This window comes from Amblyomma maculatum, chromosome 4, assembly GCF_055883805.1.
Source record: "Amblyomma maculatum isolate TAMU_Amacu chromosome 4, ASM5588380v1, whole genome shotgun sequence".
Taxonomy (NCBI): Eukaryota; Metazoa; Arthropoda; class Arachnida; order Ixodida; family Ixodidae; genus Amblyomma; species Amblyomma maculatum.
Window position 1 is genome coordinate 114,692,394 of NC_139347.1, and position 71,472 is coordinate 114,763,865.

The 71,472-nt window shown below is 47.3% G+C and overlaps 2 protein-coding genes, 7 non-coding genes and 2 pseudogenes across 9 annotated transcripts; all 11 read right to left on the minus strand.

Annotated features, from left to right (window-relative positions):
- Positions 1–692: 692 nt before the first annotated feature.
- TRNAP-AGG (transfer RNA proline (anticodon AGG)) lies at positions 693–764 on the minus strand. Its single transcript has one exon. It is a non-coding gene; the product is annotated as a tRNA-Pro (tRNA).
- Positions 765–2,893: 2,129 nt separating this feature from the next.
- LOC146192170 (uncharacterized) lies at positions 2,894–5,835 on the minus strand (annotated as a pseudogene).
- Positions 5,836–17,204: 11,369 nt separating this feature from the next.
- Positions 17,205–17,276, minus strand: TRNAP-CGG (transfer RNA proline (anticodon CGG)). The gene has a single exon. It is a non-coding gene; the product is annotated as a tRNA-Pro (tRNA).
- Positions 17,277–22,831: 5,555 nt separating this feature from the next.
- Positions 22,832–22,903, minus strand: TRNAP-AGG (transfer RNA proline (anticodon AGG)). Its single transcript has one exon. It is a non-coding gene; the product is annotated as a tRNA-Pro (tRNA).
- A 6,920-nt stretch (positions 22,904–29,823) lies between these two features.
- Positions 29,824–29,895, minus strand: TRNAP-AGG (transfer RNA proline (anticodon AGG)). The gene has a single exon. It is a non-coding gene; the product is annotated as a tRNA-Pro (tRNA).
- Positions 29,896–33,921: 4,026 nt separating this feature from the next.
- LOC146192174 (uncharacterized) lies at positions 33,922–35,013 on the minus strand. Its single transcript, XM_084600418.1, has one exon. It carries the CDS (start codon positions 34,789–34,791, stop codon positions 33,922–33,924), a length of 870 nt encoding a protein of 289 aa, XP_084456544.1. The 5' UTR covers positions 34,792–35,013.
- Positions 35,014–35,240: 227 nt separating this feature from the next.
- Positions 35,241–35,312, minus strand: TRNAN-AUU (transfer RNA asparagine (anticodon AUU)). The gene has a single exon. It is a non-coding gene; the product is annotated as a tRNA-Asn (tRNA).
- Positions 35,313–38,918: 3,606 nt separating this feature from the next.
- Positions 38,919–40,653, minus strand: LOC146192176 (uncharacterized). The gene is made up of 2 exons (XM_084600419.1): positions 39,664–40,653; positions 38,919–38,954 (listed from the first exon to the last, which is right to left on the minus strand). The coding sequence occupies exons 1-2, from the start codon at positions 40,651–40,653 to the stop codon at positions 38,919–38,921; spliced, it is 1,026 nt and encodes a 341-aa protein (XP_084456545.1).
- Positions 40,654–40,917: 264 nt separating this feature from the next.
- TRNAP-CGG (transfer RNA proline (anticodon CGG)) lies at positions 40,918–40,989 on the minus strand. The gene has a single exon. It is a non-coding gene; the product is annotated as a tRNA-Pro (tRNA).
- Positions 40,990–45,690: 4,701 nt separating this feature from the next.
- LOC146192178 (uncharacterized) lies at positions 45,691–46,623 on the minus strand (annotated as a pseudogene).
- Positions 46,624–47,665: 1,042 nt separating this feature from the next.
- TRNAP-AGG (transfer RNA proline (anticodon AGG)) lies at positions 47,666–47,737 on the minus strand. The gene has a single exon. It is a non-coding gene; the product is annotated as a tRNA-Pro (tRNA).
- Positions 47,738–71,472: the final 23,735 nt, after the last annotated feature.

A 71,472-nucleotide genomic window follows, 5' to 3' on the forward strand; every position in this document is an offset into this window, starting at 1 on the left:
CTCTCATAGCTGGTACCGTTGCCGCCGCGTACGTGCGCACACACTCCACTTCCGCGTGTCCGAAGCGCCGGCAGCGAGAGCAACGCGGCACTTTACACTCGCGTCGCACGTGTCCGGAGTCGTGGCAACGTAGACATTGCACATGTCATAGCCTTCCGGGCACTACGACGAGGGCCAACTCGCTTGCTACCCTCAGTTGATGGGGAAGGTCGTCCAGTTTCATCCCTGTCTTCAACTTCAGGAGTACGGACCGTGTTGTGGAGACTTTTTCGCTTACACCCGTGACGCGGCATCGTTCACGGGTGTCTTCGGTTACGTTGCCGAATGGGGCGAAAGCCGTCCGAATATCTTCGTCAGCGACACCGTGGAGCATCCAGTGAAGTCGGAGGCGGACTTGCTGGTCTTGAGGGTCAAAAATATTGCATCGTCGCCCCTTAACGTTAAGCTCTTTCAAAGCACAGATGCGCTTTGCGCTTCAGCAGTCTTGAAAGTGACAGCCCATACGTAGTGAATTTCTATCATATGTCACGAGTAGCAAATCATAAATGGAGAATTAACAGGCGCACTATTTGCCTGAGTATTTATGGGGCATGAATGACTGCAGCGGGAAGGCAGATAACCACGCAGGCTACGAAATGAGCGTGGGATTAGCAAAAGCAGTGGCTGCCGTCAGCGCGAGGAAAAAGAAGAAAGGGCTCGTCCGGGATTTGAACCCGGGACCTCTCGCACCCTAAGCGAGAATCATACCCCTAGACCAACGAGCCCAGCTAAGGAGTGAGCAGTCGCTCAGTCGATTTCTATCATATGTGACGAGGGGCAAATCATAAATGAAGAATTAACAGGCGCACCATTTGCCTGAGTATTTAATGGTGCATGAATGAGTGCAGCTGCAAGGCAGACAACGAAGCAGGATACGAAATGAGCGTGGGATTAGCAAACGCAGTGGCTGCCACCAGCGCAAGGAAGAAGAAGAATGGGCTCGTCCGGAATTTGAACCCGGGACCTCTCGCACCCTAAGCGAGAATCACGCCCCTAGACCAACGAGCCTCTTTTTTTTGTTTTATTGCCGGCTTCGACACACAATGCACAACATACAAAAGTGATAAAACGTGTCAGCAAACCTTTAGCGGACACGACGCGTTAAAATTTATTCATCTCTACCAAGCTGTTAAGCTGGTCTATCCATTCTGGTGGTTCGGGGAGTGTTCGATACACTTCCCTCAAACGTACAACACTTTCTATAAAATGTTCCCGCACAGGACGCACATCAACATCTGCATTGTTGAACTGCATTCGCGTTTTCCACAAGCTGTGGAGGCCGAGGAGCATAATCGTATCCAGTGGACTATTGTCAGCGTGTAAAACCGGAAGGAATCTTATGCCGTACATATCTAGGGGTAATTCTTTTTTCAAAGTCGTTTGAAGCACATCCCAGAAAAGGATGGGATCCCAACAATCCAGGAATACGTGTTCTATGGTTTCAGCTTTCTTACATAGGTAACAGTTAGTTGTCCAGGGTACAAAAAGACCTTTTTCACGAAGCCATGTTTTTACTGATAACGTGTTAGTATGAAGTTTAAAGAAAAAGGATTTGACCGAGGGTAACACCGGCATTCTCTTCACTCTGTGCAAAATATCTCCTCCTGGGCCTCCACATAATGGCAAACGGTAAAGTGGAACCGGAATCATTGCATCCAATAAATCTGAGTACAATTTTTTCCGCGTGACATCACTCAAGTATTGCATCGAAAATCGCGCATGCAGCATCCCGTATGCAAGTACCACTTCGCGTAGGTAGCCTCTCGCAGCCCCACCCATAGCATGACAAGAGCATACCACATATCCTGGAAGGAGTCTGCACAGTCGGAGTTGCACAACTGTGCGCAGGAACATGTCATTTTGATTTCGCAGAAACATAAATCGTGAGACGACTTGCCTCAAAAACAAATGTGCAAGGCCTAGCCCACCTTTTTTTTGCAGACAGGAACAAGTTTGTCCGACTGGTTCTTTCCCACGTCGATGTCCAAATAAAAACGGCGAAAACACGGTGCATTTTTTGAATGCTGATCCGAGAGGCACTGAGCACATTCATGACATACCATATTTTTGCAGTGAGAAATAAATTGCACACGGTAGCCCGCGAAAATACAGATAATTGCCTTCCTTGCCACGCATCAGTCTTTTCTTTTGCATTTAAAGTTTCATCTCTCCAATACGAATCAGGGTCCCGGTATGCTTGGAGAGGTACACCTAGATACATTGTAGGAATCGTTGACCACTGCAGTCGAGAGTAGTATTCTGGCGTGTCTTCCCAACTGCTATGCCAGAAGCCATAGCTCTTTTCCCAGTTTATTAACGCCCCCGCAGACTGACAATATTTGTGGACTACATTTGTGGCTTCACAGATGCTATCTTTATCTGAACAGAAAACCGCAATATCATCGGCATAGGCCAATATTTTAACATGCGCTGACTGTAGCCTGAAGGCCGTTATGCTCTCATTATTTCGGATAGCCAAGCAAAGAGGCTCAAGGTAGAGTGCAAACAACAGGGGCGACATGGGACAGCCCTGCCTAACTGACGACCGAACTTGCAGGCTTTCGGTCAGTTCTCCGTTCACTATAATTCGCGTTGTGCAGTTGGCATACGCCATTCTGACGCCGTCTGTTATTAAATTACCAACATTGGAGTGATCCAATATGGCAAATAGCACATCATGCGACACCCGGTCAAATGCTTTTGAGAGATCCAGTTGGATCATTGCCACACGGTCACCAAGTGCGTCACAACATTCTAGTACGCTTCGCGCTACGTGAATGTTCGTGGCGATGCTCCGTCCCTTTATGCCACAAGTCTGATGCGTGCCAATCAGCTTTGTTATCACACATTGCAGTCGTCTTGCCAACACTTTCATAAATATTTTATAATCAACGTTGGTGAGGCTTATCGGGCGATAAGACCCCACCAACAAACGCTTTTCCGGCTTCTCAGTTTTCGGAATCTGTGTGATATGAGAAGTTCTGAAGGACAGTGGAACACGGTTTTGCTCATAAGCTTCATTGATAACCTTCAGGAGGAGGTGAGCTATCATTGGCTTAAACATTCTATAAAAGGACGCCCCGAATCCGTCAGGGCCCGGTGCTTTACCAGCTGGCAGAGCGTCTATTGCGTCCTCTATTTCTTCGACGCAAATTGGCATTTCTAGTCGCTCCTTTTCTTTATCATCAAGCTTGGGCATTAGAGACAAAAATCCTGCTTCAAAATCCCCTACCATTTTTCGCGGGTGACCAAGTAGGTCTTTGAAATGACCGGCAATTACATGTTTGATAACACTGCCGTCCGACGAAGCATCATTCCCACTTCGTATTTTCCGTATTTCCTTACGGCTCGCGTATCGCTTTTCGTCCGATAAAGCACGCTTTGTAGGTGCTTCAGCGGCCCACAGCTTCTCAGACCGTGCGCGAATAACCGCCGCTCTGTACTTATCCGTATCTAATCTTTCCAACTGTATCTTGATGCTCCTTAGTTCTTTGGAAAATGTACCTGGTTGAGCGCATTCTATACCAGTAAAGAATTCTAGTTGCTCACACAGGTGTTTTTCGTTTTGTTTCTGTTCAAATCGCAGTTTACTACTTTTTTCAATTGCCTTCAGTTTAACCGCCTGTTTAAATTCTTCCCAGCCCACGGCAACACTTATCGGCTGCTCTGCGAGCAACTTTTTTAGCTCCTCCTCAACGTCCTTAACATAACCCTCGTCCTCCAACAATTTCGTGTTGAGTTTCCATAGGTCCCAATTAAAGCTGTTTTTGCTTTGATTTCTGCCGAAGTTTACAATCACTAGACAGTGATCACTAAAGCAAACTGGTCTAACCTCATACGATGTACACAGCGGCACTAATTCAAGCGATACATACAACCGATCAAGTCGTGCGTGGCTACTGCCTTGAAAATGAGTGAATTGCAGCTGAGTAGCATTTGCAAACACACTTCCAACATCTTCCAAGTTGTGACCGTGAATAACTGAATTCAGGATCTCCGCACTCTTATCCTTCACTGTCAAGCATTTTACACGGTCTTCAGCGCGACAAACACAGTTGAAATTCCCCAACAAAACTATTACCTTTTCACAATCTAGGTACGTCTGGAAACGTTCAAGAAACATTATTCTCTCGGAAGCTATATTAGGTGCATACACACACATAACTCTGAAGTTTACATCGTAATGTGAAAAATCAACAATCAGGAGCCGGCCACTTTGACACGAAAACAGCGACTGCACATTTATACCAACATTGTTACGTATGAAAAGGGCACAGCCACCAGAGGAACCAACTGAATGACAAACAAAAACGTCGAAATGCAGTCTGAAAGCGGACACCATTCGATCTGTCGCTTCTTGGCTATCAATTTTGGTTTCTTGAACAGCTACTACGTGCAGATCGTTCTCAATGAAAAGGCGGTTAAGCTGGCACTGTCGCCTTCTTGCTCCGAGGCCCCGTACGTTTATTGTAGCTACACGTAGCGCTTCAGGGAGGTTGATTGCCATGTCGAAGAAAGGAAAGGACCCTATCTCATGGTGTCTACATAAACTACAAACCCCGGAACCCCATGCCACCTCTGTATGGCATGAACTACACAAAACTACGGAGGCGGTTTACCCGCCTGCCGTGATTCTACAGGAATGTTCGGACGCGGCTTCAAGGTCGAACGCCTCATACCTGATGTTTTAGTCGGCGGCTCGTCTCCGCCACTGGCACCAAGTTGGGGCACATTCGGAGCAAGTTGCTCGTGCGGCCGTTTTCCGACCGTTTGGCTGACCGCTGTACCGAGAGAGTCCATGGGCTGGGTGTCGCTAACCACAGAGTCAGATAATGTCACAGCCGCACCATTCGGCACGACGGCGACGGCCGATGCAGACTCTGGGGAAAACTTCTCGGGCGTTGCGCCTGCGACAGGTTGACACTCCAGTTGTTCTGTCTGTGGGGCGCCCACCGCGGTCTCTTGCAGCGACGATACAGTAGCCGCTCTCGATGCTTCCTCCACGTCGGCTCCATGAGCAGTTCGGCAGCGTCTCCGCTGCTCACGGGCCAGGCGACGCTGGCGTACGTCCGAGAACACTGGTTCTCGTCATGTCCAAAGCGACGGCAGGAACCGCACCGTGGAATGCGGCAGTCGCGCCGAATGTGGCCCGTGCCTCGACACCGCAGACAGAGGGGAGCCCTGCCCGCAACGACCACAAGGGCCAGCTCTCCAGCGACGTTCATCTGGTGGGGCAGGTCGTCCAGCTTCACGCCGGCATTCAACTTCAGCGTCACCAGCCTCGTGGTCGAACCCTTATCCGCCACACCCTGTACGCGCCACCGCTCCTTAGATATGTCGGTAACTTTGCCGAACGGCGCGAAAGCGAGCCGCACGTCCTCGTCCGGTACGCTGGGCAGCAGCCAATGTAGCTTCATTCGGATGTCTCGGTTCGCCGGGTCAATCACGAGGCATCGAGCAGCTTTCACTTTCAGCTCACCCATTTGCACAATCTTCTTTACGCCCACGTCGTCCTTAAAGGTTACGGCCCAAACGTGGCTCATGCGGTACGCCCCGAGGGCGATAACTTCCGGCAGGAGCGATAGGGGAGCGAGCGCATCCCGGAAATCTTCCACCCGGTGTGGGCGAACCCTGATGTCTCCGTGCAAGAAAACAGTGTTTAGAACGAATCGTCCTGTAGGCAAACTAGGCAATACGACCTGGTATTCTTCACTCGATGCGAAAACCCTGTCACCGCGGCTCGACATGGCCGCTGTAGCCGCTCCAACGGAGCTCGTCATAACACGTCCGTCACGCTCGGTGGCCGGAAGTGGAATCCGACCAACGAGCCTCTTTTTTTTTCTTTATTGCCGATTCAGACGTTCATATCAAGAGGTTACAAGAAATAAAACATGCTGGCCACACTTTGGCTAACACGACTTTAAAATGTTTTGAGTGACATCAGTTCTTCAAGTGCAGATACCCATTGTGGTGGATCAGGCAGTGCATTGTACACATTTCTCAAGCGCACAACGCCCTCAATGAAGTGTTCGCGAACCGGGCGAACAACCAATTCCACGTGTTCAAGCTGCATTCGAGTTTTCCACACAGCAAGGAGGCCCAGGAGCATAATCACGTCATACGGTATTTCCTCTGAGTTATTCACAGGCAAGAAACGGATGCCGTATGGATCCAGGGGTTACTGTTTTTTTAAAGATCTTTGAATGACATCCCAAAAAAGGATCAGGTCCCAGCAGTCTAGGAATACGTGTTCTATTGTTTCCAGTTTCTTGCATAAAAGGCAGTCGGTGTTCCAGGGAATGAAGAATCCTTTATCTTGAAGCCACTTCTTAACTGGGAGGGTGTTGGTATGAAGCTTGAAAAAGAACGATTTGACTAATGGTAGTATAGGCATTTTCTTCACTCTTTTTAGGACGTCCTGTCCGGGGCATGTGCGATGTATGGAACGGTACAAAGGTACAGGCAACATGTCGTCTACAAGGTCCCTATAGAGTTTTTTCCTTGTAACAGTGGACAGGTACTGCTGGGAAAACGTACATTCAAAAGCCTGTACGACAAAACTACTTCACGCAGGTACCCAGTCATACCTCCGCACATATTCTCAACAATCGAAACGAGCTATCTAGGGAGAAATCTACCCAGCCTTACTTGCATAACTGTGCGGAGAAAGGTATCATTTTGATCGAGGAAAAAAACCAAGCGTGACACGATTTGTCGCAAAAACAAGTGAGCTAAGCCAAGGCCACCTTTCTTGACAGGCAAAAACAAATTAGTTCGACTGGACAGCTCCCAAGTCGAGGCCCAGATAAAAATAGCGAAAACCCGGTGTATCTTTTGAATGCCCTCTCTTGCAGCACACAACACATTCATGACGTACCAAATTTTTGATACCAGAAAAAGGTTGCAGACAGTGGCTCTTGAAAACAAGGAAAGTTGCTTGCCCCGCCACCCGTCGGCCTTTTCCTTTGCTCTGTGGGCCACGTAACCTCGAGCGAGCGCTTGGCGGGACAGAACCGGCGGTGACCTTCTGCGCATGTCACGCCAGCCGGTCATGTGCACAGGTGTGTGTGCACATGACCCTTAATCGGGACTAGATAAGCGGGGAGCGATCGGCGCCGAGCCCTTTTTTTGGACTGGGTCGTGAGCGTCGCGGCAGTGTCTGTCGGTCGGCGTCAAGGGTGCGGCCACTCCCCGCCGGAGGAACAACCTGCGTGAGTGAACTCGCCTGGGGGGCGTTTATTTTCGCTCGCGCGTGCTTTAACGTGCCGCATGTGTATCCGCCAGCGGTGTTTGTTTTTATTTTAGAGAACACTGATATTTGGTCGACTCGCCAGTGCAACGTTCGCCGTACCCGTAGGCTCGTCTTCTGCATCTGTACCTTGATACACACTAACCCAGTTGATTTCTTCTGTTTATTCTTTTCTAACATAATTAAAGTGGTTTTGTTCCTGGAGCAGCCTTCATTTGTGGTCATTCGTCGCTCGGTGTGCGGCTCCCGAGCCCCCTGAGATAAGGCGGAGGCCTTCAGCTCTCAATGCCTGATCTGCCCAGTATGGTTCAGGCTCGTGGTAATTTCCGAGAGGCACCCCTAGGTACTGTGTTGGTAAGGTTGACAAAGTCAGCCGGTAAAACGTTTCTGGTGTGTCTACCCAATCACCGTACCAGAAACCGCGACTCTTATCCCAGTTTATCTGGGCTCCAGTCGTATCACAAAACTTTTCGACCACATTAGTTGTCTCTGTAATACTCGCTTTGTCTGCGCAAAACACCGTGATGTCATCCGCATACTCCAGAATTTTAACTTCTGCTTCCTGCAGCTTATATTCTGTTATGCACGCATTATGTTCAATGGCCAAACAGAGTGGTTCAAGATAAGCGGCAAACAGCAGTTGTGATAGCGGGCATTCCTGTCTCACCGACGACAGCACGCACAAGCTATCAGCGAACTCGCCGTTAACAATAATTCGCGTTGTGCTATTTTTGTAAGCCATCTTGACACCTTTCGTAATGACACTGACCGCGTTCGTGTGTTCAAGTATGCAGTGCAATGCTTTGTGCGAGACACGATCGAAGGCTTTTGCAAGGTCAAGCTGTACCATCGCAACGTGACCACCAAGCGCGTCACAACACTCGAGCACGCTTCGAGCCACGTGAACATTTGTCATGATACTGCGGCCTTTAATGCCACAAGTCTGGTATGGTCCAACCACCTTTTTGATAACGCCTTGTAGTCGCCTTGAAAGAACTTTGGTGAATATTTTATAATCTATATTAGCTAGAGTTATTGGGCGATATGACCCTGGCAACAAACGTTTCTGAGCATCATCGCTCTTTGGGATTAGCACAATATGTGAAGTTGTGAAGGACAAAGGCAGTCTTTTCCGGTCATACGCTTCATTAATGACATGAGAAAGAAATTGGTCTAGCTCAGAGCAAAATGTTTTGTAGAAAATGGCCCCTAAGCCATCAGGCCCAGGTGCTTTCCCGGCAGCTAGGTCATTTATTGCACATTCTATCTCACTTGGTGTAATTGATTGTTCTAGTTGTGTCTTCACATCTTCGTCAAGCTTTGGCATCAGTAGGAGGAATTCTTTTTGGAGCCCATCTTTAAGGTCCCGTGGTTGACATAGAATTTCTTTAAAGTGCTCGGCAATCCCTAGCTTAATTTCATTTCTGTCCGAGGTAATGTTGTCACCTATGGCTAGCTGGCGGATTTCCTTTTGACATGCGTATCTCTTTTCGACTGAAAGAGCACGTTTGGTTGGCATTTCATCCGCCCAAAGCTTCTCTGACCTTGATCTCACTACTGCCGCCTTGTATTTCGCCGTATCTATCCTTTCAAGCTCACTTTTCACTTCCTTTATTTCGTTAACATACATACCAGGTTCGGCATTCTCCATGCTAACAAAAAACTTCAGTTGATGGCGAAGCTTTGTTTCTGCTTCTTTCTGCTCGCGTCGGATGATACTACTTCTTTCAATAGCCCTTGTTTTTACTTTCTGCTTAAACTCTTCCCAACGAATGGCGTAGCATACTGGCTCGCCTGTAGTCACGTTTTTCAGTTCTTTCGTTACTGTGTCGACAAAAGCGTCATCATCCAACAGCTGCGCATTCATTTTCCACAAGTCCCAGCTAAAGGTCCGTTTGCTCTGCGTCTTACCAAAGGTGGCAGTTACCAAGCAGTGATCGCTATATGCGACGGTTTTCACTTCGTACTCCCTACACCAGGGCACCAATTCCGCAGAGACATTCAATCTGTCTAGCCTTGCGTGGCTGTCTGGCTGGAAGTGGGTAAACTGCGGACGAGTACCGCAGGCAAAAACGCTACCAATGTCTTCAAGGTCATAATCATGCACCAACAGGTTCAACAATTCTGCACTCTTGCCATGAACACACGAACATTTTGCGCTGTCGTCAACATTGCACACACAGTTAAAGTCGCCCAGCAGTATAACCACTTTCTGACAGTTTATATACGTCTCAAAGCGTTCAAAGAGGGATCGCCACTCATATAATTATTCGGCGCATATACACAGATAACGCGGCACTCCAATTCGCCAAAGACTACATCAGCCACTAAGAGGCGCCCACTGTCACATGAAAACACTGACTGCACGGTGATGCCAAAGCTTTTCCGTATAAATATGGCGCAACCACCTGATCCACCAATCGCGTGAGAAATACACACATCAGAAAGAGCTCGAAAATTGGACACCATTCGGTCTGTGAGCTCCTGGCTCTCAATATTTGTCTCTCGAACTCCCACTATATGCAAGTCATGATCTAACAGAAGACGACTCAGCTGACATTGCAGTCTTCTTGCTCCGAGGCCCCGTATGTTTAATGTCGCTACCCGTAGCGCTCTTTCGATACTAACCGCCACGGCTACACGATAGAATGGTGCCCGTTACAACAGCTCGAGGGTCTGTGCTCATGATACTGTAGTGATAAGCACGTCAACGGGCAGCAAAAAACAAAATAAAAATAAACCCGACCGTACAAAAATGACAATCAAAGTAACCTGAGCGCCTCTTACCTAGTACAAATAAAAACAACGAACCGCTTAGGGTGACAGCCATGGCGTTTACGGAGCCCCCCCCCCCCCCCCCCAACCACCTAAGCTATACAGAACATGTTTGCGGACGCGGTTTGCCGCCTGCCGAGTATCGACCGGTATGTTCGGTCGCGGCTTCAAGGTATGCCTCCGCATACCTGTGGCTTTGGTCGGTGGCTCGTCTCCGCCCCCACCGTCCTCCTGCGTCTCCACGCTGAGCGTCTTGTCGTGCGGTCGTCCCCCCCCCCCCCCCCCCGCCGGGCAGACTGAACTGGTGGTAATGGTTTCCATAACCTCAGGTTCTGAAGTGCCGGGAGGCGGCTCAGAATCAACTGAGGTTTTCGACATCGGCACTCGGAACGGTCGAAGAGCCCTGTGAAGGAGGTCGTTGGTGCTATGCCGCGACCAGTTCAGCTCCGGGCGGCTCCTGCTGCGGCAGTGGTACCGTCGCTTTTCCGGATACCTCCGCTGTTACACTAGCCGCCGATGATGTCTCCTCCATGTCTACCTCGTCCATGAGAAGGTTTGAGGCGTCTTCGTTGGTTGTCGCTCCTGTTACATTGGCATATGTCCGGTCGCACTGGCTGCTCTCATGACCAAATCGTCGGCACGCACTGCACTTAGGAATGCGACATTCGCAACGAATGGGGCCCGTGCCATGGCACCGAAGGCAGAGTGGAGCCCTGCCTGGCACGACTACGAGGGCCAACTCGCTAGCGACGCTCACCTGGTGTGGCAGGTCGTCGAGCTTTACGCCCGGCTTCAACTTCAAGGTGACCAGTCTTGTAGTTGAACCTTTATCAGCCAGGCCCTACACACGCCAACGCTCTCGGCCGACGTCTGTCACCTTCCCGCATGGCGCGAAGGCAAGCCGTACGTCGTCGTCGGGAATGCTGTGCAGCAGCCAATGCACTTTCATGCGAACGTACTGGTTGTTAGGATCAATCACGATACATCGGCACTTTTTCACTAGAAGCTCACCCTTGTCGTCCTTGAAAGTCACCGCCCACACATGGCTCATGCGGTAGACTCCGAGGGCAATCACATCTGACAGGCGCGAGAACTCGGCGAGCGCGTCGCGGAATTCTTCCGTCCTGTACGAGCGGGCCCTAACATCACAGTGTAAAAAAACTGTATTCAAAACTAAACGCACTGTTGGCAAACTAGGCAAAACAACTTGGTACTCGTTTTCCGAGGCCATATTCCTGTTACCGCGGCCCTGCTGGACCGCTGAAGCCGCTCCTGAGGAGCCCTGCATCCTGCGTCCGTTCACTAGCGTGGCCGGAAGCAGAATCAGACCAACGAGCCCAACCCGGTAGTGAACAGTCCCTCAGTGAATTCCTATCACATGTGGCAAGGGGCAAACCATAAATGGAGAATAATAGGCGCTCTCTTTTTCCGAGTGTTTAATGGTGCATGAATGAGTGCAGCGGTATGGCTGACAACGATGCAGGCTACGAAATGAGCGTGGGATTAGCAAAAGCAGTGGCTGCCACCAGCGCTAGGAAAATGAAGAAAGGGCTCGTCCGGGATTTGAACCCGGGACCTCTCGTACCCTAAGTGAGAATCATATCCCTAGACCAACGAGCCCACTTTTTTTGACATGGTATTTATTATACAGAAACGGTTATGTACACAGACTATTTACAATTCCCTCAGCCATTGCTGAGATGTACAAGAGAAGACACTACTTTTTAAAAGGCAGGCAAAAATAAGCACCGTGTCACCAGCCGAAACCAATCAGGTTGAAAGTCATTTTCATCATAAGTGTCCTTCAGTTGCAGCATCATTCAGTTAAATGGAGTCTAGGTGGAAAAATAGGTTAAGCGGTGCGATCCGACATGCGTGTCTTCCACAAGCTATGAAGTCCAATAAGGAAAAACATGTCATATGGTTCGTAATCAGATTGTGTAACAGCAAGATACCGCACACTGTTCGAATTTAGAACAAAATCTTTCTTTAGAATTCTTTGCAGCACATCGCAAAAAAGAATTGCGTCTTTGAATTAATGAAACAGTGCTCAATTGTTTCAGGCACATCACACAGACGGCAGTTTACAGAAGATACAAATAATTTTTGCTATGGAGCGATGTGTTAACAGGTAGAGCTTCGGTGTGTAATTTAAAGAAAAATGTTTTCGTGCAAGAAGAAATCTGCATTTTGCGCACCCTTTTTAGCACATCATAACCCTTAAAACCAAGGTATAAAGAACGATACAGTGGTGGCGGAAAAAGCATTGCTACCAAATCCTTGTATAGTATCTTGAGCGAAACAGAATATAAGTACTCATTCGAGAATCGTACTCTCAAAAAACTCACCGAAGCATAAACTTCCTGCAGATATCCTAGTAACTGCGGGCGGTCAGTAAAATCTGAAGAAACCACTATGTCGAGAAGCAGATTCATGAAATTAACTTGTAGGAATGCTCTAATAATCGGATGTGAACAATCACGAAAAAAGAAACGGGCAACTAACTGCCTTACATACAGATGCACTTAGCCGAGCCCCCCTGCACAAACAGGTCTGAATAGGTTATCACGCCGAATCGGTTCAAAATTGGATGACCAAATAAACGTCGCAAATATTCGGTGAAAACGCTGGATGTAATGACTAGCACAGTGGAGGACCTGAAGCACATAATAAAGTTTTGTTGCCAAAAACATGTTGCAGGCCTGAGCCCGACCGAATATTGAAAGCCGATGGGGGACAAATGTATTAGCATAACATTGGACTACTGGAACGCGCTCTTTCCAGTAATTTGAACTTGACTTAAATGCATGCAGTAGAACGCCTATATATTTAGAGGGCACACATGACCATTCAACGCCTGCATATAGGGGTGGTGTTGAGCCCCACGAACCAAACCAAAGGCCGGAACTCTTGGAATGATTCATCTGAGCACCAGAAACAACGCCAAATTCTTCCATGCTGGATAAAACTTTTTCTATGCTTGGCTTGTCAGTGCAGAAGAACGCAAGATCATCCGCATATGCAAGCACTTTAACCTCATTTCCAAGGAGAGGGAAGCCATGGATACTACTGTTAAGTAAAACACCCTGACAAAGTGGTTCCAAGTAAAGAGCAAAAAGCAGTGGAGACATCGGACAGCCTTGCTTAACAGAAGAGTTGATAGGTATGGGGCTCGATAGGTGACCATTTACAATTAGGCGAGTCGAACAATTTCTATAGCAAAGTTGCAACCCCTTCAGTACTACAGAACCAACGTTCGCTCATTCCAGAAGAGAAAACAGGAAATGACGAACTCGATCAAATGCTTTTGCGAGGTCGACCTGAAGTAAAGCAACCTGATCATGAGAGCAGGAGCACGATTCGAGGATTGTGCACGCAATATGTACAGCGTGTGGCACAATTACAGGCGCGTTGTAGAATGCTCCTCCCAGCTAAACTGTGGAATCCTCGCAGTTCAAATTTTGCACAGAAATGTCATTTTGTCGCTAGTAATTTTTAATACCAAATTTGCTTGGAGTACTTGCTTGATTCGATCAAAAGAAGTCAGATGTTCCCATCTTATGCGGCGGCGACGACGCCAGACGAGCCGCTGCCCCAGCGATGGTACTGGTGGCGCCACCTCATGCTGCTTAAACAACTCTGTAGCAGGAAAAGAGGGGGCGAACGTTTTGGCAGAAGGTTTAAGTTGTTGTAAGCAGCATGAGGTGGCGCCACCAGTACCATCGCTAGGGCAGCGGTTCGTTTGGCGTCGTCGCCGCCACATAAGATGGGAACATCTGACTTCTTTTGATCGAAGCAGGCAAGTACCCCAAACAAATCTGGTATTAAAAAATACTAGCGACAAAATATGATTTCTGTGCAAAATATGAACTTCGAGGATGCCGCGGTTTAGCTGGGAGAAGCATTCTACTGGTGAGGGCCAATGACAACCGACATTGCGAACTGTAGGCGATTTGATAAAAGTTTGTTGAAAATCTTGCAATCCACATTTGCCAATGTGATTGATCTATAGCCTTCCACTGAGCGTAATTTTTCTTCATCAGTACTCTTTGGAATTAGGACTGTGTGGCATTTTGTAAAAGTCTCGGGAAGGACTTCTAGATCAAAACGTATCGCGAAGACATCTAGCATGATAGGAGCAAGACAATTTTAAAAGCTTTGTAAAATTCAGAGGAGATGCCATCAGGACCAGGCGTTTTTGAGAGAGGTAATTGACCAATTGCCACTTCTAACTCTTGCTGCGTGAAAGAGCTACTCATTACAGAACAATCATCTTCTGATAAAGGGGTCACCAGGGATGTGAAACGCGAGATGTCAGAATTTCTTACAGGAGGAGTGGCACTAAACAACATCGAGTAATAATCCACGAATGCGGACGTAACCTCATTCGTACTCGTAACCAATGTGCCATTACGCATTAATCCCGGAATCAGCTTTGCAGTCGCGTGATGACGTTCATGAAGCAAAGCTTGCCGCGTCGGCCGTTCGCAGTGCAAAGCACGCTTGACACGAGATCGAATTAAGGCACCCCTGTATCGTTCCGCATCATGCCTTTGTATCTCACGTTTGACACTAGCAATTTCGTCCGTATATGATCCAGGGGATTCACATTCTAGCTCATACAGCTTACACAAGTTTTTGTTAAGTGTCTTCTCCTGATGTTTCCTGTAGAAAGATTTAATCGAGCCAAGTTCAATTGCTATCGCACGTACTTCCTGCTTGAACATTTCCCAAGCGGCGAATATTGGTAGATTTCTAGAAAAACCTGATTGGAACTGTGAGCGCACACGAATGATAAATTCTTGGTCATTTACCAGCGATGAGTTTAACTTACAAAGTTCCCACTGCGGCCTAAACTTTGAATGGTCATTGCCACCGAGCCGGGCTACTACCATGCTACGATCAGAAAACGAAACCGGTATAGTTTCGCAAACAAGCCAGCGGGAAACTAATGTACAAGATGCATAGATCCGGTCTAGGCGAGAGTGAGAATGCCCCTGAATGTGGGTGAATGATCTGAAAGCACGGCAGGACGCTCCTGTATCAACCAGTTCCGCATCTTCTGTAACACTGAACAAAAGTTCGCCACTCCTGTCACTGCGTGCGTCTGGACTAGAACGATCTATGGGGTTGCAAACACAGTTGAAGTCGCCCATTAGCACAAGATGTCGGTCAGAGTCAAGTAAGCTGGCTATAAGTTCAAAAAAAAGTTATGCGCTGTGTCACAGTATTAAAAGCATAAACATTAATTATCCGCCATGGCTTCCTAAAGAGTAGAAGATCGCAACATATCAACCGACCCTCGGCGTCGATATTATAAGTTAGGCCAGTACAAGGCAGCGTCTTTCGCAGAAACAGAAAACAACCGGCCGACAAGCCCACAGCATGCACAACAATGACATTAAAATCTGCCAAAAAGGGCTGTAGCGCCCTTTCGGTTTCCTCCTCTCTATCTTCGTCTCTTGGACTGCTACAATATCTAGAAGCCTGCTGTGCATAAGTCGGCGAAGTTGCATCCGTCTCTGGTGAGACCTACGACCCCGTACACTGAGAGTTGCAAGCACTCTCTTCAGAGACCGCCATGGTGACAGCACATAGTTTTACCTACAATTCCATTTGCCTTTCGGAAGACGGCGAAGCCGCCTCCGAACCACCGCCAGGCCTCCTCGACCGCGAACGCCGGCACTTCCCTTTGTGCTTCGACGCTCGACCGCGACGACGATGCTTGTTGCCAGCTTGATCGTCCTCCTCACTGGACGCAGAGGCACATGATGCACGGCGTTTCAAGACTGGCTCGTCCGCAGCCGCGAGTCCGTCAGCCACAGGAACTTGGCCCTGGTCTGGACGTTGTTGCACAGCAACGGCCACAGGGGTCACAATATCCGCGGTGACACTCACTGGGTGTTCGGGAACGATTCGTGGATAGTCTGCGGTGGGCTCCTTTTCCGAAGCTTGACACGACATCTCGTCCAAGGCCTCAGACTCTGAGTTGTTCGCATTACCCTCGGACGCATGAGCAGTATTTTGTTTCTCATTATCCCGTGGAGTAGCACTTGAGTACTCGGCTACAACGCTGACACCAGACGCATCAATTATCTCAGACGCGTCCATGATGTGCTCCCGTAATGCTTCGTCAGGAGGCCGGACTCCGTGCCGAAGCTTGTCCGCGTATGTAATCACACACTCCTCTGCTGTGTGGCCGAAACGCCGGCAATCTTCGCAACACGGCGTACGGCAGTGCCGACGAATGTGTCCTACACGGTTGCAGCGGTGACAGAGAGGTGGTAGGCCAGGTATCAAAACGAGGCTCTGCACTTCACACACAGTTAGCTGATGTAGAACGTCACCAACGCTAACCCCTTCGGCAAGAGTCAAAGTCACATCTCGGCTGAGTGCCTTCATCTTTCCATATCGGCAACTTTCCAGTTTTCTCTCGAAATCGAGGTGACTTTGCCATAAGCTTGTAGAGCTTCACAAATAAAGGAGTCATCAAAGCGTTCAGGCAGCCAGAGAAGTTTCGCCTTTATCTCCTTCGGTTCTGGATCCACAACACAGCGACGGTTCTTAACCAGTAAATCTCCACATGAGCTAGTTTTGCTTTAAAGTGCGCCCATTTAGAGGTAACCATCCACACATGCGACATTTGAAATTTTCCGATAGAGCTTATTTCTTCCAAATCCACCACGTTCCGAAGGGCGTCTCTGAAGTCTTGGGCATGGTAGGGGCGACCGGCGATGTCAGCATGCAGAAAAACAGAGTCGACGACAACCTTACCAGTTGGGAAACGGGGAAGGACAACACGGTAATCATTACGGCTGGCATTAACCAGAGCTGTACCTCGGCCAGAGGCCGCTTGAACCTTTGTAGCGGAGAGCATCGTGAAACGCTACCACACGGTAAGGAGTCTTCGTCGTTCTCCGACCAACGAGCCCACCACGGGAGTGAACAGCAGCTCAGTGAATTTCTATCATATCTGACAAGGGGCAAACCATAAATGGAGAATAACAGGCGCTGTCTTTTCCTGAGTATTTAATGGTGCCTGAATGAGTGCAGCGGCAAGGTTGACAGCGACGCAGGCTACGAAATGAGCGTGGGATTAGCAAAAGCAGTGGCTGCCACCAGCGCAAGGAAAAAGAAGAAAGGGCTCGTCCGGGATTTGAACCCGGGACCTCTCGCACCCGAAGCGAGAATCATACCCCTAGACCAACGAGCCCAGCTTAGGAGTCAAAAGTCGCTCAGCGAATTTCTATCATATCTGACAAGGGGCAAACCATCATCATCATCATCAGCCTGACTATACCCACTGCAGGGCGAAGGCCTCTCCCATATTTCTTCACTTAACCCGGTTCTGCGCTAGCTGCATCCACTTGACCCCTGCGAACTTCTTAAACTCATCCGCCCACCTAGCTTTCTGCCGCCCCCTGCTACGCTTTCCTTCCCTTGGAATCTAGTTTGTTACCCTCAGCGACCATCGGTTAACCTCTCTTCGCACTACATGTCCTGCCCATGTCCATTTCTTCTCCTTAATTTCCACTATAATGTCGGTAACTTGAGTCATTTCTCTGACCCACTCTGCATGCTTCCTATCTGTTAATGTTACCCCTACCATTTTTTTTTGCATAGCCCTCTGGGTTGTCCTCAACTGAAGTAGAACTCTCTTGGTTGGCCTCCACGTTTCAGCCCCATAGGTGAGTACAGGCAAGATGCAACTGTTGTATACTTTCCTCTTGAGCGATACCGGTAAGCTGCTAGTCATAATCTACGAGTGCTTGCCATTGGAGTTTCTATCATATCTGACAAGGGACAAACCATAAATGGAGAATTAACAGGCGCTCTATTTGCCTGAGTATTTAATAGTGAATGAATGAGTGCAACGGCAAGGCAGACAACGACGCAGGCTACGAAATGAGCGTGGGATTAGCAAAAGCAGCCGCTGCCGCCAGCGCAAGGAAAAAGGAGAAAGGGCTCGTCCGGTATTTAAAACCGGGACTTCTCTCACCGAGTCGAGAATCATACCACTAGACCAACGAGCACTTTCTTTTTTCTTTATTTCGTGTCTTGCACTTACAGGATAATTTAACAAACACAAATATACACAAAAAGGGTAAAATCTACGCGCCAGCCGTTCTCTTGCACGGCTGCTGTAATTAAAAATGTTTCATGTTACAGAGATTATCTAGAACAGGCAGCCAGTTAGGAGGTTCTGTTTGTACCTTGAAAACTTCTGGTATGTAATCGATACTTGCAATAAAGTTGTCCCGAACATCAAGGTCTGCATGGCGAACTGCCATTCGTGTCTTCCATATACTATGCAGTGCTAGAATCATGAACATGTCATACGGGTCACCATCTTCATTTTCTGTTGGTAAAAATCAGATCCCGTAACTTGAAATGGGCAGGTCTTTCTTCAAATTCTTCAAAGTCCGATGAAGAATGTCCCAGTGGAACACTGCGTCCCAGCAGTCTATAAACATATGTTCCACAGTTTCGGGTTGTTTTTATAGCAAACAATTCGTCGTCCATAAGACATATATTCCTTTCTCAGCTAGCCACTGCTTCACTGGGAGGGTGCCGGTATAAAGTTTAAAAAAGAAAGTCTTAATTCCTGGCCTTACGATCATTCTTTTCACCCTCGATAGCACGTCCTCTCCAGGTCTAGAAATATACAGCGATCTGTACAATGGTATCGGTAGCATTATGTCAACCAAATCTTTGTACAATTTCTTTCGTCTCACAGAAGAGAGATAATCTTTGGAAAACCATACACTCAAGATTTCAGCCGTCTGTACGACTTCACGAAGGTAACCTGCAATGCGGCTGCCCATCAGTTCTGTCGATGACACCACAAAGCCTGGCATATGTCTGCACAAACGTAACTGGAAAACTGTACGTAGAAAAGCGCTCTGCTGATCACGTAGGAAAAAAATGTGATACGAGTTGTCTTATAAACAGATGTGTTAAGCCGACACCCTCGGCTCGAACAGAATGAAATACATTTGTACGGCTAAACGTTTTCCATGTGAAATTTCACACAAAAACAGCGAACACCTTGTGCCGTTTCTGCACGTTCACGCGTGCCATGCAGAGGACTTGTAGCACATACCATATTTTTGACACCAAAAAAAGGTTGCACACTGTTGCGCGCACGAGCACAGACAGGTCAAGGCCACCCCACGCGGTGGTTTTCTCTTTTAGCTTTTCCGTTTCCGTTGTACAAGTACCCATTTGTGTCCCCGTCGACTTCTAGGGGCACTCCTAAATATTTGCAAGGTATAGGCGACCACTGCATACCTTCGAACACATCAGGCGTTGCGTCCCAGTTTCCGTGCCAAAACCCAGCGCTTTTTTTTCCAATTGACTGCACTTACTGTCTGGGCACAGAAGAACTTTGTTAGCCAGATCAGTTCCAAAATTCTAAACAAAACTTCGTGTGAGACACGGTCAAAAGCCTTCTGTAAGTCGAGCTGTAACATGGCGACTGTTCCCGTGAAGGCATTACAAATTTCTAGCACGCTTCTTACAATGTGTATGTTTGTCGCTACAGTACGTCCCTTTATTCCGCATGTATGATGCGGTCCTTCCAGTTCTTGAATGACAGCTTGCACCCTCTTTGCCAAAACGTTCGTAAAATTTTTGTAATCGATGTTCATGAGACTAATTGGTCAGTAAGATGTTACCGACAAAAGCTTATTGGGGTCGTCCGATTTAGGATAGGCACTGTGTGCGCCTCTGTGAACGATTGTGGAAGTTTGGTTTTCCCATACCCTTCAATGATCACTTCTTGCAGAGCAACTGCAATTTCCTGCTTGAAAGCCTTATAAAACTTTGCTCCCAGGCCGTCCGGGCCAGGTGTCTTGCCACCGCTTAATTCTTCTATTGCAGTCTCGATTTCTTTTACGCTTATCGGTGCTTCTAGCCTTTTTTGCAATGTTTCGTCAAGTTTTGGCATCGCCGCAAGGAAAATATTCACAAAATCGCCACCCATTGACACTGTTCGTCCGAGTAATCCGCGATAATGTTCGACGAAAGCATCATCTTTTGTCTGTCATTCGTCGTGGGGCCATTGTATACAAATTCTTTTATATCGTTCTTTTGAGCGTACTTTTCTTCGCCCAACGCCCTCTTAGTTGGTGATTCGCCTAACCACAATGTTTCACTTCGCTCTCTTACAACCGCTTCTCTGTATCTTTCCTTGTCAAGTTGTTCTAGCTTATTCTTCACGCCCCTAATTTCCTGAATCAGTAGGCCTGGTTGCACATTTTCTTTCTTCAGAAGTGCCTGCAGCAGGCCTTTTAATTTCATCTCGTTTTCTTTCTTTTCAAAGCTTTGCACACTACCATGGTCTATAGCTTTCATTTTCATGTTTTGCTTAAAAGCTTCGAATTTTTCCCACCACTAAGCTCCTGTGCTGTCGTGGAGTTCTCGTAAAGCCTCTGTCACAGTTTATAAAAATATTCCGTCTTTGAGAGGGCTACTATTTCATTTCCACAGAGACCAATTTAACTTTGGCTTTCGCATCCTTGAACCAAGTGTGAAGAACACTAAGCTGTGATCACTGTAACTCACTGCCCGGACACAGTAATCAACAAAGGACATCACCATCTCCAGCGATATGTAGGCTCGGTCTAAGCGTGCATGGATCTACCCCTGAAAATGCGTAATGTGTACTCTTGCATTTGGCATGCATAATGCGACATCTTCCAAGCCCTTTTCAGAGACAAGTTCGTTCAGTGAGATAGCTCTTTGGTCACGTTGCCTGACAGTACTGTTGCGATGTTCTTCTCTACAAACACAGTTGAAGTCGCCGAGCAAAAAAATCCGCTTGTTGCAATCAAGCACCCCGCCTATTTCTTTAAAAAAAATTGTCCGCTCAATCACTTGATTCGGCGCGTACAAAGAGATCACTCGCCACTCCACACCTGAGAAAGAAAAATCGCACACCACAAATCATCCAGAGGCACTAGTGGTTACTGCACTTTCAACAACACCCAATGACCTTTTAATAAAGAGCGCACAACCGCCGGACAGAGCTACAGAACGCGACACACACACATTGAACAACGAACGGAAATGCAGTACCTTGCGGTAAGTGCCTTCTTCACTGTCCACCTTTGACTCTTGCACTGCCATAATATCGAGAGCATAGTCCTCGAAAAACCTACTTAGCTGATACTGCCTACGCCTAGAGGCGAGGCCACGAACGTTTATAGTGGCAAAACGTATCCCTGTTTGTAGCGTCATTCTCAAGTTGAGAGAAAGTGGCTATGAGACGCTCCCCAGTCCTTGTTCCCGCAGTGTCAGCCGGCAGCATTCCCTTGGTCCGTGGTTACAGCCTGTCCACGAAACTCACTGTCAGGTAGGCGGGTTGTCCGCCCTCTTCACGCCTTCGGCGACATTAGGCCTCACCCAAAGTTTTGATCTTCTAACGAATGGCATTTTTGGGGCGGTTCTTGACCCGTGCCACTTGTCTCCGAATCGACTGCTTCGCATGTTCGCGTCCCCGATGAGCCGCCATCGTTATGCCCCGTGCAATCCATGGAAGCTTCGTCGTTGCCCGCGTCCAAGCTGTTAGCACTCGCCTGCAATACCTCTCGTCCGTCAGTGTCCTGGGCACAGCTTGCGTTTTGCCCGTCCGTCTTCGCCGCCTCTAGCCTATCGTCAACAGGAGTAGGCACTGGCACCGTGGCTTCCTTCGAGGCTTCTCCGACGCTGTCGGCACGACTTGTTGAAGAATTGTCAACAGGTGTCACAAGGGTTAGACTTTCTTCCGCCTCCACCTCGTCCATAGTCAACTCCAACTTTTCAGTGAGCGCTGTAGTGGCAGCTGCAGCATAGGCCCTTTTATGTACAACGGTCCACTGCATGCCCGAAACGCTTACACAGTTCGCACTTTGGGACATGACACTCACTTCTAATGTGCCCAAGTTGTTGGCACCGGAGGCATCGCGGTGCCTGGCCTGGCACAATAACAAGAGCCAGCTCTATTCCAACACGGATCTGGTGGGGTATGTCATCCAGAGTAACACCAGCCTTCATCCTAAGAACGGCTGTGCGTGTCATGGAACTCTGCTGGCTATAACCATTAACACCTCATTTGTCCATTCCGACTTCAATGGCCCGCCCATACGGTGCAAGTGCCGCACGTACAGTACGTCGTCCTCACGTACGTGGAAGAGCAACCAGTGCAGTTTTAGCCGTACGTCCTGTTGATTTGGGTCAATAATCATGCACTTTTTCTTCTTAACGGTTAATTCCGGCTTCGCTAAAAGTTTCTTAACACCTTCGGCGCTTTTCCACGTCACTGCCCACACATGGTTCATTTGATATGCACCGAGCGGAAGAACTTCGGCGGGCGGCACTCGTTGAAAAAGTGGCTCTCGGAAACAGTATTTTCAACGACATACCCAGTTCGCAGTGGGGCAAGAAGGACGACATAATCCTGACTAACCTCTTTCCTGGTACCGCGGTCTGCAAGGCCCGCTGAGACCGCTTCAACGGAGCTCATAATACATACGTCCGCCGTGCTCGGAAGCTTGACGGGGATTCCGACCAACGAGCCCAGCACGGGAGTGAACAGTCGCTCAGTGAATTTCTATCATATCTGACAAGGGGCAAACCATAAATGAAGAATTAACAGCTCTCTCTTTGCCTGAGTATTTAACGGTGCATGAATGAGTGCAGCGGCAAGGCAGACAACGACACAGGCTACGAAATGAGCTTGGGATTAGCAAAAGCAGTGGCTGCCACCAGCGCAAAAAAAAGAAGAAAGGGCTCGTCCGGGATTTGAACCCGGGACCTCTCGCACCCTAAGCGAGAATCATACCCCTAGACCAACGAGCCCCCTTTTTTTTTCTTTATTGCCTGTTTTGAGTTCACATCAATTCAAAAAGGATCCACAATAATGGTAAAACTCGCAACAACCAGACTTCGGCTGTCACGAAAGGTTTAAAATTTCTTGAGGACAGCCAGTTCATCGAGCACACTGATCCAGTCAGGTGGATCAGAAAGCACCCGGTACGTTTCTCTAAGGAGCACCACACTCTCGATAAAGTTCTCGCGTACAGAACGCGTGTTGACATCTGCATTTCGCACTTGCATCCTTGTTTTTCACAGGCTGTGGAGGCCCAAGACCATGAATAAATCTAAAGGAATACCCTCGCTCTCGACTGGAAGGAACCGTATGCCATACGGATCTAACGGAAGGTCTTTCTTTAGTGTTCTCTGGAGAACATCCCAGTGAAAGACTGGGTCCCAGCAATCCAGAAAGACGTGCTCGATTGTCTCGGGTTTTTTACAAAGGAGACAGTGTGTTATCCAGGGAATGAATAAGCCTCTTTCATGTAACCAGGTTTTAACAGGAAATGTGTTGGAATGTAGCTTAAAGAAGAACGTTCTAACTGAAGGCCTAACTGGCATCTTTTTCACACGCTTTAAGACATCCTGTCCGGGGCCTCCACGGTGTGGTGCACGGTAAATCGGCAACGGTATCGTCACATCCAGAAGATCTTTGTACAGCTTCTTCTTACAAACTTTGCTCAAGTATTCCATTGAAAAACACGCATGCAACATTCTGAAAGACAAGACAACTTCGCGCATGTGCCCTTTTAAAGCACCACTCATATTCTCACCAGAACAGACAACGTATTCTGGAAACATTTTACACAGTCGTACTTGCATGACCGTCCTCAAGAATTTGTCGTTTTGATCACGAAGGAAAAAAAAAAACGCGAGACAACCTGTCGCAAAAAGAGATGCACAAGCCCATGCCCCCCGCCTTAACAGGAAGAAAGAGGTTGGTTCTGCTGCACGTATCCCATGTTGATGCCCACATGAAAACGGCAAAGACACGATGAATTTTTTGAATGCTAACACGCGTCGACGAAAGCACATTCATTACGTACCATATCTTTGCCACAAGGAAAACATTGCACAAATAAGCGTGTGAGAACATTGACAACGGCTTGCCCTGCCATGAATCAGCTTTCTCTCTCGCCCTCTGTGGTTGGCCAGCCCAGAAAGGGGTGGGATCTTGGTACGATTCAAGCGGCACGCCTAAATACTGGGTCGGCAATTTTGACCATTGCAAACGAGAAACGTATTCAGGCGTAACATCCCAGTCTCCATGCCAGAAACCGGCACTTTTTTCCCAATTTACTTCACAGCCTGTCTGTCGGCAGAATTTTTCAACAAGACAGTAACTTCTCGAATGCTTTCTATGCTTGAACAGAATACAGCGATGTCATCTGCATATGCCAGCATTTTTACCTGTGCTGACTGTATCATAAAACCAGTTTGCCCCTTGTCAGATATGACAGAAATTCACTGAGCGACTGCTCACTCCTCTGCTGGGCTCTTTGGTCTATGAGCCGGTCTATCATAGACCAACGAGCCCAGCACAGGAGTGAGCAGTCGCTCAGTGAATTTCTATCATATCTGACAAGGGGCAAACCATAAATGAAGAAATAACAGGCTCTCTCTTTGCCTGAGTATTTAACAGTGTATGAATGAGTGCTGAGGCAAGGCAGACAACGACGCAGGCTACGAAATGAGCTTGGGATTAGCAAAAGCAGTGGCTGCCACCAGTGCAAAGAAAAAGAAGAATGGGCTCGTCCGCGATTTGAACCCGGGACCTCTCGCACCCTAAGCGAGAATCATACCCCTAGACCAACGAGCCCTTTTTTTCTTTATTGCCTGGCTTTGACACAAATACACCGCACTGGAACTCAAAACAACAGCAAAAAAAGGAATAATATATGTACACAAAGGTAGCTAGCGTTGCCTAACACCCACTGAGGGGCAGGCATTGTCATGTTAAAATTCTTTGAGCACCGTCAAAGGTTCTAGCTTTGACAGCCACTCAGGAGCACATGGTTGGAATTTAAGCACGTCGAGCCATCGCTGCACACTTTCACGGAAATACATGAGGGCTGGCCGTGCATCTGGATCGCAGTGATAACCAGCCATTCGTGCGCGCCATATACTGTGGAGGCAGATTAACATAACCTGGTCTAACGGCATATCATCGTGGTTATGCAATGGCAAATACCTAATGCCATGGGAATCAAGTGCCAACTGTTTTTTTATTGTCCTTTGCAGAACATCCCACAAATATACCCCCTCCCAGCAATGCAAAAACACGTGATCTATTGTCTCTGGCTGTTTGCAGATGAGACATTGGGCCGCCCACGGTAGGAACATACCCTTCTACTCCATAAATGATTTTACACTCAAAGTACCGGTATGTAGCATAAAGAAAAACGTTTTAGCTCCCGGAGCAACTTGCATTTTCTTTACTCGTTTTAATACATTACTTCCGGTGCCTCCATAGTATAAAGCTCGGTACAAGGGCACCGGGAACACCACTTCACAAACATCCTTGTATAATGTTCTCCTGTTAACATTACTTAAATACTCTTTCGAAAAACGTGCGCTTAAGAATTTCACGCTCAAAACAATTTCCCTAAAGAATCCAAACAGAGGACCAGGCATACATTGAGTATAAACTACGAAACCAGGCAACGCTCGACCAAGTCTTTGTTGACACACTGTGCGCAGGAATGGATCGCTGGCATCCCTAAAAAACATAAACCGGTTGACAATCTGTCGCACGAACAAATGACCCAGACCAAGCCCCCCATGCTTCACCTGCCGGCACAAATTTGTCCGACTGCACCTCTCCCAACTCGAGGCCCAAACAAACACCGCAAAAACTCGATGCAATTTTTGCACATTTACACGGGAGCAATGCAACACTTGCATAACATACCATAACTTACTAATTAAAAACAGGTTGCAAACTGCGGCTCTTGCAAATATTGATAATTGAGCGCTTTTCCATTTCTCCGCTTTTTCACTGGTTTCTTTGACCTGCTCTAGCCAGTATGGCTCGCTTTCCTTGTAAAATTTCAAGGGCACACCCAAGTACTTTGCAGGCGTTGTAACCCACGACACATTAGCGAAAGTGTCGGGGGTCAGCCGCCATTCTCCGTGCCAAAGTCCCGGGCACTTACCCCAGTTAACTTTACTCCCTGTGACTTTGCTAAAATGTTTTACCACATCCACTGTCCTCTTTATACTCTCCTTATTTACACAAAAAACCGCAACGTCGTCTGCGTAAGCCAGCAATTTGACTTCTGACTCCTGCAGTCGAAAACCATCAATGTCATTGTTTTGTAGGATGCTTAAACACAACGTTTCAATATAAATGCCGAACAAAAGAGGGCTGAGGGGGCAACCTTGGCGCACCGAACGTCGTACGTTGATGGGGGCCCCCAGTGACTTATTGACAATTAATCTCGTAGTGCAGTTACGGTACGCCAAGGCCACTCCCTCTCGAATAACAGAGCCGACATTAACATAGTCTAATATACTGAACAGAATAGTATGTGCCACACAATCAAAAGCTTTCTCGAAGTCCAACTGCAGTAACGCAACACATGCATGAGTTGCATCGCAGTATTCGAGCACACTTCGCGCTTTGTGAATGTTCTGAAAGATAGATAGCCCTTTGATACCGCACGTTTGGTGAGGGCCCACTAGTTCGCATATAACCGTTTGTAGTCTGCCAGCAAGCACCTTCATATAAATCTTGTAATCAACGTTTGTCAGAGCAATGGGCCTGTAAGACGACAACTGCCTAAGCTTATCTGGTTGGTCAGTTTTCGGAATAAGTACTGTGTGCGACGATCCGAAAGACGCAGGCAGTGCCTTCAGTTCACACGCTTCATTAAATAAGGCACACAACAAAGGAGATAGCTGTTCCTTGAACGCTTTATAAAAAGCCGCACTCAGGCCATCAGGCCCGGGTGATTTCCTTGGGTTTAAATTTTCTATTGCCTGCTGCACTTCTTTTTCGCTTCTTGGCCGCTCCAGTCTTTCTTTTTGGTTCTCGTCAATTTCTGGCATCGCGTCAAGAAAGGATTCTTTAAAACGGTCCAAATAAACCTCTCGGGACGAAAATAGATCTTCATAATACTCCCGGAAAGCTTTCGCGATTCCTTCGTTATCGGTTTCTGTGCGTCCTGCCCAATCTACCTCTGCCACGTGATTTCGCCTTGCATTTGCTTTTTCTATTCCCAACGATCTTTTTGTCGGCGTCTCATCCATGGCCATTTTTTCCGCTCTTGCACGCACTAACGCTCCTTGATATCTGTCTTCTTCTATCAAGTTAATCTGTTCTTTTATTTTTCCAATATCCTCTATCCATCTGCCGGGTGCCTTACATTCCTGTTCGTGTAGTTTTGCAAGCAAAGCCTTAAGCTGGGTTTCTGTAATTTTCTTCTCGTACACCAGGCAACTTGATCTGTCAATGACTTTAATTTTAATCTGTTCCTTGCACAACTCAAACTGTTTCCCGATTTTGAGCAAAGTCCCTGGCCTCACTTTAATCAATTCATTCAATACCACGCGTCTAAAGGCATCATCATTAAGCAATTTATTGTTCAATTTCCATAACTCCCAGCTAAATGCATTGCTTCGTTTTTTGGTGCCGAATAAGCATTGCACCAAACAGTGATCCGTGAATGTCATAGGCACAACTCGGTATTCATTGCATGAATGAATCAAATTAAGCGACGCGTAAATTCTGTCCAGACGCAGGTGGCCAGAACCTTGGAAGTGCGTGTACTGAACGGCACGCGGTCCTTCCAAGCAATCAGCCACATCCTCCATATTCCATTCGCTTATTAACTGGCATAACATTTCAGTGCTCTTGTCTCTGAATCCGCGTGTGCTGGTTTTGAATCGAGCATTCAGTACACAGTTAAAATCGCCCAGCAATACTACCTGCCTTTCCGTACTTAACTGCTGCATAACATTCTCGAAAAACACTGTTCTTTCCTCCACACAGTTAGGAGCGTACACACAAATAATGCGCCACTCAACACCGCTGTATACACAATCAGCCACTACACACCGTCCAGAAGAGCATGAGGAGTAGCCCTTTACAACCAGACCAGGCAGCTTTTTGACAAAAAATACACACCCGGCCGATGTCCCAACTGCGTGGCTAACAATGGCGTAAAATCTAGCCGTGAAACGTCGCACCATGCTCCCGGTCTCTTCCTCCCCGTCAACCTTAGTTTCTTGCACGGCAAGCACGTCAATATCGTGGTCAATTAAGAGCCGGTGCACCTGGCTCTGCTTCTTTTTGCCTGCCAATCCCCTGACATTTAACGTGGCTACTCTTAAGGTGGTTTCGGGCGCCATTTTCATCAAGGGTGAAGAGACCGAAAGCATGGTGCTTACCTTTCCCGTCTAGCGCGTTGCTAGACGCCGTCGTTTGATCCATCCCCGTCCGGTGCGAGCGGCTGACCCGGCAGCGGGGGCACTTTATCCGCTGCCCGTCTCTCTGATGATATGTTTGGCCGCGGACGTAGCGTGGACCGCCGGGATTGCCCTGTTTTTGCCGGTGGCTCGTCGACGCTGGGGGCTGACGCCTGGTTACCTTCGGGTTCGGACTGTGGATCGCTTGGCTGGGGCTGGGACGCCTGGCTTACGAACACCGCTGGTGTCCGAGTGCTCCTCCCCATTATCCTGTTCCATACCGTTTGCCGGCTCAAGTGACGTGCGTTCCTCATTGCTAGGGAGCTCAGGTGCAGAGTCCGCTCTCCCCACATCCCTCGCAGCATTGCCGCTTTCTGCCGAGTCCACCGACGAATCAGTCTCCCGTGTCTGCGTTCGCACCTCTCCGGCACCCTTCGCCGCCTCCTCCGCCTCGAGCACGTCTATGGTGGGCTCCGCCGACCGTTCCGCAGTTCAATGTCCCGCGGCCGAAGCGTACGAAAGCTCACAGGCAGCCTCGTCATGTCCGTAGCGTCTACACTCTGGACAACGCGGTACCTTACATTCACGTCGAACGTGACCGGTACCGCGGCAGCGCAGGCACTGCATCGCTCGCCCAGGCACCACGACAAGGGCTAGCTCTCCGGCAACTCGCAGCTGGTGAGGTAAGTCGTCGACCTTAATGCCGGGTTTCAATTTCAGGAGCGCAGTCCTCGTGGTGGACCCCTTCTCCTTGACTCCTTGAACTCCCCACCTTTCCCGGGTCACCTCGGTCACATTCCCAAACGCAGCAAAAGCCGTCCGGATGTCGTCGTCTGCCACACCGTGCAACATCCAGTGAAGTCGCAGCTTCACCTGTTGGTCTTCGGGATCGATAATAAGGCAACGGCGTCCCTTAACTTCGAGTTCCTTGAAAGCCGCCAATTTCTTCGTTGCTTCTGTGCTGCTTAACGTGACCGCCCAAACATGGTTGATCTGATACGCCCCCAACGCCACAACGTCGGGGAGCGCACCAGCCTTGACCAGGGCGTCGCGGAAATCCTCGACCCTGTATGGCCTGACTCGCACATCGCCGTGCAAAAAAAGCGTGTTAAAAACAACGCGTCCGGTGGGCAAAGTTGGCCGAATAATCTGATGCTCCCTATCGTCCATGTCGTCAAGCCTGTTTCCGCGGCTGGAAAGGGCCGCTATCGTAGCTCCACGGGAGCACATGATTCTGCGACCGTTCACTACGGTGGCCGGAAGTAGAATGCTAGACCAACGAGCCCAGCTCGGGAGTGAACTGTCGCTCAGTGAATTTCTATCACATGTTACGAAGGGCAAAGCATAAATGGAGAATCAACAGGCGCTCTATTTGGCTGAGTATTTAATGGTGCATGAATGAGTGCAGCGGCAAGGCAGACAACGACGCAGGCTACGAAATGAGCGTGAGATTAGCAAAATCAGTGGCGGCCGCCAGCGCAAGGAAAAAGAAGAAAGGGCTCGTCCGGGATTTGAACCCGGGACCTCTCGCACCCTAAGCGAGAATCATACCCCTAGACCAACGAGCCCTTTTTTTTTTGTATATTGCCTAATGTATTATCACATTTTACACATATAGAACATCACACACATATACACACACAGAGAGTGAATATTACGCGACAAATACACTACATGGGTTAAAACCACGCGATTTGGGCTGCGTGATCTTTCAAGAAAAATATTTTGATTCAAATACTCTAAAGGCCCGGATGGGCATTACATAGGGGGGGGGGGGGCGGAAAGTGGGACAACAGTACAAACAATGCATCCAAGATTGCGATACGTACACAGTGGTTAACAATATAGCCAGGCGCAAAATGTTGAAAAGCTAGTGCTTCAAACACTCAAAATAAAGATACAGATGACACCTAACATTCACGTTTTTCGAAGAGCAGCGCTTTAATACGAACATAAAAAAGAAATGCTAAGATGAAGGTTACAGCTCGAAGTTATTTTTTAGTCCGGTTACAAACGTTTACAAATCCATTACAAATCAGTCATTTGCAGCAAAACTTCTATTCTCGGAAGCCACTCAGGCACTTCGTCTTGTGTCTTGAGAAATTCAATAACACTCGCAACGGCTTCGAGAATACTGCCGTATTTTCCTCACATCAACGTCTGCATGCTTGAAAGTCATTCTGGATCGCCAGATACTGTGCAGGCCCAATAACATGATCATGTCCGGCGGTAGCCCATCATCATCTTCAATAGGTAAATATCGAATTCCGAAAGCATTCACTGGTAGGTCTTTCTTAATTGTTCGTTGTAGAATGTCCCAGAAGAAAAAGGCTTCCCAACAGTCTAAGAAAACGTGTTCGATAGTTTCCGGTTTGCGGCATATGAAGCAGTGATTTCCCCAAGGTACAAAAAAATCTTTCATTTCTAAATAAGTCTTAACTTCTAGTGTATTGCTAGGGAGTTTGAAAAAGAAAGTTTTTTTTTGCCCTGGTACAGCCATATTTTTTACCCGTTTAAGGACTGACTTCCATGGACCTGCACAGTGCAACGGTCTGTACAATGGGATCGGGAGAAAGACATCGCACAAGTCCTTGTAAAGTTTCTTTCGCGTCACGGTTGATAAATATTCAAACGAAAAACGGGCTTGCAATACACGACATGACATGACACTTCTTTAAGGATTCCGAAAATCCTCCCTTGCATGCTCGCCGAACTTACAACAAAATTTGGTAGGACTCTGTTCAATCTAACCTGACACAAATTTCGTAAAAATGAGTCCTTTGTATCACGAAAGAGCATAAAGCGGTTAACCACTTGGCAGAAATACAAATGAGCCAAACCAACGCCTCCCGAGCGGACGCGGTGAAACAAGCTGGTTCGGCGGGTGCGCTCCCAAGTACTTCCCAACACAAACATGGCGAACACACGGTGAAATCTCTGCACATTCACACGAGAACAGTGCAGTACTTGTAACACGTACCATATCTTGGTAGCAAGAAATAAATTACAAATCGTAGCACGTACAAACATAGACCAACCGAATCCTTTTTGTCTGTCGGCCTTCACACGTACTTTTAAAACCTGCTGGTTCCGGCATGACTCACTGCATCGGTAGTTTTCCAGTGGCAATCCTAAATACTTCACTGGGGTTGTTACCCAAGGCATATTCACGAAATTCGCAGGGGTTTGTGCTACTCTCCATGCCAGAAACGCAGACACTTATTCCAGTTCACCGCACTACCACTAACAGAACAAAAGTCCTTCACCGATTTGACAACACTGCGAATGCTTTCGTAGTCGGTACAGAAGACGGCAATGTCATCGGCATACGCAAGTATCCGGACCTCTGCTGCATGCAAACGAAAGCCTCGAATACTGCTTCTCTCGATAATGGATGTTCAGACAAAATGGTTCAGTATACAAGCAGAAAAGCAATGGTGACAGGGGGCAACCTTGACGCACAGAGCGTTGCACATGGATGCGCTCACCCACCTTCTTATTTACTATCAGGCGCGTCGTGCACGCTCTGTACGCCATTGCGACTCCTTTGCAAATAACTGAGCTCACATTTTGCTGCTCTAAAATTGATAACAAGACATCATGCGGCACCTTGTCGAAAGCTTTCTCTAGGTCAAGCTGGAGCATGGCAACACTCTCATGCAACGCGTCCCAACACTCCTGCACAGACCGTGCCTTGTGGATATTAGTATATATGTTTCGGCCTTTAATGCCGCAGGTCTGATGCGGTCCTACTAATTCTTTCATTACAGTTTGAAGCCTTTTAGCAAGAATTTTCATGAAAATCTTATAATCTGTGTTCGTCAGGGATATTGGTCTGTAAACGGTAACTTGTTGAAGCTTGGCTTCGTCAACGTTTTTTGGTATTAAAATTTTATGGGCTGTTAGAAAAGACGGGGGAAGCATGTCTTTGTCATAGACCTCATTAAATAATTTAGTCAAAACTGGGGCGAAATCGTCTTTGAATTTTTTATAAAGGGCGGCTGCTAGCCCGTCTTGTCCTGGAGATTTTCCAGGGTTGAGGTCTTCTATGGCTTTATTTACTTCTCCTTCGGAAATTGGCAGCTCTAAACATTTTTTTTGTTTCGTCATCCAGTCTTGGCATAAGAGAAAGGAAACTAGACTTCAATTGTTCGATTTTACCTTCTGTGTGACTAAACATTCCTCTGTAGTATTCACAAAAGGCCCTCTGTATATTCGATTTATCTGAATAGAGTACACCTTTCCATTCTATTTGTGATATGTGATTCTTGCTGGCGTGCTTCGTTTCTATTCCAAGAGAACCTTTTGTGTGCATTTCGCCCGCTAACAGGCGCTGTGCCCTCGCCCTCACCATCGCACCTTGATATCTCTCCGTATCTATTGCCTCAAATTTCTGCTTGACGGAGCGGATTTCTTCTATGCACGAGCCCGGCTGCTTTCACTCATGCGTCAGTAGAAACGTGAGGTCGTTTCTAAGCGCCCTTTCTTTTACCTTTTCTTGCTGTTTTATGGCACACGATCGTTCAATCGCATTCATCTTTATTTCTTGTTTAAATCTTTCCAATTTTTCCCCTTGAGATTATTACTGGCAAATTGCATCTCATTTAGAGCTGACACTACTTGTCCCAGAAAACTATCGTCTCTCAGAAGCCTCTCATTAAGGTTCCAATTTTCCCATACAAATTTGTTTCGTTTTCCATTTCTTTTTCCGATCCCAAAGACAACAAGGCAGTGGTCACTAAACTGCACTGGTTGTACGCGGTATTCACAGCAGTATGATATTAGTTCGGCAGATACGTATGCCCTATCCAAACGTGCATGGCTTCTTCCCTGGAAAAGAGTGAAAAGCTCTCCAGTAGCGTTTCCGATGCAATCGCCCACATCATCAAGATAGCATTGCTCAATTATGTCTTTCAGACAGGCAGTACTCGCATCTCGGAAAGGCGTAGTACTTGTCTCGGGCCGTGCATACGCAGTTGAAATCACCAATTAAAACGACCATACGTTCTGTGTCACAGTAATAGCCGATATTCTCAAAAAGTTTTCGCCTCTAATCTGAATTAGTGTGCGCGTAAATACAGATAATGCGCCACTTCAAACCAGCTAATGTGATGTCACAGATAATCCAACGACCGCTGTCAGTGGTCACAGCGCTTTCTACAACCGCACCCAACGATTGGCGAATCAAAAGCATACAACCTGCCGAAGTCCCTGCCGCATGACAGACACAAACATCATATCGACTGCTGAAAGGGCACACCATATTGTCGGTCTGCTCTTGACTCTCAATTTTGGTCTCCTCCACCGCTACAATATCTAGTTCCTGCTCTGTAACCAGTCGCAACAGTCGGTTTTGTCTCCTTCTGAAAGACAGACCCCTGATATTGAGGGTTGCTACTAGAATGCTCCTTTCAAACGACGCCATCGCTTAGCAAAACCAGGACGCCAGTATGGCGCTTACCTTTGCGCGCACAGCGCCGCGCCATGTAGGGCCGTCCCGCCATTGTTTAGGATTCCGGGTTGTCGCCGCGAGGAAGCGAAGCCGGTCGTGTGCCTCTCATGACGCGCCGCTTCTTCACATCGGCGACGCACCACTAACGTTCTAGACGTCGCAGTCTCTGCTCCTGTCTCTCTCTAATCACCTCATGATGACGCCGTTTAGCAGTCGCCAAATCAATGTCCATAGCTGTCATACTGTCTTTTCCAGTAGAGTTCAGGGCAACTTGCGACGAACCGGTAGTACTGCTCGTGGTATCCGACTCTGGTGGACTAAGCTTTGATGCAGGAATATCTTTAGCGCATCCCTCTCCATTGCTCTGCACTGCGTCCGTTTGTTTATCAACCGCTGCGTTCGAGGCTGCCTTCTCCGCTTCATCCTCATCCATGTGCAGATCGCTGTTATCGCCGAACGCTCCTCTTCCAGCAGCTCGGGCATACGATCTCGTGCATTCCGCCTCTTCGTGCCCAAAAGCGTGGTACTCATTGCATTTGGGTACACTGCAGTCACGCTGGATGGGGCCAGTCTTGTGGCAGCGCAGGCATACCGGCGGCCGCCCTGGGACGACGACTAAAACGGTGGCGTTCCCGATACGCATCTGATGTGGTATGCGATCCAGGCTGTCACCTTCACGAAGTATCAGCCGAACAACTCGGGTGGTGGAGTCAGCGTTTTGAAAACCGCCGGTCTTCCATTTGTCGCCAGATACTTCGTTCACTTCACCGTATACGGCAAACGCGCGTTTCAACGTATCGTTGCTGACGTTGAACGCGCACCAGTGCACTTTAAGTCTTACTTCTTGCCTTTCGGGGTCAAAACGCACGCACGTTTTTCCTTTAACAAGGATGTGCCCTAAGCCAAGTAACGTATTCTTTGCCTCTTCGGTTTGAAAGTTGACAAACCAGACATGAGACATCTGGTATGCGCCCAAACCCCCTACCTGTTCGATGACACCAGCGTCTTTCATCGGTTAGCAGAAATCTTCTATCCTGTAAGGCCTTCCATTGATGTCGCAGTGAAGAACAAGCATAGTTTTAGGTCTTTCCCCGGTAGGCAGCGGTGGCAGTACAATCCTGTAGTCTTGAAGTCCTTCCAAAAACGATGTTCCACAGCCATCATTGGCCGTTACCGAAGCTCGCGAGGAGTCAGCCATCCTTCGTCTGCACACTACGGCGTCCAGAAGCAGAATGCCTAGACCAACGAGCCCAGCACGGGAGTGAACAGCCGCTCAGTGAATTTCTATCATATCTAACAAGGGGCAAACCATAAATGGAGAATAATAGGCGCACTCTTTTTCCGAGTGTTTAATGGTGCATGAATGAGTGCAGCGGTAAGGCTGAGAACGATGCAGGCTACGAAATGAGCGTGGGATTAGCAAAAGCAGTGGCTGCCACCAGCGCTAGGAAAAAGAAGAAAGGGTTCGTCCGGGATTTGAACCCGGGACCTCTCGCACAATAAGCGAGAATCATACCCCTAGACCAACGAGCCGACTTTTTTTTTTGACATGGTATTTATTATACGGAAACGGTTATGTACACAGACTATTTACAATTCCCTCAGCCATTGCTGAGATGCACCAGAGAAGACACAACTTTTTAAAAGGCAGGCAAAATAATAATAAGCACCGTGTCACCAGCGCAAACCAATCAGGTTGAAAGTCATTTTCATCATAAGTGTCCTTCAGTTGCAGCATCATTCTGTTAAATGGAGTCTAGGTGGAACAATAGGTTAAGCGTTGCGATCCGACATGCGTGTCCTCCACAAGCTATGAAGTCCAATAAGGAAAAACATGTCATATGGTTTGTAATCGGATTGTGTAACAGCAAGATACCGCACACTGTATGAATTTAGAACAAAATCTTTCTTTAGAGTTCTTTGCAGCACATCCCGAAAAAGAATTGCGTCTTTGAAATAATGAAACAGTGCTCAATTGTTTCAGTCACATCACACAGACGGCAGTTTACAGAAGATACAAAAATATTTTTGCTATGGAGCCATGTGTTAACAGGTAGAGCTTCGATGTGTTATTCAAAGAAAAATGTTTTCGTGCAAGAAGAAAGCTGCATTTTGCGCACCCTTTTTAACACATCATAACCCTTAAAACCAAGGTATAAGGAACGATACAGTGGTGGCGGAAAAAGCATCGCTACCAAATCCTTGTATAGTATCTTGCGCGAAACAGAATATAAGTACTCATTGGAGAATCGTACTGTCAAAAAACTCACCGAAGCATAAACTTCCTGCAGATATCCTAGTAACTGCGGGCGGTCAGTAAAATCTGAAGAAACCACTATGTCGGGAAGCAGATTCATGAAATTAACTTGTAGGAATGCTCTAATAATCGGATGTGAACAATCACGAAAAAAGAAACGGGCAACTAACTGCCTTACATACAGATGCACTAAGCCGAGCCCCCCTGCACAAACAGGTATGAATAGGTTATCACGTCGAATCGGTTCAAAATTGGATGACCAAATAAACGTCGCAAATATTCGGTGAAAACGCTGGATGTAATGACTAGCACAGTGGAGGACCTGAAGCACATAATAAAGTTTTGTCGCCAAAAACATGTTGCAGGCCTGAGCCCGACCGAATATTGAGAGCCGATGGGGGGCAAATGTATTAGCATAACGCTGGACTACTGGAACGCGCTCTTTCCAGTAATTTGAACTTGACTTAAATGCATGCAGTGGAACGCCTATATATTTAGAGGGCACACATGACCATTCAACGCCTGCATATAGGGGTGGTGTTGAGCCCCACGAACCAAACCAAAGGCCGGAACTCTTGGAATGATTCATCTGAGCACTAGAAACAACGCCAAATTCTTCTATGCTGGATAAAGTTTTTTCTATGCTTGGTTTGTCAGTGCAGAAAAACGCAAGACCATCCGCATATGCAAGCACTTTAACCTCATTCCCATGGAGAGGGAAGCCATGGATACTGTTATGTAAAACACCCTGACAAAGTGGTTCCAAGTAAAGAGCAAAAAGCAGTGGAGACATCGGACAGCCTTGCTTCACAGAAGAATTGATAGGTATGGGGCTCGATAGGTGGCCATTTACAATTAGGCGAGTCGAACAATTTCTATAGCAAAGTTGCAACCCCTTCAGTACTAAGAACCAACGTTCGCTCATTCCAGAAGAGAAAACAGGAAATGACGAACTCGATCAAATGCTTTTGCGAGGTCGACCTGAAGTAAAGCAACCTGATCATGAGAGCAGGAGCACGATTCGAGGATTGTGCACGCAATATGTACAGCGTGTTGCACAATTAGAGGCGCGTTGTAGAATGCTCCTCCCAGCTAAACTGTGAAATCCTCGCAGTTCAAATTTTGCACAAAAATGGCATTTTGTCGCTAGTATTTTTTAATACCAAATTTGCTTGGAGTACTTGCTTGATTCGATCAAAATAAGTCAGATGTCCCCATCTTATGCGGCGGCGACGACGCCAGACGAGCCGCTGCCCCAGAGATGGTACTGGTGGCGCCACCTCATGCTGCTTAAACAACTCTGTAGCAGGAAAAGAGGGGGCGAACGTTTTGGCAGAAGGTTTAAGCTGTTGTAAGCAGCATGAGGTGGCGCCACCAGTACCATCGCTAGGGCAGCGGTTCGTTTGGCGTCGTCGCCGCCACATAAGATGGGAACATCTGACTTCTTTTGATCGAAGCAGGCAAGTACCCCAAACAAATTTGGTATTAAAAAATACGAGCGACAAAATATGATTTCTGTGCAAAATATGAACTTCGAGGATGCCGCGGTTTAGCTGGGAGAAGCATTCTACATCGCGCCTCTAATTCTGCAACACGCTATACATTACTTTGTATGGCTCGGCCCCTCAAGCCGCACGTCTGGTGAGGGCCAATGAGAACCGACATTGCGAACTGTAGGCGATTTGATAAAAGTTTGTCGAAAATCTTGCAATCCACATTTGCCAATGTGATTGATCTATAGCCTTCCACTGAGCGTAATTTTTCTTCATCAGTACTCTTTGGAATTAGGACTGTGTGGCATTTTGTAAAAGTCTCGGGAAGGACTTCTAGATCAAAACTTATCGCGAAGACATCTAGCAGGATAGGAGCAAGACAATTTTAAAAGCTTTGTAAAATTCAGAGGAAATGCCATCAGGACCAGGCGTTTTTGAGAGAGGTAATTGATAAATTGCCACTTCTACCTCTTGCTGCGTGAAAGAGCTACTAATTACAGAACAATCATCTTCTGATAAAGGGGTCACCAGGGATGTGAAACGCGAGATGTCAGAATTTCTTACAGGAGGAGTGGCACTAAACAACATCGAGTAATAATCCACAAATGCGGACGTAACCTCATTCGTACTCGTAACCAATGTGCCATTACGCATTAATCCCGGAATCAGCTTTGCAGTCGCATGATGACGTTCATCAAGCAAAGCTTGCCGCGTCGGCCGTTCGCAGTGCAAAGCACGCTTGACATGAGATCGAATTAAGGCACCCTTGTATCGTTCCGCATCATGCCTTTGTATCTTACTTTTGACACTAGCAATTTCGTCCGTATATGATCCAGGGGATTCACATTCTAGCTCATACAGCGTATACAAGTTTTTGTTAGGTGTCTCCTCCTGATATTTCCTGTAGAAAGATTTAATCGAGCCAAGTTCAATTGCTATCGCACGTACGTCCTGCTTGAACATTTCCCAAGCGGCGAATATTGGTAGATTTCTAGAAAAACATGATTGGAACTGTGAGCGCACACGAATAATAAATTCTTGGTCATTTCCAGCGATGAGTTTAACTTACAAAGTTCCCACTGCGGCCTAAACTTTGAATGGTCATTGCCACCGAGCCGGGCTACTACCATGCTACGATCAGAAAACGAAACCGGTACAGTTTCGCAAACAAGCCAGCGGGAAACTAATGTACAAGATGCATAGTTCCGATCTAGGCGAGAGTGAGAATGCCCCTGAATGTGGGTGAATGATCTAAAAGCACGGCAGGACGCCCCTGTTCAACCAGTTCCGCATCTTCTGTAACACTGAACAAAAGTTCGCCACTCCTGTCACTGCGTGCGTCTGGACTAGAACGATCTATGGGGTTGCAAACACAGTTGTAGTCGCCCATTAGCACAAGATGTCGGTCAGAGTCACGTAAGCTGGCTATATGTTCAAAAAAAACTTATGCGCTGTGTCACAGTATTAAAAGCATAAACATTAATTATCCGCCATGGCTTGCTAAAGAGTTGAAGATCGCAACATATCAACCGACCCTCGGCGTCGATATTATAAGTTAGGCCAGTACAAGGCAGCGTCTTTCGCAGAAACAGAAAACAACCGGCCGACAAGCCCACAGCATGCGCAACAATGACATTAAAATCTGCCAAAAAGGGCTGTAGCGCCCTTTCAGTTTCCTCCTCTCTATCTTCGTCTCTCGGACTGCTACAATATCTAGGCGCCTGCTGTGCATAAGTCGGCGAAGTTGCATCCGTCTCTGGTGAGACCTACGACCCCGTACACTGAGAGTTGCAAGCACTATCTCTTCAGAGACCGCCATGGTGACAGCACATAGTTTTGCCTACAATTCCATTTGCCTTTCGGAATACGGCGAAGCCGCCTCCGAACCACAGCCAGGCCTCCTCGACCGCGAACGCCGGCACTTCTCTTTGTGCTTCGACGCTTGACCGCGACGACGATGCTTGTTGCCAGCTTGATCGTCCTCCTCACTGGACGCGGAGGCACATGATGCACGGCGTTTCAAGACTGGCTCGTCCGCAGCCGCGAGTCCGTCAGCCACAGGAACTTGGCCCTGGTCTGGACGTTGTTGCACAGCAACGGCCACAGGGGTCACAATATCCGCGGTGACACTCACTGGGTGTTCGGGAACGATTCGTGGATAGTCTGCGGTGGGCTCCTTGTCCGAAGCTTGACACGACATCTCGTCCAAGGTCTGAGACTCTGAGTTGTTCGCATTACCCTCGGACGCATGAGCAGTATTTTGTTTCTCAGTATCACGTGGAGTAGCACTTGAGGACTCGGCCACAACGCTGACAGGAAAGTCGCCAGACGCATCAATTATCTCAGACGCGTCCATGATGTGCTCCCGTAATGCTTCGTCAGGAGGTCGGACTCCGTGCCGAAGCTTGTCCGCGTATATAATCACACACTCCTCTGCTGTGTGGCCGAAACGCCGACAATCTTCGCAACGCGGCGTACGGCAGTGCCGACGAATGTGTCCTACACGGTGGCAGCGGAGACAGAGAGGTGGTCGGCCAGGTATCAAAACGAGGCTCTGCACTTCACACACAGTTAGCTGATGTAGAACGTCACCAACGCTAACCCCTTCGGCAAGAGTCAAAGTCACATCTCGGCTGAGTGTCTTCATCTGTTCCATATCGGCAACTTTCCAGTTTTCCCTTGAAATCGAGGTGACTTTGCCATAAGCTTGTAGAGCTTCGCAAATAAAGGAGTCATCAAAGCGTTCACGCAGCCAGAGAAGTTTCGCCTTTATCTCCTTTGGTTCTGGATCCACAACACAGCGACGGTTCTTAACCAGTAGATCTCCACATGGGACTAGTTTTGCTTTAGAGTGCGCCGATTTACATGTATCCATCCAGACATGCGACATTTGAAATTTTCCGATAGAGCTTATTTCTTCCAAATCCACCACGTTCCTAAGGGCGTCTCTGAAGTCTTGGGCATGGTAGGGGCGACCGGCGATGTCAGCATGCAGAAAAACAGAGTCGACGACAAGCTTACCAGTTGGGAAACGGGGAAGGACAACACGGTAATCATTACTGCTGACATTAACCTGAGCTGTACCTCGGCCAGAGGCCGCTAGAACCTTTGTAGCGGAGAGCATCGTGAAACGCTACCACAGGGTAAGGAGTCTTCGTCGTTCTCCGACCAACGAGCCCACCACGGGAGTGAACAGTAGCTCAGTGAATTTCTATCATATCTGACAAGGGGCAAACCATAAATGGAGAATAACAGGCGCTCTCTTTTCCTGATTATTTAATGGTGCATGAATGATTGCAGCGTCAAGGTTGACAACGACGCAGGCTACGAAATGAGCGCGGGATTAGCAAAAGCAGTGGCTGCCACCAGCGCAAGGAAAAAGAAGAAAGGGCTTGTCCGGGATTTGAACCCGGGACCTCTCGCACCCGAAGCGAGAATCATACCCCTAGACCAACGAGCCCAGCTTAGGAGTGAAAAGTCGCTCAGCGAATTTCTATCATATCTGACAAGGGGCAAACCATCATCATCATCATCATCACCAGCCTGACTATACCCACTGCAGGGCGAAGGCCTCTCCCATATTTCTCCACTTAATCCGGTTCTGTGCTAGCTGCATCCACTTGACCCCTGCGAGCTTCTTAATCTCATCCGCCCACCTAGCTTTCTGCCGCCCCCTGCTACGCTTTCCTTCCCTTGGAATCCAGTTTGTTACCCTCAGCGACCATCGGTTAACCTCTCTTCGCACTACATGTCCTGCCCATGTCCATTTCTTCTTCTTAATTTCCACTAGAATGTCGGTAACTTGAGTAACTTCTCTGACCCACTCTGCATGCTTCCTATCTCTTAATGTTACCCCTACCATTTTGTCGTTCCATAGCCCTCTGGGTTGTCCTCAACTGAAGTAGAACTCTCTTGGTTGGCCTCCACGTTTCAGCCCCATAGGTGAGTACAGGCAAGATGCAACTGTTGTATACTTTCCTCTTGAGCGATACCGGTAAGCTGCTAGTCATAATCTGCGAGTGCTTGCCATTTGAGTTTCTATCATATCTGACAAGGGGCAAACCATGAATGGAGAATTAACAGGCGCTCTATTTGACTGACTATTTAATGGTGCATGAATGAGTGCAGCGGCAAGGCAGACAATGAGGCAGGCTACGAAATGAGCGTGGAATTAGCAAAAGCAGCGGCTGCCACCAGCCTAAAAAACAAGAAGGAAGCGCTCGTCCGGGATTTGAACCCGGGACTTCTCGCACCGAGTCGAGAATCACAACACCAGACCAACGAGCACTTCCTTTTTTCTTTATTTCCTGTCTTGCACTTACAGGATAATTTAACAAACACATATTTACACAAAAAGGGTAAAATCTACGCGCCAGCCGTTCTCTCTCACGGCTGCTGTCATTAAAAATGTTTCATGTTACAGAGATTATCTAGAACAGGCAGCCAGTTAGGAGGTTCTGTTTGTACCTTGAAAACTTCTTGTATGTAATCGATACTTGCAATAAAGTTGTCCCGGACATCAAGGTCTGCTTGGCGAACTGCCATTCGTGTCTTCCATATACTATGCAGTGCTAGAAACATGAACATGTCATACGGGTCACCATCTTCGTTTTCTGTTGGTAAAAATCAGATCCCGTAACTTGAAATGGGCAGGTCTTTTTTCAAATTCTTCAAAGTCCGCTGAAGAATGTCCCAGTGGAACACTGCGTCCCAGCAGTCTATAAACACATGTTCCACAGTTTCGGGTTGTTTTTATAGCAAATAATTCGTCGTCCATAAGACATATATTCCTTTCTCAGCTAGCCACTGCTTCACTGGGAGGGTGCCGGTATGAAGCTTAAAAAAGAAAGTCGTAATTCCTGGCCTTACGATCATTCTTTTCACCCTCGATAGCACGTCCTGTCCAGGTCTAGAAATATACAGCGATGCGTACATTGGTATCGGTAGCATTATGTCAACTAAATCTTTGTACAATTTCTTTCGTCTCACAGAAGAGAGATAATCCTTCGAAAACCACACACTCATTATTTCAGCCGTCTGTACGACTTCACGAAGGTAACCTGCAATGCGGCTGCCCATCAGTTCTGCCGATGACACCACAAAACCTGGCATATGTCTGCACGAACGTAACTGGATAACTCTACATAGAAAAGCGCTCTGCTGATCACGTAGGAAAAAAAAATGTGATACGAGTTGTCTTATAAACAGATGTGTTAAGCCGACACCCTCGGCTCGAACAGAACGAAATAAATTTGTACGGCTAAACTTTTTCCATGTGGAATTTCACACAAAAACAGCGAACACCCTGTGCCGTTTCTGCACGTTCACGCGTGCCATGCAGAGAACTTGTAGCACATACCATATTTTTGACACTAAAAAAAAAGGTTGCACACTATTGCGCGCACGAACACAGACAGGTCACGGCCTCCCCACGCGGTGGTTTTCTCTTTTAGCTTTTCCGTTTCCGTTGTCCAAGTACCCTTTTGTGTCCCCGTAGACTTCTAGGGGCACTCCTAAATATTTGCAAGGTATAGGCGACCACTGCATACCTTCGAACACCTCTGGCGTTGCGTCCCAGTTTCCGTGCCAAAACCCAATGCTTTTTTCCCAATTGATTGCACTTACTGTCTGGGCACAGAAGAATTTTGTTAGCCAGATTACTTCGCTGACACTTTCACGATCATTACAAAGTACTGCCACATCGTCAGCGCAGGCGAGTATTTTAACTTCAGAGGATTTCAGCCGAAAACCGTTTATTTTTCCGCTTGCAGTTATTGCCAAGCAGAAACGTTCCAAAAAATATTAAACAGCAGGGGCGACAGGGGACAGCTCTGTCGCAGAGAGCTCCGGACCAGGATATCCGCACTCACTTCCTTATTAACAATGTCCTGCGTGACGCAGTTGGAGTAAGCCATCTTGAGGCCATCTAAAACAACACAACCAGTTTGCACGTGCTCCAAAATTCTAAACAAAACTTCGTGTGAGACACGGTCAAAGGCCTTCTGTAAGTCGAGCTGTAACATGGCGACTCTTCCCGTGAAGGCATTACAAATTTCTAGCACGGTTCTTACAATGTGTATGTTTGTCGCTACAGTAAGGCCCTTTATTCCGCATGTATGATGCGATCCTTCCAGTTCTTGAATGACAGCTTGCACCCTCTTTGCCAAAACGTTCGTAAAATTTTTGTAATCGATGTTCATGAGACTAATTGGTCGGTAAGATGTTACCGACAAAAGCTTAATGGGGTCGTCCGATTTAGGATAGGCACAGTGTGCGCCTCTGTGAACGATTGTGGCAGTTTGGTTTTCCCATACCCTTCAATGATCACTTCTTGCAGAGCAACTGCAATGTCCTGCTTGAAAGCCTTATAAAACTCTGCTCCCAGGCCGTCCGGGCCAGGTGTCTTGCCACTGCTTAATTCTTCTATTGCAGTCTCGATTTCTTTTACGCTTATCGGTGCTTCTAGCCTTTTTTGCAATGTTTCGTCAAGTTTTGGCATCGCCGCAAGGAAAATATTCACAAAATCGCCACCCATTGACACTGTTCATCCGAGCAATCCGCGATTATGTGGGGCCATTGTATACAAATTCTTTTGTATCGTTCTTTTGAGCATACTTTTCTTCGCCCAACGCCCTCTTAGTTGGTGATTCGCTTAACCACAATGTTTCACTTCGCTCTCTTACAACCGCTTCTCTGTATCTCTCCTTGTCAAGTTGTTCTAGCTTATTCTTCACGCCCCTAATTTCCTGAATCAGTAGGCCTGGTTGCACATTTTCTTCCTTCAGAAGTGCCTGCAGCAGGCCTTTTAATTTCATCTCGTTTTCTTTCTTTTCAAAGCTTTGCACACTACCATGCTCTATAGCTTTCATTTTCATGTTTTGCTTAAAAGCTTAGAATTTTTCTCACCACTAAGCTCCTGTGCTGTCGTGGAGTTCTCGTAAAGCCTCTGTCACAGTTTATAAAAAATATTCCGTCTTTGAGAAGGCTACTATTTAATTTCCACAGAGACCAATTAAAATTTGGCTTTCGCATCCTTGAACCAAGTGTGAAGAACACTAAGCTGTGATCACTGTAACTCACTGCCCGGACACAGTAATCAACAAAGGACATCACCATCTCCAGCGATATGTAGGCTCGGTCTAAGAGTGCATGGCTTTACCCCTGAAAACGCGTAATGTGTACTCTTGCATTTGGCATGCATAATGCCACATCTTCCAAGCCCTTTTCAGAGACAAGTTCGTTCAGTGAGATAGCGCTTTGGTCACGTTGCCTGACAGTACTGTTGCGATGTTCTTCTCTACAAACACAGTTGAAGTCGCCGAGCAAAAAAATCCGCTTGTTGCAATCAAGCACCCCGCCTATTTCTTTAAAAAAAAATTGTCCGCTCAATCACTTGATTCGGCGCGTACAAGGAGATCACTCGCCACTCCACACCTGAGAAAGAAAAATCGCACATCACAAATCATCCAGAGGCACTAGTGGTTACTGCACTTTCGAAAACACCCAATGACCTTTTAATAAAGAGCGCACAACCAACGGAGAGAGCTACAGAACGCGACACACATACAGTGAACAACGAACGGAAAGGCAGTACCATGCGGTCCGTGCCTTATTCACTGTCCATCTTTGTCTCTTGCACTGCCATAATATCGAGAGCATAGTCCTCGAAAAACCTGCTTAGCTGATACTGCCTACGCGTAGAGGCGAGGCCACGAAAGTTTATAGTGGCAAAACTATCCCTGTTTGTAGCGTCATTCTCAAGTTGAGAGAAGGTAGCTATGAGACGCTCCCCAGTCCTTGTTCCCGCAGTGTCAGCCGGCAGCATTCCCTTGGTCCGTGGTTACAGCCTGTCCACGAAACTCACTGTCAGGTAGGCGGGTTGTCCGCCCTCTTCTCGCCTTCGATGACATTGGGCTTCACCCAAGTTTTGGTCTTCTTACGAATGGCGTTTTTCGGGGCGGTTCTCGACCCGTGCCATTCGCCTCCGAATCGTCTGCTTCGCGTGTTCGCGTCCCCGCTGAGCCGCCATCTTTATGCCCCGTGCAATCCATGGAATCTTCGTCGTTTCCCGCGTCCAAGCTGTTAGCACTCGCCTGCAATACCTCTCGTCCGTCAGTGTCCTGGGCACAGCTTGCGTTTTGCCCGTCCGTCTTCGCCGCCTCTAGCCTATCGTCACAACAGGAGTAGGCACTGGCACAGTGGCTTCCTTCGAGGCTTCTCCGACGCTGTCGGCACGACGTGTTGAAGAAGTGTGAACAGCTGTCACAAGGGTTAAACTTTCTTCCGCCTCCACCTCGTCTATAGTCAACTCCAACTTTTCAGTGAGCGCTGTAGTGGCAGCTGCAGCATAGGTCCTTGTATGCACAACGGTCCACTGCATGCCCGAAACGCTTACACAGTTTGCAATTTGGGACATGACACTCACGTCTAATATGCCCAAGTTGTTGGCACCGGAGGCATCGCGGTGCCCGGCCTGGCACAACAACAAGAGGCTGCTCTATTCCAACACGAATCTGGTGGGGTATGTCATCCAGAGTAACACCAGCCTTCATCCTAAGAACGGCTGTGCGTGTCATGGTGCTCTGCTGGGTATATCCATTAACACGCCATTTGTCTTTTCCGATTTCAAAGGCCCGCCCATACGGTGCAAGTGCCGCACGTACAGTACGTCGTCCTCACGTACGTGGAAGAGCAACCAGTGCAGTTTTAGCCGTACGTCCTGTTGATTTGGGTCAATAATCATGCACTTTTTCTTCTTAACGGTTAATTCCGGCTTCGCTGAAAGTTTCTTAACACCTTCGGCACTTGTGTACGTCACTGCCCACAGATGGTTCATTTGATATGCGCCGAGCGCAAGAACTTCGGTGGGCGGCACTCGTTGAAAAAGTGGCTCTCGGAAATCTTCGGCGCGATATGGATGCGTTTTCACGTTAGCGTGCACAAAAACAGTATTTTCAACGACATACCCAGTTGGCAGTGGGGGCAGAAGGACGACATAATCCTTACTAACCTCTTTCCTGGTACCGCGGTCCGCAAGGCCGGCTGAGACCGCTTTAACGGAGCTCATCATACACACGTCCGTCGTGCTCGAAAGCCGGACGGGGATTCCGACCAACGAGCCCAGAACGGGAGTGAACAGTCGCTCAGTGAATTGCACACATAACATTGCACACATAAGCGCGTGAGAACTTTGACAACGGCTTGCCCTGCCATGAATCAGCTTTCTCTCTCGCCCTCTCTGCTTGGCCAGCCCAGAAAGGGGTAGGATCTTGGTAAGATTCAAGCGGCACGCCTAAATACTGGGTCGGCAATTTTGACCATTGCAAACGAGAAAAGTATTCGGGCGCAACATCCCAGTCTCCATGCCAGAAACCGGCACTTTTTTCCCAATTTACTTCACAGCCTGTCTGTCGGCAGAATTTTTCAACAAGGACAGTGACTTCTCGAATGCTTTCTCTGCTTGAACAGAATACAGCGATGTCATCTGCATATGCCAGCATTTTGACCTGTGCTGACTGTAGCATAAAACCAGTTTGCCCCTTGTCAGATATGATAGAAATTCACTGAGCGACTGCTCCCTCCTCTGCTGGGCTCGTTGGTCTATGAGCCGGTCTATCATAGACCAACGAGCCCAGCACAGGAGTGAACAGTCGCTCAGTGAATTTCTATCACATGTGGCAAGGGGCAAACCATAAATGAAGAATTAACAGGCTCTCGACCCAGTCGAAAAAAACTACAGAACTGTGTCAAAAATACGACAAAATATCCTGTCGTTCTTTCGTAACCATCACACTTTTCTATAGTTCTGTAGTACTTTTCTGTAGTTGTGTAGTTTTTCTATAGTATATTTCTGTTGTCTGTAGTTCTGTAGCACATTTCTGTTGTAACTACAGAGTTTTCTGAGGTTACTACAGAATGTTCTGTTGTCACAACAGGTTTCCCGTCAAAAACCGCACAGAAATTCTGTCGTAACATCAGAAAATTTTGTGTAGTTTTTTCCGACTTGATCTCTTTGCCTGAGTATTTAATGGTGCATGAATGAGTGCAGCGGCAAGGCAGACAACGACGCAGGCTACGAAATGAGCGTGGGATTAGCAAAAGCAGTGGCTGCCACCAGCGCAAGGAAAAAGAAGATAGGGCTCGTCCGGGATTTGAACCCGGGACCTCTCGCACCCTAAGCGAGAATCATACCCCTAGACCAACGAGCCCAGCACAGGAGTGAGCAGTCGCTCAGTGAATTTCTGTCACATGTGGCAAGGGGCAAACCATAAACGGAGGATTAACGGGCGCTCTATTTGGCTGAGTATTTAATGGTGCATGAATGAGTGCAGCGGCAAGGCAGAAAACGACGCAGGCTACGAAATGAGCGTGGGATTAGCAAAAGCAGTGGCTGCCACCAGCGCAAGGAAAATGAAGAGAGGGCTCGTCCGGGATTTGAACCCGGGACCTCTCGCAACCTAAGCGAGAATCATACCCCTAGACCACCGAGCCGTTTTTCTTCTCTTTATTGCCTAATTTGTTCTCAGCGTTTACACATATAGAACATCTCTCTCTCTCTCTCTCTCTCTCTCACACACACACACACACACACACACACACACACACACACACACACACACACACACACACACACACACACACACACACACACACACACACACACACACACACACACACACACACACACACACACACACACACACACACACACACACACACACACACACACACACACACACACACACACACACACACACACACACACACACACACACACACACACACACACACACACACACACACACACACACACACACACACACACACACACACACACACACACACACACACACACACACACACACACACACACACACACGCGCGCGCACACACACACACACACACGCACGCACAGAGTGAATATTACGCGACAAATACTCTACATGGGTTAAAACCACGCGATATGGGCTACGGGATCCATTACAAATCAGTCATTTGCAGCAACACTTCCATTGTCGGAAGCCACTCAGGCACTTCGTCTTTGTCTTGAAAACTTCAATAACACTCGCAACGGCTTCGAGAAAATACTGCCGTATTTTCCTTGCATCAACGTCTGCATGCCTGAAAGCCATTCTGGATCGCCAGATACTGTGCAGGCCCAATAACTTGATCATGTCCAGCGGTAGCCCATCATCATCTTCAATAGGTCAAAATCGAATTCCGAAAGCATCCACGGGTAGGTCTTTTTTTATGTGTTCGTTGTAGAATGTCCCAGGAGAAAAAGGCTTCCCCACAGTGTGAGAAAACGTGTTCGATAGTTTCTGGTTTGCGGCATATGAAGCAGTGGTTTCCCCATGGTACTAAAAAACCTTTCATTTCTAAATAAGTCTTAACTTCTAGTGTATTGCTATGGAGTTTGAAAAAGAAAGTTTTTGTTCCCCTGGTACAGCCACATTTTTTACTCGTTTAAGGACTGACGTCCATGGACCTGCACAGTACGACGATCTGTACAATGGGATCGGGAGAAAGACATCGCTCAAGTCCTTGTAAAGTTTCTTTCGCGTCATAGTTTATAAATATTCAAACGAAAAACGGGCTTGCCGTACACGACATGATATGTGCGCTTCTTTAAGAATTCCGAAAATCCTCCCTTGCATGCTCGCCGAACTTACAAGAAAATTTGGTAGCACTCTGTTCAATCTAACCTGACACACAGTTGGTAAACATGGGTCCTTTGTATCACGAAAGAATATAAAACGGTTAAACACTTGGCGCAAATACTAATGCGCCAACCAACTCCTCCAGAGCGGACGCGATGAAACAAGCTGGTTGGCGGGTGCGCTCTCAAGTACTCCCCCACACAAACATAGCGAACACACGGTGAAATCTCTGCACATTCACACGAGAACAATGCAGTACTTGTAACACGTACTATATTTTGGTAACAAGAAATAAATTACAAATCGTAGCACGTGCAAACATAGATCAACCGAATCGTTTTAGTCTGTCGGCCTTCTCACGTACTTCTAAAACCTGCTGGTTCCAATATTACTCACTGTCTCGGTAGTTTTCCAGTGATACTCCTAAATACTTCACTGGGGTTGTTACCCAATTCATGTTCACAAAATTCGCAGGGGTTTTGTGCCACTCTGAATGCCAGAAACCCAGACACTTATTCCGGTTCACAACACTACCACTAAAAGAACAAAAGTCCTTCACCAATTTGACAACATTGAGAATGCTTTCGTAGTCGGTACAAAATACGGCAATGTCATCGGCATACGTGAGTATGCGGACCTCTGCTGCATGCAAACGAAAGCCTCGGATACTGCTGCTCTCGATAATGCTTGCTCAGACAAAATGGTTCAATATACAAGCAGAAAAGCAATGGGCAGCCTTGACGTACAGGGCGTTGCCCTTGGATGCGCTCACCCACCTCCTTATTTACTATCAGGCGCGTCGTGCACCCTCTGTACGCCATTTCGACTCCTTTGCAAATAACTGAGTCCACATTTGCATGCTCTATAATTGATAACGAGACATCTGGCCTCACCTTGTCGAAAGCGTTCTCTACATCAAGCTGGAGCGTGGCAACACTCTCATGCAAGGCGTCGCAACACTCCAGCACAGACCGTGACTTGTCAATATTAGTATATGTGGTTCGGCCTTTAATGCCGCAGGTCTGATGCAGTCCTGCTGATTCCTCCATTACAGTTTGAAGCCTTTTAGCTAGAAGTTTCATGAAATTCTTACAATATGTGTTCGTCAGGGACATTGGTCTGTAAACGGTAACTTGTTGAAGCTTGGCTTCGTTAACGTTTTTTGGTATTAAAATTTTATGGGTTGTTAGAAAAGACGGGGGAAGCATATCGTTGTCATTGACCTCATTAAATAATGTAGTCAAAACTGGGGCGAAATCGTCTTTGAATTCTTTATAAAGGGCGGCTGCAAGTCCTCTATTAAGAATTCAAAGACGATTTCGCCCCAGTTTTGACTACATTAATTATTGAGGTCTATGACAAAGATATGCTTCCCCCCGTCTTTTTTAACAGCCCATAAAATTTAATACCAAAAAACGTTGACGAAGCTAAGCTTCAACAAGTTACCGTTTACAAGCCCGTCTGGTCCTGGAGACTTTCCAGGGTAGAGGTCTTCTATGGCTTTATTTACTTCTCCTTCGAAGATTGGCAGCTCTAAACGTTTTTTTTTTGTTTCATCATCGAGTCTTGGCATAAGGGAAAGGAAACTGGACTTGAATTGTTCGATTTTACCTTCCGTGTGTCTAAAAAGTCCGCGGTACTATTCATAGACCAACGAGCCCAGCACGGGAGTGAACCGTCGCACAGTGAATTTCGGTCATATCTGACAGGGGGCCAACCATAAATGGAAAGTTAGCAGGCGCGCTCCACCCTCATCGCTGTTCTCACCAATCCTCCTGTGTTGGCCCATTTCGACCCGTCTGCCCCGACGGAACTTCGCACCGACGCCAGTGGCCACGGGATTGGTGCCATTCTTGCACAGCAACAACGCGGCCAACACTGCGTGATTGCCTACGCCAGTCGTCTCCTGTCATCAGCGGAACAGAACTATTCGATTACGGAACGGGAGTGCCTGGCTCTCGTCTGGGCCGTTGGAAAATTCAGACCCTACTTGTTTGGCCGACCATTCACTGTAATTACCGATCACCACGCCCTACGTTGGCTCTCTTCCCTCAAGGATCCTGCTGGCCGCCTCGGCCGCTGGGCACTGCGCTTGCAGGAGTATACCTTTTCCGTTGTATACAAATCAGGCCCGCTCCACCAGGATGCAGACTGTCTGTCCCGTTATCCCGTCGATCCCCCTTCCTCTACTGACCACGAGTCGGACCCCTGTGTGTTCTCTATATCGGACTTTTCTCACATAGCCGACGAACAGCGCTTGGATCCAACCCTCAGTTCTCTTATCGACCGCCTCCGCACACACAGCCGTGACTCTTCCCTCGCCCTGTTCTTCCTTCATGGGAATACGCTATACCGCCGCAACATGCGACCTGATGGTGCTGAGCACTTGCTCGTCGTTCCCCAACACCTACGCTCTGCCGTTCTAGAACAAATGCGCGACGCCCCTACAGCTGGTCATCTTGGCCTCTCACGCACATACGACCGCGTGCGCCGGCGTTTCTTCTGGCCTGGACTCTACCGCTCTGTCCAACGTTATGTAGCCGCTTGCGACCTCTGTCAACGCCGGAAGAAACCCCCTGTGCTGCCACCTGGACACCTGCAGCCGATTGCTATCCCGACTGAGCCATTTTCTCGTGTTGGCCTTGACCTCCTAGGGCCCTTCCCCGAGTCCTTATCAGTAAACAAATGGATCGCTGTGGCCACCGATTACTCCACGCGGTACGTGATCACTCGCGCCATTCCAACCAGCTGCGCCACAGACGTTGCTGACTTCCTTTTGTACGACGTCATACTACACCATGGTGCTCCCCGTCAACTATTTACCGACCGTGGCCGCTGTTTCCTTTCCCGAGTTGTTGAGGAAATACTTCGTTCTTGCTCCGTTCGGCACAAGTTCACCACTGCGTACCACCCTCAGACGAACGGCCTTACGGAGCGTATTAACCGCACACTCACCGACATGCTCGCAATGTACGTATCCGACAGTCATCGCGACTGGGATATTAGTCTGCCATTTGTCACCTTTGCATATAACTCTTCGCGTCATGACACTGCTGGGTACTCTCCATTCTATCTTCTCTTTGGACGAGACCCCTTACTGCCCTTCGACACTTTGCTTCCCGCCGCTGGCTCCGTCACAACCTATGCCCGCGATACCATCGCCCGAGCCGACGCTGCTCGCCAGATTGCTCGTCACAATCTCACCGTCTCTCAAGAAGCTCAAAAACGCCGCTACGACGCTCACCACCGCGATGTGCACTATCCTCCCGGATCTTTGGTGTTGCTCTGGCTTCCGTGCCGTCGTGTGGGGTTGTGTCAGAAACTTCTGCCCCACTACACGGGTCCTTACCGTGTACTACGCCCTTTGACCGACGTGACCTATGAGATTGCACCGCTCCACCCAAAGTCACCGACTGCTAAACCCACTTCCGAAATTGTACATGTCGCCCGCCTCAAGCCATATTACTCCCCCTCCATACCGCACGCCTAATACGCACCGGGACGGTGCCTTTTGCCGAGGGGGGTAGTGTTACCGGGAAACGCGAGACCAAAGTGATGTGCTCACTGACAAAGACGACGATCAAGGAACGCAGGCACGACGAAGCGTTGAAAAAGAGAACGACGCTGAGCGAGCGGATTCTGCACGGCTACCGAAGTCTTGCGTCGAGTTCAGCCCATCGCAGTGCCGTCACATTAAGTACATCCCCGTAAGAATATAATGGTGCATGAATGAGTGCAGCGGCAAGGTAGACAACGACGCAGGCTACGAAATGAGCGTGGGATTAGCAGAAGCAGTGGCTGCCACCAGCGCAAGAAAAAAGAAGAAAGGTCTCGTCCGGAATCTGAACCCGGGACCTCTCGCACTCGGAACGAAAATCATACCCCTATACCAAGGTGCCCTTTTTTTCTTTATTACCACTCTTCAACCACACAGCATACACTCTGAATACACAAAAACAAAATAGAAACAAAAAGAAAAGCCGTAGGCACATTCTGCCTAAAGCACTAGATTAAAAGGGCTTTAAAAGAAGCCAGCTGGTCCAGTACAGGTAGCCACTCCGGAGAACTATCTTGTGCACGCAGTATTTCTCTAAGGTATACCATGCTCTCGATGGAGTTGTGTCGAGCTGAGAGTACAACTGTTCGCTTCCCGGGTGTACAATATGCATAACCATGCAGGATAAGCTGCAAGGCTCGTCAATGCCTATAAAATGCACAGGATTTAACGGCAGATGAAAACAAAAAAGCTTAGACCCGTGTAGGAAAAGCCACAGGTTTTTTGAATTTGGAAATTCCAATGAATTAATAAAGCTGTCCGACATAGGCTGCTACGGAAAAAGCTAACAATAAGGTTATATTGGTAGCGTTAACCTGGTTCTATGATCGATCAATATCGGCATGAAGGATGGTCCGCCAATGGAAAATGTAGTAAACTCCCCTAGAGGCATTGTAGTTCCGACGTTGATGGCAATAATTTCTAGCCTTGAAACATCGTCGGTCCGGTGATGGTGTGCTGCGTGGGAACAGTTTCTTGAAACGTAGCTTACTAACCGATTGCCAGCATGGCTTCAGGAAAGGCAAGTTTACTGAAAAAGCTTTGTTGACAATGAAAAATCTCTTAATTAGCAATAAGAGCAGCTTCTTTACACTTGGCATAATTATGCACCATGGCAAGGCTTTTCACTCATATCCTAATATATTACACAAATTGTTTTCATATCGCTTACGTGATGTATGCCATTTGTTGCTTCAATTTTACTTGTGTGACCGTCAACAGTGTGTTTACGTTGACAATTTATGCACTTCTTTCCAAGCTGGTTTTTACCACAATCCAGGCAGCATAAATGAAAGGCTCAGTATTGGGAAAGGGGTGGCAACGTCTTGACAGATAAGGCTCTATAATAGTCCCGCTTTGCCACTAGCTTCCCAATATAGGCACTGCCACTCTCTGGCACTTCCGATGGCCTTGTTTGTCCTATATTCTACCCATAAGTAAATCGCCACTGCTTTACACTTCCAATGACGGCCCTGTTTGTCTTCTGATCTACTCATATGGGCATTGCCACTGCGTTGTATTTTCAGTGATGGCCCTGACTGTCCGCTACCTGCCCATATCCTCAGCGCCACGCCAAAATACTGACCACAACGGCTATTGCTGTCTGCGCGGCTTCCCCTATTTATCTATGCGATTTTTTAAATGGGGCAGTGTACGACCTTTGTCCCTGATTCTTTGCCGTTCACTTCTGTAATGCGCAATAATTGTGTAATATATATGCAGTTTCACATATGCAGTTTAAGAGAAAACATATATGAGGCGTAGTTACTTTGGCAGTCACAATTTTTGAATTTGCGCATAATAACGAAAACGAAGACAACTAGCCGAAGTACGTGAAAATTGAGCTGTAAAATACTTATTCAGAAAGCTCTAGCGAATCTAGTTAACGAATGTGGCGAGTACGCCTTAGACAAGCTCCTATGCTTTGTCTCAGATGGACTAGGTGCAGCATTTCCGCAATGGCGCTTGCCCGATTTTCATTAGCTCGCTTTTCAGTAAGAATTGAATGGCATTATTTTTAAGACGTTTTCTGTGGTGTGCTGGTACAAGCACATGAAAAGCAGCCCCAACGCGGTCAAACATATAACACTGACTTTCATAGTCCAGAGCTTTCAGTCCAGAAGTTTTCAGAAGTGTATTAGCTGTGCGGGTTTTTCCAGAAGTTTTCAGAAGTGTATTAGCTGTGCGGGGTTTTTGCGCAGCTTTAGCAAATACTAGAATGAAATTGATCACCTCGTGTTTTAAAATCAGAAATTGAGCAAGGGTTATATATGCGACCGGCTGCAAGAATGCAGAGAGAATTGTAGGCTTCCGTACATCGTGTCATTTACATTAGCACATGTGCCTGCGTTCCTTGATTTCGTGTTTTGTTTTCTTTTCCTTCCGCTAAGAATATAGTAAATTCTTGTTATAAACATTTTTTGGTGGTCTTGTAGTATTTCTATTGCTGCTTCGTGTATGTGTTTATATTTGTTTTCTGAAGTATTTGCTTTAGCGTAGTATTTATTCAACAGATTCATCCGAAGTAGTTACCCACTTTAGATATAATCGTTCTCGTGCATTCTTTTTTTTTTTCATAACGAATGGATGGAATATAGGAGCGTCCCCTTTGAAACGGGGTGGTAGCAGTAGCTATCATGCTCATTTTTCTCCCTATATCTTAATTATTGATTTAGATTGGTTAACTAAACCATCATTCTATTTATTAAATTTTTGTTCCTACATTACTAACATTTGTCACTTCTCTGCTTTTAAGCCACCAATCTTCCAGTCGTTTTTTGCTAGTTTCCACCGCCGATTTATTCACCCGCCACTGTTATCTCTAAACCCCAGAGCTTCAGGAACAGTGATTGCGCCTGCATCAACTTCCGGATGGATACCATTACATTCGAGTATAATATGGTCAATTGTTTCACTGGAGTTTCCACATACAGCACATGCGTCATCTCCATTGTTAAATTTCTTGTTGTAGCTGCGTGTTCTAAGGCACCCTGATCTGGCTTCAAAAAGTAGGGCACTGCCTCTTGAGTTATCAAATAAATCTTCCTTCCTGATCTGCATTTTCCACTTTCGGTATAATTCCACACTCTGTTTCTTTTCCATCGAATTTATCCAATTTTTACCTTCTGTGTTTTTCACCTGTTGCTTAATGCTCTTTATTTCTCCGTCCTTGTGACCAGCATACTTACTAGTTAGTTTCCTAGTTCTTTTCCTCCATTGTGAGTCACCGCTTTTTAGGTACAGGTGTTTAAATACTTTAGCTGCCCATCTGTTACTGTCCGATTTCCTCATGCGTTCCTCATATAATATTTTACTCTGAGCTTCCCGTACTTCGAAAGATGTCCAGCCCATATCTCCCTGTACCGCCTCATTTGTAGTTTTGCCGTGAGCACCTAGTGCTAATCGTCCAACGAATCTCTGATTTATTTTTAATGTCGACTTTACCTCTGATTTTAGGCACAAACCCGCATTTCCGAAAGTAAGTCCGGGCACCATAATTACTTTCCAAATACCTCTCAAAACCTCATACCTATTGTATCCCCACAATGTTTTATGCTTCATTATCCCGGCATTCCTTCGCCCTTTGGCCTTAAGTGATTGCTCATGCTTTCCAATGTATGCCAATCCTTCGTTTACCCTTGCCCCCAGGTATTTATATTCTGCTACTCTAGGTATTTCATGGCCTTGTATTTTAAGACCTTGATCAGTTGAGCCGTTGAAAATCATCAGACCCGACTTAACTGGGCTCTAACTGAAGCCTAGAGCGTCCCCTTCGTCTCTGCAATACTTAACTAGAGTTTGCAATTCTTCCGGACTCTCAGCTAGCAGCACAATATCGTCTGCATGCATCAAACCGGGGAGGCGCTGCTCTACCGCCTTTCCACCTAATCTATATGACAGGTTAAAACCTAGGTTACTGTCTTCCTCCGCTCCAGGTTTATCATATAAAGCGTGAACAGCACCAGTGATAGACAGCCTTGTCTTAATCCTTTGCATACTTTGACATCCTCCGTACTTCTTATCCCTTCCCACGTAATTTCTACTTTGTTATCCCGGTATATATCCTGTAGGAACTCTATTATCTCATAATCGATACCTTCTTCTTTTAATATGTTCCACAGGAGTTCCCTGCTTACGTTGTCGTACGCCCCGTTTATGTCCAGGAAGGCCAAATACAAAGGTCTATTTTCCACTCTAGATATTACGATGCATTGGGTAAGCACGAACAGGCTATCATCTAAGCGTCTACCATTTCTAAAGCCGTTCTGAAGTTCTCCGAGTATCTTGTTACTTTCTACCCATGCTTGCACCTTTAATTTCACCGCCTGCATAGCTAACCTGTACATAACAGATGTTATGGCAATCGGCCTGCAATAGCCTGTAATCGGCCTGCACATAACGTTGCAATGCAAACACGCCAGAATACGCTTCCCTTCAAGAAAGCTTAAGCACGCACGTATACTGCTGCTGATTCTCGTGTACACTTTCGTTTAGACACAGTGCTTCGAAGAACTTCGCATCATTGAGGCCAACGACAAAAAAGCGGTCGCGATTCAGTCTTTCAAGCTGGCGAAATAGCACTTTACTGCAAGTGCGTGTAGTGTTGCGACGACGTTATCGATGGACTCGCTTCGAATATGGCTTCTTCAGTGAACGAAAACGCTTTTTTACATAAGATTGTGAGCAGCAAGGAAATACTTGTAAAACGTCTTGACCTGGCACTTTCTTGTATCGTCTTCGGACAAGTCAAAAGTTTGAAATACCGTCCTCGCTTGTCTTCCCATGAGAGTTGGGACTTGGGCTTTCTCGCTGCAATTGTTAACTCCCGAAACAAATCGCTAGAATTCTTGCGACCACACTGGCCACTCGGAAGTTCTTTCAGAATTGAAATATGATGGCCGCTTAATCACGAACATTGCAGAGGAATACGGGTTTTATTCGTCGCCTGACATGCCGATGCAGAGACCCACAGCGATGAAAACGAGCTTAGTTTGCTCACACTAAGTCGGAAAATTTTGACACCATGTCGCGTCGCAGAAGAGTCAGACGCGAGGAACACAAGACAACGTGTCAGCCCCAAACCAGGGAACTCCATTTTTTTGTTTTTGTTATTGTGACTGTAGGAAGAAGGAAATGAAAATAAAAGGGCCTGATAATGGCTCCATAGCCGAGCCACCGCCGCTGCCTCGTGCGAACAGAGGAGAAAATAGAGAAGAAAAAGGAAGAGGGATAGAGAAAGACGCGCGTCGCAACGACCGTCGTCCGTCACTGCAGTCGGGGCGGGTGCAATGATGGCCTACTAGAGGTGCAACCTCCAGTGGCAGGCGAGCCGCCGCCGTTTTGCGGCGGGGGCTTACTACTCCCAGCCCCATAGAGCCAGGAGCAGCCCTCACGCCAGCTCCGCTTAATTTTTGTTGTTGCGACTGTAGGAAGGAGGCAAAGAAACTGCACGGGCCTGCTACTAGCTCTGCAGCTGAACCACTTCCGCTGCCTCGTGCGGACAGAAGAAAATAATAGACAAAAATAAAAAGACGGAGAGAGAAAGATACGCTTAGCAACGCCCATCGGCCACCTCCGAAGCGGTGTGCGGGTGCAATGACGGCCAACAACAAGTACAACCACAGGTGGCCGGCTAGCCCTCGCCTAAAACGGCGGCGACCTACCATTCCCAACCCTGTGGGGCAAGAGAAACCACACGCCTCCTCTCGCCCCGTTTATTGTCGCGAGCCTTTTTTAGTCTGCCGGGTGATGACGTCACCAGTCAGCACAAATGCAACTCTCGACTTCAGACAAGGGCGTTGATGCATTTCCCTTCCTATAAATAAATCAGTTGCAAAGCGCGTTCAGTGGATCTCTTGATAGAATGCCACAACTAGCTTCCTCTTCGCATACCTGCCTTACGTTCAGGATGAACAGCTCTACTAATGAATGGGATGTGATGGTAGAAACATTTATTGCCAATATTACAGAGAGTGGTCGCGTAGCCCCCTATATGGCATTTGAGAGCCCCTTCATGTCCCGAGGGCCCTCTTACAAAGAAAAAGCCCTTGGAGGGCTATACTAGCGAGGGTGCTAGTAATAATCTTGAGCTGTCCCTGATCAGAGGTACTGGTGAGTAGGGGGCTGCCAGAAATCTATGGCCATCTCTCGTGAAGGAGCATGTGTGAATGACGGACAGATGAGTAGTGGAAAAAGTTACCAGGTTTGCAACAGGGCTTGAATGAAGAAGGGAACTGATCAAGAAAGCGGAATTTGGGCGAGTTGCTACTTATTCATTTCAATCACAGCGCGCCAAGACAGGCCTACGGACGGAGAATGAAACACAACAAAACTTTCTTGCTTCATTCTTGTATTTGCCTATACTCCAGCACCAAATTGATCACCGGAGCGAATGACGTGGGGCGACTTCGTCCGGTACGCTGAGCAGCAAGCAATTAAAAGGTGAAGACCTGCTGGTTCTCGGTGGCGATGACAATACAGCGGCGCTCTTTTTCGAGCGACCAACAGCTTAGCCGCATCTACGAGCCGAACAGTGTATCCAGACATGGTTGCCCTGGTACACCCCAAAAGCACCTTATTGCAGAGCTCACCAATACTGTGGAGGGCATCCCAGAAGTGCTAGAACTCGAGGTGTCCCATTGGCGAATCATAGTGCAAATATATTGTGTTCAGCTCAAGACGTCCTGTCCGCTTTCACTGGTCCGCTGGAGCTTATCGTTCTCCGACCGTTCGCAGTTGCGGCCGGAAGTAGAAAGGTCTGGGCTGAGTAGTCGACTGTTCTTACTCAGACACTGCAGCGAGAGACGCAACGAGTCTTTAGAACAACGAAATGCCTAAGCAATAAAATATGAAGAAACTAAAAGCGAATGAAGATTTTGTCAACGGCTATAGATATAAGTGGGTTCGTGGCAGGCGACGATTCTGGTGTGTAAAGTTAGGTGGATACAATGATGAAAGCATGGATGGCGAAAGTGCCAGGCCCCAGGGGTAGGGGTTTAGTTTGTTGAGCAATTTGTTTTTGTGCCGTTGAAAAGATGGCGGTAAGACACAATCACACGCATGAGACACGTAGGAACCTATTGAGTTATGGGGTGGGTGGGCAAGTCCTTCCCTATCAGCTTGCGTATGTCATTTCTGCAGGCTCATCTGAAGGGTGCAAGCTATACTTCAAGAAGCAGCGCCTGATTTCTTAAATGTAAGAAGGAGAGCGACAGTATGGCTTCGTTTTTTCTTTAAAATACTAAGGTATAGTAAATTTGGTGGCAATAAAATGTGGTTTGTTTGTTTGTTTTGCTTTATTTTCTTTAAATTTATATTCGAGACACAGCTCCCGCTTTGGTGAGACAATGGGAGAAGCGAAAATCTCCTCACTCACTGTTACCCTTGTTGCAACCATATGCAGCTTGTAACTGCAGCAGCTCTCCAAAAAAGATTCTTGGCGATTTTAAGTGCCTGATTCAATCAGCAGCGTGTGAAGTAAACTCAAACTGGAGGACGAACCTCTACTGCCACGATGCTGCTGTGTCGCTTTTAGTACCAGTTTCCCGTTTCTCTGGATCTGCTTGCAAGGTTCTAGGAAGTCGTGAAAATTGTTCGCTGAGAATACAAGATGGTTCATTTCGCTATGACGAAGCGGCACTTTCGGACCCCTTGATAGTCCACATATATGTTAATGGTCGTGGTCGTAGGCTGTCTGCCCGATATGAATTAAAGCTCATCAAGGGTTGAGGGAGAGCCTCAGTTAGCAGGCAAAGCCAAATTTCGGCTTGTCTTCATCTGGGCCCGGACTAAGACAAGTCCAATTTTGAAATGTAAGCTTGTCGTGAGAACTGACATGCTCCCCCTCTGCCTTTATTCCCTTTCACAGTGTACAGTCATCTCCTTTCTTTTCTTTTAGCTTGTGTCCTTAATAAGTATGTAAAATGCGCGCTGATAGCATATTCAATCAGTATTTCCAAAGACGAATAATTTCAGTACAATTCATGCAACTGGCTAGTAAGAATAAAACCTAGCTTTAAGGGTAACACCTACTTCGGCCCTCGTCTGTCTGGGCTGTTAGGATTTGACAAGTGCTGGATGTTTTTTACTTTACGTCCTTGAAGCAAATATTATCGACCAGCAAATTTGTGAATGACTACGCACAGTGCGATAACCTGTTCATTTGATTTGTTTGCTGCAAAATATTTCTTGCGCCTTAGGAGGACGTTTTGGAGCACTTTTGCCCCATCCATTGTGGAGCCGTGGCTCAGCCTTTCTTTTCCTTCTTCCTACAGTCCCGAAAACAAAAAAAAAAATAAGCGGAGCTGACGTGAGGGCTACACTTGGCACTATGGGGCTGGGAGGCGACCCGCAAAGCCCCCGCCGCAAAACGACGGCGGGTCACCTGCCACCGGCGGTTCTACCTCTAGTAGGCCATCACTGAACCCGCCACCACTTCGGTGACGGACGACGGTTGTTGCGAAGCGCGTCTTTCTCTATCCCTCTTCTTTTTTTCTTCTCTGTTTTCTTCTCTGTTCTCACGAGGCAGCGGAGGTGGCTCGGCTATGAAGCGAGCCAGTAGCAGGTCCGCCCATTTTCATTTCCTTCTCCTACAGCCAAACAACAACAAAAAAAAAAAAAAACGGCGCTACACAGATTGGTCGCACAACTTTTATTTTCATCGGAAATGGGCGTACTCTTCCCTGCCCCCGGCACGCGTGCCGGGGAAGACGGGGAGTTGTTCGCCCGCGGATGTGAGGCTGGCAGGTAGCCCTTGGCTTGTTGCGGCCTCTTCCGTCAGATGGACGATGCGGTGCTGGATCGCAGGGTCCGCGCTTTGCTGCAGGGTAATCCAGGCTACTCGTATATTTTGTCCTATCCCTGGAAGTTGTAGGCACTCCCAAATTATGTGGTCGAGGGTCCCTCTCGCCCCACAGTGTTTCCACAGATCATTGTCCCTAAGGTCTGGTAGCACGTGAAACACCCAGACCGGGTTCATGAACGTATATTCTATACCAAGCAACCGAGCGAAGGGCCTTCCATGGGGTTCCACAGAGGACTCCAGCATTGCGCCTTGCTTTCCAACTTTCTCAGTGCTTTTTACCGTATCCATGTCTATTAAATTCGCAACATATGCTGAGACGAACACACTGCCCAGACGTAGTTGATCTGATATGCCCTCAAACCGACCATGTCGGTGAGCGCCGCAACACTGTGGAGGGCATCCTCGAAGTGTTAGATCATGTAGGGTTGCATTCGCACCTCTGAGTGCAAATATATATTGTCTTGATGATACGATGTCCAGTTTATTTTCACCAATAAGCTACAGCGTATCATTCAGCGACCGTTAGCTGTTGCGGCCACTAGTAGAAGCGTTCATTTGAGTAGTCGGGTGTTCTCAGTGAGCCACCGCAGTGAGACGCAAGCATTATTTTCAACAAAGAAATGCCTAGTGAAGCATTTAATAAAATATCAAGAAGCCGTAAAGAAGAAATTAAAGTAAAAGTGAAGACCATGCTCAAAATATTGTCATTGCATATTGCAATAAGCGCGCCTGTAATATTGTCAGGCAGCACAGAGGAAAGAACAAAAAGTGTGAAAAAAAGCTCACCAGAAGGTATAGTGAGGAAGAAGAAGCTCGCCAATGTTCGGTGAACGCACCAGCTAAAGTGGAGTCATCTCTGTGAATAAACTCAACAGTGTTGTGGCACATGCTGGAAAGATCACCACTGACCCTTCTCAACATCGTTGGAGCCCACGACTCGGTGACCTTCCACCTTTGCCCTTGAACATGCTCCAGGAAGGCGACGCACGGCCACAAAGTGCAGCGGCACCCGTTTGACAGCACTACCATGAGCCGTGGTCTTTTTCTGGCAAGGGGGGCGAAGACGTGGATGAGTGGCTCATAAATTATCAGCGGGTGAGTAAATACAATCGCCGGGATGCCACAGTCAAGCTGGTCAATGTTGTTTTCTTCTTTGACACCGCAGCCCTTATGTGATTTGAGAACCATAGAGCGTTCTTAACGAGCTGCGAAAGCGTTGAAGAGGAGATTCTGAATTGATTTGGGGATACGGCGGCAAAACGGAAATGCACTAAGTAGACTTTGCTCCAACGAGCAAACGTGCCTGGAGAAACGTACACAACGTACATTGAAGAGGTGCTGAAACTCTGCACAGCGGAAAATCTCTTAATGTCTGAAGAAGACAAAGTTGGCCACCTCTTAAAGGTCATCTCGGAGGATCCTTACAACTTTTTAATAACAAAGGATAATTGGATTCCTCCACAGCCGTTATCAAATTCTATAGTACGTTCCAAGCTCTTAAGCTAGGACGCAATACCCGGAAGTTCGTCCGCTTGTCCAATGTCGCCACTGTCGCTAGCGTGGATTCCCAAGTCCCACCCAATTTACCCGACATGAGTCGACAAACTTCGTGATGAACTTCCCCGGAATCGAGATGTAAGTTCCCTTCCATGTGACAGCTGCCCCCTGCAGGCAGCTCCGACCCAGCGCTGTTCTTGGGACACTACTGGCCACAATCTTTCTGCCCATGAATACCAGAACTGCGCCTACGACCCTGCGCTATTAACTCGTTCCTACTACAGCGCGCCATCTCCTCAACGACGCTAGCTGGTGGGCTTCGCTGATCCCTTAGATCCTGTCCCAGAGGTCTATTATCCTGACGGTCCTCTTGAACCACCAGTTTGCTACAGCTGCGGTATGCTCGGCCACATATGCCGATTCTGCCCGCGCCGGAACCAGGCTTCAGCTTTACAGTGTCGTACAAAAACAACCACTAACACGCCGACGCGGACTTCCTCTCTTGGCTGCCTCTCGCAACTACTGTACGATGAAGACAACTTTGATGACCATCTTGCCGCCGTTTCCGTACGATTTCCGGATCTTGCCACATTCAAGCAAGAAAAAACAAAACAAAAACAAGACTTTGTACCACTTTTTGAAAACGCATGCTGATCCGATATCTGCGAACCCTTTCTGCATTCGCAATCGTTTGCTCTACCGAAACAAAACACTCGTCTGGTGGTGCACACTTTCTGCTCGTTGTTCCGGCTGGCCTCTACTCCACTTTTCTACGCGCTATGCACGACGACATTACAGCTGGGCACTTGATGCTTGCAGAACCCTTATTCGCATTAAGGAATGTTTTACTGGCCAAACATGCGTCGAACGACTCAGCGTTACCTGACCTCCTATGTGCAGTGCCAGCGGCTCAAGCATCCCGAGACTTCTCCGCCGGGCCGATTACATCCGGTGGTACCACCGACCACACCAAATGAGCTAGTGGGCGTAGACCTCATAGGCCCGTTTCTCTGCTCGTCCAAAGGCAATCACCGGGGAATCGTATGCGTTGACCATCTCACGCGTTAGTGTAACCCTGCCGCCATCCCTTCCGCCACTGCCGCTAACATCTCTTTCTTCTACACGCCCTCGTACTCCGTCATCGGCCTCCTCGTGTTATTATTAGTGACTGTGGCCGCCAGTTTATGAAAAATGTTGTGTAAAAGATTTTGCGATTTTGTATTTGCCAATTTCGTCGCTCTACACCGTACGACGCCTAGAAAAATGGCCTCGTTGAACGTACAAACCGTACACCGACGAACGTGCTTGCAATGTATGTCGACTTTCAGGACAGAAACTCGGATGACGTGCTTCCCTTCATTGCATATGCCCATAACACCTCGAAGCATGAACCAACGACTTGTAGTCCAGTTTTCCTTCCCTATGCCCGTCCGCCTCGACGTTCTCTCGACACCGAGTCTTCTGTTTTGAGATGCCACGCTAAGAGGCTCGTCGGCTCACCCAATTACGCGCTCAGGCCTCGCAAGATTGCTCTTAGCAGCGCTACGATTGTCGACATTAGGATGTCTGCTCCCTTCGTGGCAGCTTATTATGGCTCTGGACGCCTCTATAGCCCATATATTGTGCTCACACACATAAATGACTTGGAATTGTGTGATGTCTCACCAATGTTGCAAAGGCCGCTCCACACGGAAAACACAGGTGTCCTATGTCGCCTCTCGGGACTCTGACTGACAGCCCCGGAGGCTTCGCCTGCGAAGGTTGAAATGTCGTGCAACGCAGACGAGAGAACAAGGAAGTCTAAACAAGAAGCTCAGAAGAATGAGTGAGGAAAAGGAAGCTCGACAACATTCGGTGAACGCAACAGCTAAAGTGGAATCATCTCTGTAAATAAACTTAACAATATTTGTTCATAGCCTCATAGGATTAAAGCGAGTTTGTCTTGTTGACGGCATTAGAATAAGTAGGCTACTGGTAGGCGACGATTATGGAGGGCAATGTTGGATGGATCCGTTGTTGAAGGTGACTAAAGCAAGCAAACATGGTAAGGGTAGTGGATTAGTTTCTTGGACTATTTGACTTTGTAGTACTGAAAGTGTGCGGCAAGAGAGCGGGACGGACACGGACGTATGGGTCAAATGTAAACTTAGAAAATTTTGCATAATGAAGACTACGAATACGTTACATCTTGGCAGTGTCTGCATACTATTTTACACTTGGGATATTTATCAATATTTACTCATGGAAAAGTGGCAGCGGTGTTATATTAACGTGCTTTCGTGCATTTTCCCAGTGAGAGCTATGGAGCACTTCACAGTTCATTTAGGCTTTTTCGCCTATAATTATATAGAAGCCAAAATGGAAGCAAAAAGAAGAAGAAAGAAGAATGACATCAGGAACTGCTTAGGGCACATGCAGAGCGCACGGAAACTTTGACGAATATCTTCGCAGTTTTGCACCATGTGTTTACTTCCTTGATATTTATCACTATTTTATGTATTCATGAAAAACTACAGCTGTGTTTTTGTAAGAGTTCTTTCGTGCAACATCCCTTTAATAGTTGTGGCGCACTTCAAACTTGTATTGAGCATTTGATTAAATACCCATATTTCCATGTTACTAATTTTAGTTAATTTTGCAGTTTGCTTCATTTGTGTCTGTAGCAGATTTAATATTGCATATGGTTTGAACCTTACTGATGATGTTCCACTCCTTCATTTCTGTACAATAAAGTACTGCGCAGCACAGTGTGAGTGGTTTGAGAACAGTCACAAATCATGACCACTATAACTGAAGTGCTTAGAATGAAACGCCCAGGTGCAATTTATTGAGTAGAATTTCAAAATGCACATTGTGAAGGTAGATTGAAAGATCGTATCATGACAGCTTGTACAAACGACTCCTTTAAACAAGGAAACGAAAGAGATAAAGTATAGTCTGAGTGATTGGTAACGAAAAGTACATTATTACAAAGTAAATTGTAAAGTTTGCAGTGCGTTGTAAACAAGAAAAAATTGCCTAGTTATCGTTGTAGTGCTGTACCTTCATTCTATCACTACTTAAGAAGAGGTCGGCCAGTTTATCTAGTTTTACTTTCCCCAGATGACGCCGCACGCTTTAGCGTGTAGTCTGACCAGCTATACATCGCTAGGTGTCAACTTCGTTTAGTCTTGAATGCTGGGAAAAGACTAATGCTCCTTCGACCACCACCTTCTGTGTAAACACGTCATCTACAGATATCTTCAGCACTAATGCCAACATTCTGAAGGACGCAGCATCTTATAGGAACTTGCATTGTATTCTCAGTTGAGTTTTGCTCGGTGTATCTGAGTTGCCAAAAGCACACCTTTGTCGGCCCAACTGCATTTTTTATTTTTGATCTGGAGGCTGCATGGCGGTTGTTACAAGCAGTTTTTGCCGCAGTCTTGTTAACATAGTCCTTATGGGGTGAGCAGACGCTCTCTGACAGGTAACCGGCATTACTTTGCAGATGATATTTGTTTGCTTCACAGTTTTGGAATATCAATATTTATTGAGGGTAAACTGAACACCTTGCCGACATAAATTTTGTCAGACGTCCCAGTGAAGACAGAATCGTGCATTCGCCTCCCAATGCTTTGCATAATGAGAGAGACCTGGTATCATGTCGATGTCGCGCGCAGATTTTTGGGGCAGTGCATGAGTATGTAGATGAGATACTCACATCATATCACATAGGAGAAGCCTGCAGAACATAATAAAATAAAAGCAATACCTTCTGCAAATGCGAATGCAATATTTATTATGCATAACGGAATCGCAGAATGAAGCATTGAATTGTAGTGCTCGCATATCAGTGTTGATCTAAAGAATGCCTGTGTAGAGCAGAGAGTTACGTGTTTAATCAGGTAAGAGAAGATTAAACAGTTCAGCTAACAATACTACGCGAGATCGTTAGCTGCTTCGACCTTCGTCAGGCTGAGAAGTCTCTGCTGCTGGGCAGTTTGCATGAAACGCCATAGAACGGTGTACATACTTTACAATTCTTACCCATAGCAGCCTACTGAGTTGCAAAATATATGACGCCTGGTACTATATGACACAAAATTTGAAGAAATCTATCACTACCATCTGTGTCGATTCTGCCACGTTAAACAGCACAGAAACCGCTCTCATGGAGGGTTTGTTAGTTGCATACCTCAAAAGCAAAAATTAGGCCATTATTTTACCACTTTTTGGAGTAAGCTGAAGCACTGCAAGTGCTGCATAGAATTAAGATGACGTCGGCGTTATTGCAAATATAAAGAGTGCGACTTGTATATTTCATGTTTTGTGATTTATCTGGACAAATTTAATCACTAAAGGCCACAGTGTGGACTGTTTAACTGAGTCCAATTTAGAAACGCAGTACCGATGACATGAAATGCTAACCTCAGGATTAATTTGCTACATAACCAAACAAAACTATAATGCAGAAACGGAATTCAGCTATAGGCAAATAATGCTATAACGATTTCAGACGGCAATACAGCTCAAACCCGATTTGAATGCCTAGCTGTGCATTCAAATTGCACGAAACAAGAGCGCTATTCCATGTCTTCTCATGCTGGACATAATTCACAAAACTTACCAAACGAAAGATGAAAAATCTCCTCTACCATTTTGGCGGGTTAGCAATCACGATATCTGCATGAAGGATAAAACCTGGAGTTTGCCAACCTGTTGACAAGTTCGTAGCAAGCCTAGCGCGGTAGGTTAAAATTCCTGCGGAACTCATGAAGTTGTAAATTCTGGTGAAATATCCTTTCTGAACTTTGGCTCTTACCTCAGATTCAGAATATTATCGCACCGTCGCGTTCACATAACTTGTCACTTTGGGTATTTGGACCGGCACAGTGATCAATTAGTGAACTCTGCTGTAAACATACGGATGTCCTCCTTGTCGGTACTGTTACCGGTGATGTTTTTGGCAGCTAACATAATCACCTATAGTCTTGCTAACACCATTAGGCGGTTCTGTTTCGGCATTATGAGGCGAAACTGCAACTCAGAAGACCTAAATAAATCACTAGCACACTTCATTGCGGAGGCAGCAAGATCAATTCGCACCGCAATTTGCCGCTGCCTATGGTCTCAGCTCGCCTTGGCTTGGCTTGGCGTAAACACCTACACCAGGGTGTGCATTTCACGTGATGAGATCTCCAAGCGAGATTTCGAAAGTTCCTTTGTCGGGAAAGTGAAAATAACTAGGAGCTCTGTAGGACAAAGCACTTCAAACCGAAAGCGCACGAAAATAACCAGTCAAATTTATCGCGAATGCTCTTTACCAACCAGCCGAATAGAACCAACCGTTTCAGAGTGCTCTGTGGCGCTCGTAAAGAATTAGCCTAAGATACGTGAATAAATAACTTGATTTATAGGAAGTAGAAGGCGCAGTATCTGTTAAAATTTTTTATGGACACCTAATGTCGTAAGGGACGGTAGGAGGGAGGAAGTGAAAGCGGAAAAAAGGAAAGAGGTGCCGTAGTGGAGAACTCTAGAGTAATCCCCCCCACACAGTATATTTAACGTGCGCTGACGGCGCATAGCACGTGGACGCCTCTCCGTTTCACCCCCAACCGAGCACAGCAAGTGTGTTGGTCTCTAGGGAAAGTCAAATATGCACATGAAGGCAGTTCAAGCTTCTATCGCAAACTCGTCCCAACGTTACAAGTGTACAAGTGGATGCATAATAAATTGGAAGCAAAACAGACAGACAAACATCCACACATCCATACATCAATCTATCCGTCCGTCCGTGCGTCCGTCCGTCCGTCCGTCCGTCCGTCCGTCCGTCCGTCCGTCCGTCCGTCCGTCCGCCCGTCCGTCTGTCCGTCTGTCTGTCTGTCTGTCTGTCTGTCTGTCTGTCTGTCTGTCTGTCTGTCCGTCCGTCCGTCCGTCCGTCCGTCCGTCCGTCCGGTCCGTCCGTCCGTCCGTCCGTCCGTCCGTCCGTCCGTCCGTCCGTCCGTCCGTCCGTCCGTCCGTCCGTCCGTCCGTCCGTCCGTCCGTCCGTCCGTCCGTCCGTCCGTCCGTCTGTCTGTCTGTCTGTCTGTCTGTCTGTCTGTCTGTCTGTCTGTCTGTCTGTCTGTCTGTCTGTCTGTCTGTCTGTCTGTCTGTCTGTCTGTCTGTCTGTCTGTCTGTCTGTCTGTCTGTCTGTCTGTCTGTCTGTCTGTCTGTCTGTCTGTCTGTCTGTCTGTCTGTCTGTCTGTCTGTCTGTCTGTCTGTCTGTCTGTCTGTCTGTCTGTCTGTCTGTCTGTCTGTCTGTCTGTCTGTCTGTCTGTCTGTCTGTCTGTCTGTCTGTCTGTCTGTCTGTCTGTCTGTCTGTCTGTCTGTCTGTCTGTCTGTCTGTCTGTCTGTCTGTCTGTCTGTCTGTCTGTCTGTCTGTCTGTCTGTCTGTCTGTCTGTCTGTCTGTCTGTCTGTCTGTCTGTCTGTCTGTCTGTCTGTCTGTCTGTCTGTCTGTCTGTCTGTCTGTCTGTCTGTCTGTCTGTCTGTCTGTCTGTCTGTCTGTCTGTCTGTCTGTCTGTCTGTCTGTCTGTCTGTCTGTCTGTCTGTCTGTCTGTCTGTCTGTCTGTCTGTCTGTCTGTCTGTCTGTCTGTCTGTCTGTCTGTCTGTCTGTCTGTCTGTCTGTCTGTCTGTCTGTCTGTCTGTCTGTCTGTCTGTCTGTCTGTCTGTCTGTCTGTCTGTCTGTCTGTCTGTCTGTCTGTCTGTCTGTCTGTCTGTCTGTCTGTCTGTCTGTCTGTCTGTCTGTCTGTCTGTCTGTCTGTCTGTCTGTCTGTCTGTCTGTCTGTCTGTCTGTCTGTCTGTCTGTCTGTCTGTCTGTCTGTCTGTCTGTCTGTCTGTCTGTCTGTCTGTCTGTCTGTCTGTCTGTCTGTCTGTCTGTCTGTCTGTCTGTCTGTCTGTCTGTCTGTCTGTCTGTCTGTCTGTCTGTCTGTCTGTCTGTCTGTCTGTCTGTCTGTCTGTCTGTCTGTCTGTCTGTCTGTCTGTCTGTCTGTCTGTCTGTCTGTCTGTCTGTCTGTCTGTCTGTCTGTCTGTCTGTCTGTCTGTCTGTCTGTCTGTCTGTCTGTCTGTCTGTCTGTCTGTCTGTCTGTCTGTCTGTCTGTCTGTCTGTCTGTCTGTCTGTCTGTCTGTCTGTCTGTCTGTCTGTCTGTCTGTCTGTCTGTCTGTCTGTCTGTCTGTCTGTCTGTCTGTCTGTCTGTCTGTCTGTCTGTCTGTCTGTCTGTCTGTCTGTCTGTCTGTCTGTCTGTCTGTCTGTCTGTCTGTCTGTCTGTCTGTCTGTCTGTCTGTAGTACAACCTATGGTGTACCGCCAGTTGACCTTTCACCTTGGCCTATGACCGCAAATACAGCTTCACGTGTTCCGGTTCTTGTATTTGATGGCGTCCTTGACACCATAATCCGTATTTTATTGGTTACAAATCCATGCCTTCTAATTTTTAAACGTAAGCCTAACCACAGTAAAGCCAATAAAAACTGCACTTTCGCTTCGCTTTCGATGTCTTCACATTTATTAACATTAAGCATGATAACAAGCGAAAAATCTCGTAAGTTTCAGAGCATTTCCTTTGAGGCTTGCGCTGTTCCTACGAAAACTTACCTTGTCTATCTACTACAATGTAGATGTTGACAGATATCAGCCGATGACGAAAAGGGGAATTCAGAGCTCCAGCTAACAATCCACCATTAGGGTACGTGCCATGTTTAAAAAGGCCAAGAAGGAGAAGCGGCATGAGAACAAGCTGTTCTTCCACCTATTTTCACAGAGGCGAAGAAGAAGAAGAAGAACAGAGAGAAGAACAGACGTCTTGGCATCCTTGGTCCCATCATCAGCGACGTCCAGACACCAAATATCGCAGCGCAACCTGGAAGGCGCCACCACTCCTTGCCATACACTCAACCACTAGGTGAGCGACATCGAGAACTTGCAGACGCTCGTAGAAATATAGCTATTGTCATGGTGCTGCGGAGGCTTAGGGAAGCGCAAGCTTCTGCTATGCTCTCTGCCCCCTTTTATCCTCATGCACCTTTGCACCAGCAGCATTTTCAATTTCGTTGGCTAAATATGCGGTTAACCTCTCTGCACCAGCATAATTTAAGGACAACAATACAGTTATGCCAACTCAATCAGAGAGGAATCGTGTTCGGCTTGAATGCTTGATATGCATTACGTTAGAGAAACTCCGACTATATGGGAATATAGGGTGCACTGGCGATATCTGCAGCCTAATCCTGGCGCCGCATTGTGCATTTTACCCTTCAGATGCATGTTTTTACGTAAGAAAATTAATCGAGATATAAAGATGCGTATATAATTGAGGGAAGGTTTGCTGTCGACGAGGTAGATACATATATTTGTTCCCTGCCCTTGGGGCACAACAGCCTGTTACGTGATACAGTTGACATCAGATGATG

Coding starts and splice junctions, on each gene's coding strand:
- LOC146192174 (XM_084600418.1), bottom strand. CDS start 34,791: ATGAAAGACGCTGGTGTCATCGAACAGGTAGGGGGTTTGGGCGCATAC.
- LOC146192176 (XM_084600419.1), bottom strand. CDS start 40,653: ATGCTCTCCGCTACAAAGGTTCTAGCGGCCTCTGGCCGAGGTACAGCT. Junction 38,955..39,663: donor GAATCGTTCCCGAACACCCA/GTGAGTGTCACC, acceptor TTGAACATATAG/CCAGCTTACGTGACTCTGAC.